This window comes from Lolium perenne, chromosome 6, assembly GCF_019359855.2.
Source record: "Lolium perenne isolate Kyuss_39 chromosome 6, Kyuss_2.0, whole genome shotgun sequence".
Taxonomy (NCBI): domain Eukaryota; kingdom Viridiplantae; phylum Streptophyta; class Magnoliopsida; order Poales; family Poaceae; genus Lolium; species Lolium perenne.
In genome coordinates, this window is record NC_067249.2 from 147,966,561 (window position 1) to 148,038,227 (window position 71,667).

A 71,667-nucleotide genomic window follows, 5' to 3' on the forward strand; every position below is an offset into this window, starting at 1 on the left:
ATGGTGGGAGGACGTCAAAGCCATGCAAGCCCCCGATCACGTCATCAACTGGGAGGAGTTCACCACCAAGTTCCGCAAAGCACATATTCCCACGGGACTGATCAAGATGAAGCGCGACGAGTTCTTCAACCTGAAGCAGAACAACTCCAATGTGGTGGAGTATCTCGACAAGTTTAACACCTTGGCGAGGTATGCCCCTCAGGACACAGATACTGATGAAAAGAAGCGAGACCATTTCATGAATGGTCTGCACGAGGAAATCCAGAGTATCCTCGTGGCTGTACCTTACCCTGACTTGGAGGCGCTAGTGGATGCCGCTATTATGGTGGAATCCAAGCGCAAGGCTACTTATGAGACCAGGAAACGCAAGATGCAACAGCAACAGAGTGGACCCAGCAACCCCAAGTACCGCAGCCCACCCCCTTCAAGACCATCCAACCCGCCCCAGAGAAACCCCGCCTCAGCTCCTGCCTATCGCCCCAACAACTACAATGCCAACCGTTCAGCTACACAGTATCGTTCCGGAGGAGGAGGTTACAACAACAACCCCCGCCCCAATCCCCCAGCTCGTACACCTGGAGATGGTTGCTTCACTTGTGGGAAGCCTGGGCACTTCTCTCGTGAGTGCCCTACCAAGATGAATACACCTCAGCGCACCAATGCACCCAGGCCCAATCAAGCTCAAGCCAGAACTGGGTCGGGAAAGAAGCCAGTTGTCAAGAAGCAGGCCAATGCCGCCCGAGGACACCTGAACCACGTCAACGTAGAAGAAGCTGAGGAGACTCCTGACATTGTGATGGGTATGTTCCTAGTTCACTCCACTCCCGCAAGAGTTTTATTTGATTCCGGAGCATCTCATTCTTTCGTACCGAACCATTTGTTAAGAAAAGTGGGATGACATCGACCCCCATGAGACGCCCCATGCTAGTCCAAATCCCTGGATCCACTGCTAAGACCCGCCTCTCTTGTAAACATGTTCCCATAGTTATCCAAGGAGTATCCTTCCAAGCCGAACTCATAGTACTAGGAGCCCAAGGATTAGAAGTGATACTTGGGATGAACTGGATGACCAAGTATCATGGACACATAGATTGTGTTCAAAAATCCATTACCCTATCCGATGAGAAAGGAGTCCCAGTAAAATACACCGCCACTATACACTCATCCAAAGCCTTATGTAAGAAAAGCATCTCTGGACCAACCCTTGACCAAGTCCCAATCGTCTGTGAATATCCGGACGTATTTCCTGAAGAGTTGCCCGGTATGCCCCCAGATCGGGATATCGAGTTCATCATCAAGTTGATCCCGGGTACCGCACCGATAGCTCAGAGACCCTATCGAATGAACCCTCAAGTGCTGATTGAGTTGAAGAGACAGTTGGATGACATGTTGAGCAAAGGTCTGATCCGACCTAGTGCTTCGCCATGGGGATCACCTGTGATCTTCGTGGACAAGTGAGATGGTACCATTTGCCTATGTGTGGACTACCGGAAGCTCAACGGCGTTACAATAAAAAACAAATACCCCCTTCCCAAGATCGATGACTTGTTCGATCAGATGAATGGAGCCAAAGTTTTCTCCAAGATAGATCTCCGTACTGGGTACCATTAGCTCAAGGTTAGAGAAACCGACATTCCTAAGACAACTTTCACCACCTGTTACAGACTGTTTGAATACACCATAATGTCTTTTGGTCTTACCAATGCTCCTGCCTATTTCATGAACCTCATGAATAAGGTCTTCATGGAGTACCTCGACAAATTTGTTGTGGTATTCATCGATGATATCCTAGTCTACTCCAAAACTGAGGAAGAGCATGAAGAGCATTTGAGACTTGATCTGGGTACACTAAGAAGACATCAGCTGTATGCCAAGTTTAGTAAATGTCAATTCTGGCTCAAGGAAGTTGGATTTCTTGGCCATGTCCTATCAGCCGGAGGACTTTCTGTCGACCCTTCTCTAATCAAATCCATCATGGACCGCCAACCCCCTAGAAACCCCACCGAGGTAAGATCCTTTCTCGGATTGGCCGGGTACTATCGCAAGTTTGTAGAAGGATTCTCAAGTATCGCCAAACCTATGACCTTACTGCTCAAGAAAGATAAGAAGTTTGAATGGACTAACAAGTGTGAAGAAAGCTTCCAAGAGCTAAAAAAGGCGACTTGTCTCCGCCCGCATCCTAACCATGCCCGACGTCACCAAAGACTTTGTAATCTACTGCGACGCATCCAAGCTTGGACTTGGAAGTGTCTTGATGCAGGAAGGCAAAGTGATCTCTTATCTCTCTCGACAACTCAAACCCCATGAGGCGAACTACCCAACTCATGATCTGGAGTTAGCCGTTGTAGTTCATGCTCTCAAAACTTGGCGTCACAATCTCATTGGTAATCGGTGTGATATCTACACCGATCACAAGAGCCTCAAGTATATCTTCACTCAGAGAGAGTTGAACATGCGACAGAGGAGATGGATTGAATTGATAAAAGACTATGATCTCAGTATCCATTACCATCCTGGAAAGGCGAACGTAGTCGCTGATGCCCTCATCAGAGAACCTTGCTCTCTCAATGCCCGTCTAAAGGTCTAACAACCCATGCTATACCAAGAGTTTGAAGAGTTCGGTCTAGAATTGGTTAGCCATGGATTCTTAGCTGCAATGGAGGCCAGACCTACCCTCCCCGATCAGATTAAGGAGGACCAGAAAGGCCACAAAAGTATTGAAGGTATCAAACGCCGTATGGGCAAGGAAGAAGTGGCTGGATTTTCCATTGACTCGGAAGGAGTTCTGTGGTACAACGGACGTCTCTGCGTTCTGAATATTCTCGACTTGAAGAATCTGATTATGGAGGAAGCCCACAATACACCATACTCCATTCACCCTGGAGGAACCAAAATGTATCAAGATCTGAAAAACACCTTTTGGTGGCACGGGATGAAGCGTGACATTGCTTTCTTTATCGCTAGATGTGACATCTGTCAGAAGATTAAGGCAGAACACCAACGCCCCGCTGGACTTCTCCGACCCTTACAAATTCCCGAGTGGAAATGGGAAGAGATAGGAATGGATTTCATCACCGGACTTCCCCGATCCAAACGAGGACACGACTCTATCTAGGTAGTTGTCGATCGTCTCACCAAAGTTGCCCACTTCATTCCCGTTAAGACCACATACAACGGCTGTGATCTAGCTGATCTCTACATCTCTCGGATAGTTAGCCTTCACGGTATTCCTAAGATAATCGTATCTGACTGAGGCACCCAATTCATTTCCCGATTCTGGAGGAAGCTTCATGAAGCTATGGGTACAAAGTTATCTTTCAGCACCACTTATCACCCACAGACCGTTGGACAAACGGAGCGAGTAAATCAAATACTGGAGGATATGCTCCGCGCTTGTGTTCTTGCATACGGAACCAAATGGGAAGATTGCATACCCTTCGCTGAGTTCTCTTACAACAATAGCTACCAAGCTAGCCTTCAAATGGCCCCTTTCGAAGCCCTTTACGGAAGGAAATGCCGGACCCCTCTCAACTGGTCCGAGACAGGAGAAAGTCAAGTGTTTGGACCCGACATACTACGGGAAGCAGAAGAACAAGTTCAACTCATCCGCGACCATCTGAAAGCTGCCCAGTCTCGTCAGAAGAGTTACGCCAACACCAACCGACGAGAGATGACTTTCAATACTGGAGATTTTGCCTATTTTTGAGTTACACCCCTAAGGGAATGAAGCGTTTCCATGTCAAGGGCAAGCTAGCACCAAGATACATTGGACCCTTCAAAGTACTAAGCCGCCGAGGAGAAGTGTCTTACCAACTAGAGATGCCCCCAGAACTGTCAGAATTCCATGACGGCTTCCATGTTTCTCAGCTTCGAAAATGTCTCGAAGTACCGGACAAGCCTGAAGTCTTCAAGGACATCGACTACCGCGCCATTGATCTGAATCACGACCTGACCTACCGGGAGAACCCCCTTCGCATCTTGGAAGAAGCCGTAAGAGTTACCCGCCGGAGGAAGATTAAGTTCTTCAAGGTTCATTGGAGCAACCACTCAGAAGATGAGGCCACCTGGGAACGAGAGGATTATCTCAGGAAGAAGTTCCCCTACCTATTCCAACTCTTAGCTTCGGAATCTCGGGACGAGATTCTTTTAAGGGGGGAAGGTCTGTCACAACCCATTTTTCACAACTTGCATATTTTCAAATAACTTGAAAATTAGTGCCAACAAATTTTTTTACTCTTGTGCTTATGAGTGTGCTTAGGATAGATTCTTGTTTATGCTTAGTAAGAATCCTTTTGGTGTGTTAATTTATGTGAGAACTCTAACAACCAAATTAAACATCACCTTGAAACCATTAGGGTTTACCCCTCTCATTTAAATAACACCACCTTTGATGATGATCTCTGGTTCTAAAACCCTAACCTTAGTTCCTCACCAAGATAAGAGGGGACACTCCCCTCTCTTATTTTTTCCTTGGTGACACATCATCACCTAGGGTTGCATCCTAAACACCACCACCTCTTTTTCTTTTTATTCTTTTCCACTACAACAAGAACCCCCCTACAGCAACGCATGAATCTGTATCTAAATGCCCATATGGGCGTTGCTAGGCGCCTTACCAACGATTAAAAATGCGTTGCGTTTTTTCGTGTTGCTAGGACGTAATGCAACACATATATACGCGCTGGTAACCAATGGGACAAGCGTTGCAAAATGGCAACGGAGCTCAAGCAACAAATTGTATCCGTTGGTACATAAAGTGTACAGATTGAATAATTTTGTTTATAAATAATTATTATTTTCTGAATTGGTTGGTTTGATTGCTTCATAGATGGTGGTATTTTTTCCTTGGCAAGAGAATGTATGCCTTATGAGATACGTACAAGAACACACACAAATCATAGAGTCTGAATGCATTGCACGAACAAAAAAACATTTTTATTAATGGAATCTTCTTGAGATACATAGACATTATCTGAAGAGTACACATCTTACACAATCTTGCTTCTAAATATGATATACTAATTAATCCAACATATAATCCTTCTGATGGTCTGCCTTCTATTGCATATAGCTGATATCCCAATGTAGCAGTTTTTGTTGATCTTTTAAGCCTGCAAAAAAAAAGTTCCCATTTCAGATTCAATGTGTGGGAAAAAACAGTCCAATAGATATCTGATTTCTACTACGAACTTGATCTACTACTGACCATGAGAAAGATGTTAAAATACATATATCTAAAATGGCACACGCGTGTAAATAAAGAGTAAAGTCTAATTGAAAAATGAAAGCAAAATGCTTGTCAATCTCGGTTGATGGTGATACCTTTATAGTTACATCTGCATGCTGCTTGAAATTTCTTCAGACATCTCAGAGCACGCCAAAGCCTAATTAGCATGCAAGATAATTGTGCCACCCATGCATATGAAACAACCCATCTTACCTACATTCAAGTAGATACCACTCAGATTTAATAAAATTAGAAATATGAGTAACCATGATAAATAAAGATATCAGCAATCCATGTAACAACAGATGAAAACCCTTTAATTAACTAGATCAACAAAATGATCAGTCACATATCATGAAATACAGGCAACCAACATGCATTTACCTCTGGGAGAAGTTTGCAGTGGCTTCACCCCGAATATAAATAGAGTTCCACGCTCTTTGTGTACTAGACAACATGCAGGTAATCAACATGAGACACGGCTATGATATCCATCAGGTTAACTGTACCAACATCACTGAATATAACTTTTACCAGTAAATTTTCTGACGTACGGACCACTGATGTGAGGTTTATTATGGTTGTTATAGTTTCCATAGAAAAAGGAGGCACAAAGAAAGTACTTGATCTCTAGCTACCTTCTTGACTTAAAGCATGTATCAGAGGTTAAAAACAATTGCATCAAACTCAGATCAGATGTGATAAGTCAAGATTTTGGTTCATATATATGCATTATGATAAGTGTGAGATGTAGGGCTACGATACATATAAATAAGAGATAAATGGGGCAAACCATGAATTTCTTTCATGTCAGCTTCACATATATTTAATATTGCCACAGATTATCTTGGAGAACCTAAAAGCCAAAATTGTTTCCATCCTGAATTTCTGGAAAATGAACCAGGTTATGCTGTATATAATCGTAAGTAATATGCCACTGAATGAAACAATTACACCAAAAAGAAATTTATCTAGATACTAGGTATGTATTCTATTCTAAGGTTTAACTAAAGAATGAGAATATTCAGATGTCAGAAATTTACGTACTTACAAGAGCAGCTACATCATCAACTTGGCAAGAATGCCCAAGTGCTGAAGAAAAAGCAACATAGTCAAAGAAAATGACACCAAAATCATTCTTAAGCCTTACTTGGTAAACTCGTTGATTCATATTTCTTCTACATGCATTGCAGAAGGTACGAAGGTACGCCTGTTCAGAGATAACATAAGAACACACATATTTCCTGAACTAAAGTACGATTTCAGAGTGTCAATGCGAAAATCGAGAAGTACAGAATAATTAACAAAAATAGACCGTGTGACTGTTGTATAATGCACGTGGGACATACAGTAGTATTATGTGAGGACGGATCATAATTGTGGCAAGGCATAATAGTGCTGACCTACTGATTGCCCTAGGAATTTTGATTTTGGTCACGATGAGGTATCCACGTGAATACGTGAGATACCATGATTCCAGATTGAACAAGTCCGCGTCTCTGATGATCATCTGCGACAATCCTGGTGACACAACAACAAAAAGTCAAAACATAATGGATCAGAAAAGCAAAACTTGGGAACAAGATGATTCACAAAACTTCGAGAATTAACAAAGGTCGACAGCTAATCAGACGTATTGCTCAGTCAGATACTCAGATACAAAATTGAAAGAAGTAAGACGAAAATTAAAATACACAGAAAAAAAAAAGAGGGTGGTCCGGCTCTGGCGTGTTCACATAAGCAAGTTCTAGTCCTGCCGTGATATTCGGTAGTACAAGCAACGAAACCCTAGGCAGCAGAGAACAACGAGGGATTACCATATTGTGAGTGACCGTGTCAGGCGATCAAGCACGCTACACAAAAATAATGAAAAAAATGTTAAACGCATCCAACAAAGGGGAAATCATAGAGCAAACTGAACAAATCGGACCTTGCACTGCCAGATCTCCGTTGTGTCCTCATTGTTCAAACTCACGGCCACACCATTTAGATTGTCGATGCGCAGTCAACGATCTAGGGTTAGGTGGATGATATTTCTCTGGAAGTCAATACACGATCTAGTGCTAGGAAGGTAGACGTGACTCAAAGAGGAGGAAGATCTGGGCGCTTCAGCTACGGAGCTAGCCGGAGGAGATTGGATCGGCGGTGGAAGGAGGAGACGAACCATGCAGTTTGATAGGAGATGAGCAGATGAGATTGAGAACTCTACGGAAAGGAAGGAGATATGGGAGGAGAAAAACTTGCTGGTTATAGGGGCCCACTCACGAATCACGATCCAACTTCCCAAAAAAATATCAGCCGCGCCTATCCATTCTTAGCGCCAAAACAAAATTTCCTGTCCGCGGGAGGTAACCAATATTTTTTACAACGGATATAGTTTGCAACGCATATATGGGTATCTATGATAAATTCTTACAACGCATACAAAAGAGGTTGCCAACTATGTGTTGTTATACGATGGTTCTCCTTGTAGTGTTCCAACACATGTGCACATGCACTTTGGCCAAATTTGTTTTGGCTCATGCACTTGGCATGGCCCTCTCTTTCACCCCTGCCCCTTTATCTTTTCTCTCTCTTTTCTCTCTAGGGTTTTGCCCGAGAGACAAAGAAGGGGGGAACTTCCCCCTCTCTTTTTTCTTTCTTTTCCCTCTCTCTCTTTTTTTTTCTCTCTCTGGCTTGGGCTGTGGACAGCACCACCTCTCCCTCCCTTGTCCTGGCCCAACCCTAGCCCACACCACCCCCTCTTTTTTGGCCCAACCACCACCAGAACCTCTCCCGCGCCCAAACCCTAGCCATCCCGCGTGCACGCCTGGCAGAGGCATGATGGCGTCGCCTCGCTCGACGCGCCATCAGCCTTGACTGCACGCGCGCCCCCTCGTTTCTCTCCCCTGCTGACGCCACCCGGCCAACGTCACCATGGGCCCAGCGGCTGACGCCAGCCCTCGCCGTGCCATTGGCCATCTGCACCGCCCGCTCCACTACCCCTCCCTCTCTGCCTATAAAAACCCACCGAGCGCCACCGTCTCCCCTGTCAGCTCCCAATCATACACCGTTACGCTGCCCCTCTCTCTCCTGGCTGCTCGAGCAGCAGCTCGGGCCGCTGCTGTTGCCGCGCCGAGACGCTCACCGCGGTCACCGCGAGCGTGACGCGCAGGAGGTCACCACCATGGCGCCTGTCGTCGTGGTGAACAGACAGATGCCATGGGATGGCTTAAGTTGGGGCCGAGTTGGACGCTAGAGGATTCGGGGGAGGGTTTTGGATCAGATAGGATGAACTTCCGGGTGCTTTACTCAAGAACTTGGCCAAGGCCAGAGGTAGAAGAAGAAAGACACAAAGATGAACTCCGTTCTAGATCTTATCTATTCCATGAACAAGGTTACAGGAGGTATCGTACATGAACGTCGTCGTGCCCTCGAAGAGGGCTGCCCCCTCTCCTTATATAGGGGAGAGGGTGGCTTACAGGGGAAGAAACCCTAATGGCATCTTTGAACAGACAAACTACTTTACAAAGCTACTTTAATCATAGGTGACGCCGGTATCTTCTTTAATCTGGGAGGCTGATGTCCTCCGGTTGCTTTAGGCGTCACCCTCGTCTTTTACGTCATGGCTTCGTTTAAAGCTACTTTGCTTAGGTCATCCTTGTCCTCTAGCTCCTGAGGGAATCTTTGACCAGTCCTGCCGATGTGCTACAGTGCACTTCTTACCGGCAGTCCGGTGTCTCCTTAGCCCATACCGGTATACCTCTCTTTGGGGATACCGGTACAGATTTACTTAGCCAAACGCTTAACTTTGTTCTCCGGAATGAATATCAAGCCGGTATCTTGATGGCTCAAACCATCCGGTTTGGCATGCTTTTGGCATACCGGGGGTCATCCCCCCAACAGCGCCAACGATGCTCCCCTCTCCCTTTTCTCTTCGCCATCGCCACCATCTGCAGCTCCTGACCCTTTTCCCCTACTCCTCCTTACCAGGGACGCCGCAGAACGCCGCCGCCCTCGAAGCTCCGACGTCGTCCGTGACGCAGACGACGCCGAGCAAGGAGGAGGAGCAGCGCCTGGACGCCGCCAGGACTCCCACGCCACGCACCGCCACTCCCTCACCATCTCTGCACGACGCCACACATCCACCCACCGTCGGTAAACCGCCTAGCCACCCCTTTCTCCTCCCGCGCCGGCGAGCGCCGCAGACGTCGTGGACAAAATTCAAAACGTTGCCACCCCTTTGTTTTAAAAATGGCCAAACCATGATTTATTACTATCACATAACTTCCCTGCATATTTTCATTTGTATTTCATTTAAACCTTGGTTTTTGAGTTATGTCTTGATTGTATGTGTTGTTTATCTTTGCGACGCTAGACGCGAACGAGGGATAAGTTGAAGGGGAGGATTTTGGAGAAGGTTTTGAAGAGGACCAAGGACAAGCCAACCAAGGCAAGCCATCTTTTGATCTCTGTTATGATATCTCTTTGGATGTCATCTTCTTGTTTCAATAGCATCTTGGTTCTATGTGTGATGATCTCTATGTTGTTGTCATCTATGCTTGGATGCAAGCATGGTACCCCTAGTAGTTATCTTGTCAAGGTCTTGGTAATTGGTTGGGTGTATGGCATCATGGCCATTGCTATCCAACTTGTTTACACTCTATGCTTGGTTTAGATATGTTTCACCTCGGGATAAAATTTACACTACACCACCTCCTAGTGTAAGGGTAGTAACACTATGATCTTGGTGTATTTCCAAAATGTCGTGAGTATGCCTATTTACCTAAGTAGTGTTGGTATGATCAATTCCCACCTCTATTTATTGATTTGGTTAGATAGCACCACAAATATGAAAATATATTCCCTCTTATGTTGTCATAATACATGCTTACCTTAAGCAAGTATGATCCACTCCTATACCACTATTTCATACCCTCAATGGCGTGATGACCCTCATCTCAGCCATAGTGAAATATTAGGTCATCTCATGAAACCTTAGGTTGGGAACCCCTCAAGGTTTACCTTGTTGTAAACGTTTATGAAAACCTTGAGTGAGACAACCTTACTCAAGTGTATGGTTTATGAAGGAAAAATGATCTTGTCAAAGATGTTTGAGAAGGATTGTGTGTGTGACTTGGGTTTGAGAAAAACGACACTTAGTTCTTTGTATTCGCCCGGAACAACCAAACAGCGCAACCACACTATCCAAAGTGGGAACGGGCTTAGTCTGCCGTCTGTTGAAATTGGCATGAGCCACCTTCACAACTCTCTAGGAGGGTCACGACGACCTCTGACGCCGGGTTGCACTCTGAAGGAGGAAATACACTGTAGTTGTCTATAGCCGGACAATTACTGAGGGTCTTCTGTCGTGGCACCAGAGATACACTCAAAAAGGAGGTAAGCTGCCGGGGTGGCGTGAAGGGTTAAGCCCGCAGGGAAGGACTCGTGTCAAGGGAGACAGGCGAAAGACTATGACTGATTATCCGAGACTCGCATACTTTCGTATGATGAACCGGGGATGATCCCGGCGGATTTATCGGTTCTTGTGGGGAAAGTGCGCACACTCTACAGAGTTAAAACTATTCGAATAGCCGCGTCCGCGGTCATGGATGGTTGGAATGACCGTTGCCAAGCTGTGTTGAGTTTTGTTTTAGAAAATGCTTTACGAAGAAAGGGAATGTGTTGATGTACCGGAAGGGTACGGAAAGGCTTGTGCCGACCATACGGAGATGGTCGGGGAAAAATGAAACAAAATCGGGTGACCCTTCCTAGTGTTTCATGTAGCGGGACTCTTCTCTAACAAAGATATAGAGATGTCATAGGACTTCCCTGGTGTCCCCATCAACTGAGATGACGGGATGCTAACTCTTCTTCAGTAAAGGTATAGAGATGTCGTAGTCTATCTTTTGAAGTATCTTCTTTAACAAAGATATAGAGATGTCATAGGACTTCCTTAGTGTCCCTGTCAAATAAGACGTCGGGATGCTATATCCACAAGAGAAACTGACTCTCTTATGCATGCTATATCCACAAGAGAAACTGACTCTCTTATGCATGCTATATCCACAAGAGAAACTGTTCTTCCTCTCTTGTCTCCTTAGTTAGCTCTTGTTAATATCTTCATGATGGTTTGCGAGTACAATTCCAAATGTACTCACGGCTTTGTCCCTGGCTATTAACTTGGCCAGACTATGAGGAGGACTATGAAGATGACGGAGGCTACCAGGACGACTATGCGACCTAGGACGTTCTCCAAGTCAGTTGCTTGTAGGTCTAAGGCATGACTTGGGCCCGACGCCATTGATATGTATCCGCTGCTGTGTTTGTGTGAACTCGCCCGAAGAGGCATTCATGTAAGACTGGGTCATGTGACCTTATTGTTGTAAGACTTGTTATTCGTTACTTTGTAATGGATGTTGTAATCTGAATATTCAGTTCGGTTATGTGCTCACGGTACACTGATCATGGGATCGTGAGATGAATACATAACAGGGCATTTCAGACAGCAAGTCCGGGGTCCCCACGTAAGTAAACAGAACATGTGTTTGCAGTAGATGGATTTATCAGTGTAAAAGAAAGGACCAGGGTCCACAGTTCACTAGAGGTGTCTCTCCATAAAGATAAATAACATGCTCGGTGAACAAACTACAGCTGGGCAATTGACAGAATAAAGACCATACATGACAAGATGATTACTATGAGATTCATTTGGGCATTACAACAAGATACATAGACCGTAATCCAACTACGTCTATGACTAATAATCCACCTTCCGATTAGCGTCCGCACCCCTTTCAGTATTAAGTTGCAAGCAATAGATTATTGCATTAAGCAAAGTGTGTAAAATAAACAATAGAATTATCCTTATACAAAGCATTGTTGTTTTCTCCCTAGTAGCAACATCACATCTACAACCTCAGAAGTTATTGTCACTCTCCCAAATTACTAGAGGCATGAACCCACTATCGAACATAAATACTCCCTCTTGGAGTCACAAGCACGTACTTGGCCAGAGCATCTACTAGCAATGGAGAGCATGCAAGATCACAAATAACATATGACAAGTATATAATCAATCTCAACCATAGTATTCAATATTTTTCGCATCCCAGCAAACACAACATGTAGCATTACATAAAGATGATCTTGATCATGATAGGCAGCTCACAAGATCTAAATATGAAGCATAAATTGGAGAATACAACCATCTAGCTACTGCTATGGACCCGTAGTCCAGAGAAGAACTACTCGCGCATCACTTCGGAGGCGGGCATGGCGATGTAGAGGCCTCTGGTGATGATCTCCCTCTCTGGCAGGGTAACGGGAAGACCTTTAGAACCCTCCCGAGCTAGGTCGACGATGGCGGCCGCGATGGAACTTTTCGTGGATGGAGGCTTGGGTATTTAGGTTTTCTCCGATCAGATGTATTTATAGGCGGAAGGGCGAGGTCGGTGGGCGCCCGAGGGGCCCATACCACCCCTAGGCATGACCAGGGGGTGGCCCACGCCTAGGCATGGTGTGGCCGCCTCCTCGCACATCTTCATCTGCCCTCTAGACTCCGTCTTCGTTACAGTAAAATAGGAACTTCAGCTTTTGTTTCTTCCAATTCCGAGAATATTTCATGTACAATAATTCTGAATTACAAAATAGCAGAAAACAAGAACTAGCACTGTGGCATCTTGTCAATAGGTTAGTTCCGAAAAATGCATACAAGTGCCATGAAGTGTAAACAAAACATATAAAAATTGGTGTAAAGCAAGCATGGAGCATCCAAAATTATAGATACGTTTGCAACGTATCAGAGTCACTCCCACGGAATGGAAGAAGAGACCGCTCAACCCGATACAAAATAAGCTGTCCCAAAGCAAGCCGGAGGTAAGAGTAGGGCAAAGCATGTGATAAAATACAGTGAAGAGGGACATGTATCTAGCAACTGGCCATTGAGGAAATTTGTCAACACCACAATCCATGATGATGAAGATGATGCAGAATATGAATCTAAAGATGTAGAAGGACGAGATATTTTTGAAGAAGAGGGAGAAGAGGTGGTATGCGTGATTCAACGCCTCTTATGCTAAACACCGCGGCCCAACAACACACAAAGGAAGAAAATATTTGAGAGCAAATGCACGGTGAATGGAAAGGTATGCAAATTAATGATTGGTAGTTGCAACTGCGAGAATCTTATCTCCCAAAATTTGGTGAACCATTTAAAACTTGAGACTCATGATCACCCAAGCCCATGCACTATTGGATGGATCAAGAAAGGGATGAATATGAGGATCACCAAACAATGCAACCTGCCACTCTCTTTGGGCAAATACTATCGCTTCAATGTGTTATGTAATGTTGTTGATATGGATGATAGCCATGTTCTTCTTGGGAGACCTTGGCAATTGGATGTGGATACGACACATAAAGGGAAGGAAAATTCTTACTCTTTCATTTGGAACAAGCGGAAGATCATCATTCTACCAAACCAATCAGATCATAATAGCTCTAAGGAGAAGGAGAAAAGTGAGTGCAAACGGAGGCTAAAATCATTTCAAGTTGGTGATAAGGTGATGGTATACCTTCGAAAAGAAAGACCGCCATTAGATGTTAAAATGAAACTTAGATGGGGGAAATATGGACCCTTCTCTGTTCTAAGGAAGACAAATGATAATGCTTACCTGATAGATCTTCCAGCTGAGATGGGAATATCCAACATATTCAATGTGGCAGACTTGGCTCTTTATCATCCAGAACAAGAACTCTATGAAGATAACTCGAGGTCGAGTTCTATACAACCAGGGTAGGATGATGATGGACATTAGATAAAATAAAATAAAAATAAAATAGAAGTAAGATATAGTACTAGCTTCTACACACTTCTACTATATTCTAGGTAATATGGTCATCTAGTTATGTGTGTTGTAGTGGTTTCCAGAGTATTCTAGTACAAGTTGTAACTAGGATATTTGTAGTTCTTTTCCTAGCTTATGTAGTGTTCTCTAGAACACTCTAGTTGTAAGTAGAGCTAAGTAGTGAAGGCTCATGCAGCCTATAAATAAAGGTCAAACCCCTACCTGTGTAACCAAACTATGTACCCCCTACCAATCAAATAAATAAAATCTTGTGTTATGTCTTAGATCTTGGACTATATCTTGTATGTTTAGAGTTTTGGATTGAACTCTTGACATCCCCGCCCCTAGAGAGACATCTAGCTTACGCCTTAGAGCGATATCTAGCGCAACACGTTTAAGCGGTTCCTTCAACAATTGTGTTGTCCACGTTGTAGCAACACGGTGGAGTTGTTCCTCCACAACATTGTGCTGCTTCAATAAGGGAAATGTCTTTGTCCTTCGTGGTATCGGCTTGGAGAAGAAGGTGATCCTTCGTGGCGTTCGGGAGACCTTCGTGGTAGCCCGCATCTCTCCAACGCGACGTAACTCACTTCGTGTGAGAGAACACGAGATTACATCTTCGTTTCCACGTGCCTCGGTTATCTCTATAGCCGAGTTTACTTTCCTTATGATAGCCATCGTGCATGAAGTACTCTTGCTATCACTTGTGTTCATATATCTTGTGCCTATCTTTCTTAGCTTTAGTTGTTGTTTTTGCACTTAGTTGAGCCTAGCATATTTAAGTTTTGTACATGTAAAATAAACGTTAGTTTAATTCTGCATTCTTATAAGTTAAATCCATAATAATTTTAAAACGCCTATTCACCCCCTCTAAGCGACATCTCGTACTTTCAAAATATCTGTCATATACATCACATTGGCCCGAACAAATGATGTAGATGTAAAAAATAACCCAAAGTTTTACACCGCGATGCAAATTTTGCAATAGACGGGGGAGGGGTGGTGGTAGTGGTGATGTATCGTAGAAAAATGGCTGCCTCGACGGCTCCAACCGCCACTTTGTCGTCTCCCCGTTCCCCACCCACGCGAGCTCCCTATGCCGTGGCGATTTGCACAAAAATAACCTAAAAGTGAAAGAAAAGCACAGACTGACCCTCCGGCGAAACTATTTCACCCATCTAACCCTTTTGTGTGGCGCCCCACACATCGGCGCCACACATGCCAGTGTGGCGCCCCTCCTGCCGGCGCCACACACCCAGCCGACGTGGCGCCCGCGACGCTGAGCTGGTGCGCCCATCCGACGTGGCAGCATGTGTGGCGCCCCTCCCATCGGCGCCACACATGCCCTTACAATTGCCCAAAACATACTGTGAGACAATTCGTCTGGGACTTAGCCGTTTTGCAAGCCTCTACGTGTGGCGCCGATGCCACGGGCGCCACACGTAGAGCCTCGCCAAAACGGCTAAGGACTTATCGTCCGGAGCCCCTGGAAGTTTTCGACTCAATAGTTGATATACGTTGGCATGTGTGGCGCCGACGACACAGGTGCCACACACTGCAGTGTGGCGCCAGCGTGAAGGGCGCCACACGTTGACTTGTGTTAAAACCCTGAAAAATCCTACCAAACTTCAACAGTTTTGAGTACAACAATGGAGACAACAAGTTGCAATTTCAGAACATACACATATAACACTTCATAGCTCACATCGTAGCAAGTAGATTCAAACAACAAGTAGCATTACAAAGATGGTTCGAAATGACATAGGGTTCACAACTCGATACTTATGAAGATATAGTTCACAACAACACGGAGCACATCCTACTGTCGTCCTCGACGTGTCGTCCTCACGGGCTGCTTCCGGACGGCCATCCTCTTCGTCCGCTGCCGTGGCTCTTGCTCCTGCTGCTCCTCCTGCTCCTCCTCCTCTGAAGATAAGGGCTCGTCGTTCCTCATCCTCCTCAAACCTGATCTCTGCGGCGGCGCCTCATCCTCCTCAGTGACAACCTTCTTTCCTCGGTTGACATAATCTTCCGGAGTGTACCGGTTTGGAGCATTGCCCCTTGGCTTCAACTGGTAAGCAGACCGTGGGGCTTGCTTGGAGGTATGCTTTGACTCAGGATTTCGTCGTCGTCAGGAATCTTCACAAACAAGAGCAAATGAGATTACAAAAGTTGAAATTAGTAAGAACATGTTTGATAGCAACAAAATAGTCCATACCTCCCGCTCTGGAGAAGAGGAGGATTGCGGAATTTTGCCTTCGCGGCAACCTAGCAAGTTGGCTAACCGCCGCATCTTTCGTGCAGTGTTCTGCGTCATGGAACTCATGGTTACAAAGCCACCAGAACATAATAACGTACATTCAAAGTTGGTGATCATACCTTAATGAAATTCCGCAACGGTCCGACAGGCTTTTCTTCTCTCCCGCTCTTGTCCCACATAACCTCGCACTCATCAGCTGTTTTTTGGATCTCCGACCGCTGTGACAAACATAGCATACACAATTTAAGCGAGCACATGGCAATCTAGATGATGTACTAGTTAATGAGAGAATCCATTACCACGAAGTTCAGCTCGGAAGCAATAGAAGTCGATCTCCCTCTGCGAGCATAGGTGTCGTGCTGGCTTTGCGCAACCTCATCGAACTCGATGGGGTCGTCCAAGATGTAGTCAGCATACGCGCGCTTCACTAACTCGATACGCGTGTTTTCATGGAACCACTGCAGGTAGTTGTTGAAAGCGGCCAAGTCGTGAGGCACAATCTCCACAGGGCCAGCAGTCCGTGTCGCTTCCAAACAGTGTTGGAACGCTGCGATGTGGCCGCTATAGTGGACTGGCCAATTTGTGATCTTCCTCTGCCCCTGCCTATCAAGCCTGCAAGAATCAAGAAGTTAGATTCTACCTCTTCTATCAAGAATCTTCCATCGCATGATTCCAGAAGTTTACCTATGAAGCGCCTTGTTCGTGTCTTGCCACTGAGGTGGGCACTCCTGAATCACACATAACCTAATGATCTTGATGTTATGTGTGCGCTTGATCTTAATTCGTATATTATTTTATCATATATATGACATTTGTTCATAATGTTCATCATATTTATCCCTATGTTGCAATTATGAAATATATATCACCAAAAGTGCTAGATTTCACGATAAAATTTAAGTGATGTAAAAAATCTGAGGAAGACAAAAACTAAGAATATACTCCCTCCGTTCCAAAATGTAAGACGTCTAAGGACTGGTTAAAAGTCAAACTTTACTAACTTTGACCAAATATTTAGAAAAATATATTTACATCTACAATATCGAATGGATATATTAAGAAAATATATTTTATGGTGAATCTATTCATATTGATTCAGTACTGTAAATATTTATATTTTTGTGTATAAACTTGGTTAAACTTAAAAAAACATTGATTTTTGTCTAATCCTTAAACTCCTTAAAATTTGGGATCGGAAGGAGTATATATACTACCTCCGATTCAAGGAATAAGGCGTTCTCGTTTTACGTGCTTTTTGTTTGACCAAGAAATACTTTAAATATATAAAGATCGTCTGTATGAAATTAGCATCATTAGAAAGTGTTTTTTAATACGAATCCAACGATACTAATTACATATAATATAATCAAGATTATATTGCTCAATTTTTATGGTCAAAGTTTGTCTTAGAATACGCGTGAGTCTTATTCTTTGGGACAGAGGTAGTAATTAGTAAGGTAATACTAAAATTGTTGGAGATGCTCTGAGGATCAACCCTAATGTGTCCATTAGTCCATCCGCACACGCCGAGTAAATTACATATAGGTATCACTTTTGGGGCAACCGTTTTAAGTTGGTACCATCTTTGGTAATTTTAACAAGTAAATACAACTTTTGAGACAGCTGGTAACAAATAGAGCATCTTTGGTGTTGACACAAAGTTAACCGCGCGGACCTACTTGTCATAGCTAACTTCCGTGTGCCAGCCGTTAGGGCACGATAACTTTTAGTATCGATTCACGCGCCGTACGTGTCTCGGCGCTGATCGACCGGAGCGGAGCAGGAGAGTTTCGTTGACCGGTCAGCTAGAGTGCCCGCCTGCATGTGACGCACGTACGTACCGTACGGAGAGTCCACCGGCCACCGCGTACCCCGCAGTTGGTTCACCGGTCAGCGAGCCGCGCGCGTACGTGTCGACTCCATCAGCCCAGCGCCGCTTCATTTCCTTGCTTCGCGCGGCGGCGGAGAAAACAACCCCAACCTCACACCGCAAACTTGACAGCTATACGATCAACAAGGGTAAATAGTAAATACAATACTAGTTCCTTTTTGTTGTTGATGTGAACTACGTACAAGAGTACTATCAGTATACACTAATGACCATGTATAACCTGTGTGTGTGTGATTGCACTTACTAGCCTATATACAGCTTTGTAAAAGCTGCTTCCTTCTTCCCAAAATTGAAAAAAATAGAATGCTTATAGTTTTTTTTGGTTAAAGTCAAAGTTTCACTAACTATATAGAAAGAAAAATATAAACATCTATGATACCAACATAGAGCCAACGACGTGGGTGTTAGAGTAGCCAACGACTACAATTGATCATATACGGGTAGAAGCTAATAGCTGTTGTGTACACTACGGGATCTGAGAGAGATAGAGGTGTACCTTCTCCCTTCGAGGAGGAGCTCTCGGGCGCCGACATGGTGGCGGCGGCGGAGAGAGTGAGCTTGCGGTGGCGACGGTGGTGGTGCTTCCCGTGAGCACTGTGCTAACCCTAAATCGGTAGGGGATGTCGATGGGGTGACTGGCGACGCGGACGAACCTCGTACTGCGAGCCCCGACCCCCACCTCTTTATGTAGCGCAGGTCACAGGGGCCCACCAACCAGAGATGCGGTTGGGCGCCCCCGATCAGGGCGCGGACGAGGTCAAGGACTCGTTATCGATCCGTTGGGATCGATCACGTGGAGATCATCCTAACAGTGGGCTTAGCCCAGTGGTTGGGGTCGCAGAGTTCGATTCCTGTCAGGGACGAATTTCGGAATTGTCACGTCAAGTCCCGCTTCTACTATATCAAAAAAAGTGTCTAGTTTCTCCTAGACACGGTTTCATTTTTTTTTCATAGAGCCGGTCCATACATATTTAGGGCCCTAGGGCTAGACAATAAAAGAGGGGCCTTGCTGAGAAAAATAATTTAAAACACATTGTATTTCAAAATCAATCTAGTACATAGCATATATCGATGGTCTTTGAATGATAAAACTCGAGAAGCTGATATTATATTTTGGAAACAATCTATATCTTTAACAAACTCATAAATTTCCATAGCAACGCATTAAATTCTGGCACCATCATTTGTTGTAGTCTTTATTCAGAAACGAGATCATCTAATTCAACATCTCTTTAAAAATGTTTCTATATCATAATCATCAGCTTAGTTCCCAGTTTGTTTCTCTTTAATGTTTACTCGGATAATTGCAGGAAGTTCCTGCAAGAACTACCTATTATATTATAAAAAATAATATATCAATTGCACCTCTATGGGATTCTACCGGTTCATCTTACTATTTTTTTCTCTTCCTTTTCACGCTACCGGTTAAACCTTGTTTAAAGACATGTCACAAATTCTTTTCGCGGAAAATAGTCAAATAGATGCGACCGTTAGGTCAGTTCCAACAAAAAAAAATATACCAAACAACATGGCAACCAAGTCGATCGGACTCTGATCCCATCTTGGCATCTTCTACAGTTCTACTGTGCCTAAAAAGGACACGAGAATTAATCACGGGAATCGTCAAATCAAAGAAAATAACAAGACACGACCAAGCTATGGCGACGGAGCAGAGCTTCTCCACGGACTTAACGGCTGGCCCTAACGGCTGGCCGACGGACGGTTGCTATGACAAGTGGACCCACGTGGTTAATTCACTGTTAACTTCAGAGTTGCTCTATTTGTTAGAGCATCCCCACTCGTTGGCCCTCCCCACGCCCAAATCCGGCGAAATTTTCGTCCGGATTGGAGGAAGATTTGGCGTGGGGAGGACTAGTTTCCCAGCCGCGTGTCCAGGCGAAGACAACGGTGCGAGTTTGAAAAACGGAAACTTGATAAACTTCGGCTAAATTCGGGCGAATATAGACTAAATTTAATGATATTTAGACTAAAACGGGCGGAGTTCATACATAGAGGCCGAATTCGACTATATTTCGAATTCGGCTAGGGGAATTCAAATGCTAATTCTAAAACACGGCGCTCTACATGCCCAAACGGCGGTAGAACACCGTGTAGTCGTCGCCGCCGTCGTCGGAGCCGTCGTCCTCGACCTTCGGCGCCCTAGGCGGCGCGGCTGCTGCCCTGGTCGCCGTCTCCCCACCCCGGGGATGGCTTGTACCATTCGTCGTCCGAGGACTCGAGGTCGACGACGGGGACAACGACGCCGGATGGAGGCGTCGCAGGACGGCGGTAGCGCGCGGCGTCGTCGGCGGCGGTTGGAGCGGCGCGGGAGGCGCGGACGGCGAGTCGGCGTGCGGCGGCCAGGTCCGGCAGCCGCCGCCGTCGCTCCTCCTCCTCGCGCTCCCGGTCTTGCTCGGACCACGCAAGGGCGGCGTCCTCGGGGAGGGCGTTGTCGGCGGGCACCAGGTCGTTGAGCGACCCGGCGATAGCCTCCGCCACGACGGCGTCCTCCGCGCGCCGCCTCCTCCTCTCGCGAGCTTTGTTTGCGGCGGCGGCCGCGGCGTCCTCCTCCTTCGGCGCCTTCCTCTTCCGCCCTGGCTGGGAGGGTTGGTCGCGGATGACGAGGGCGCCGCTGCTGCGCCCTCTGGTCGGCGGCGGAGACGCTGGCTCCTTCTTGACGCGCACCGGCGTCGAAGGCGACGTTGCCTCCTCCCTCTTCACCGGCGCGAAGGATGACCTCGGCGCCGATCCGGAGGACGACGAACTGGCAGCCATGCGCCGTGGCTGCCAGACGTTTCCCCGGCGGCGGCTCGCCGATGCCCTCGATGGAGGGGGCATCATGAGCACCGGGTAGTTTCCGCCCTCGATGTGCGCGAGGACGTTCGCCAGCGTCCTTTCCGGCGCGCTCCACCAACGTCGGCGGCCCGCGGCGTTGTTGCGCGGAGGCGGAGGCGGCGGGCCGTCGTAGGAGGCGAGCTCCCGCTCCCACTGCCGCAGGAAGTACGAGTTCCACGCCGTGTAGTTGTCGGGGTGGTGGCGTGGCTCGGCGCGTTCCTCGTCCGTCAAGGTCATCCGCGCCTCCTCGATGGCGACGTCGAGGGCGTGGCCCCGAGGCGGCGGCGGGATTGGTACGCCGCCAGCACTAAGCCGCCACCCGCCGCCGGGAGGCCTCGTGTCCGGCGGGCAGGGGTACCCCGCCTGGTGGAGGAGGTGCCCCTCCCACGCGTGGAGCGACCGGCGGGGGAAGCTGTTGTTGGCTGCGCCGTCGTCGTCGTAGAACGCCATCGGGAGAGTAGAGGAAGAGTGGAGGGAGAGTGGAGCACGGGGTACGCCTCGCGGCGAGCGGACCGGCGTATATAGGCGCGGCTGGCTGATACGTCTCCGACGTATCGATAATTTCTTATGTTCCATGCCACATTATTGATGTTATCTACATGTTTTATGCACACTTTATGTCATATTCGTGCATTTTCTGGAACTAACCTATTAACAAGATGCCGAAGTGCCAGTTGCTGTTTTCTGCTGTTTTTGGTTTCAGAAATCCTAGTAACGAAATATTCTCGGAATTGGACGAAATCAACGCCCAGGGGCCTATTTTGCCACGAAGCTTCCAGAAGTCCGAAGAGGAGACGAAGTTGGGCCACGAGGCGCCCAAACCATAGGGCGGCGCGGCCCCCCCCTTGGCCGCGCGGCCCTGTGGTGTGGGGCCCCCGTGCCGCCTCTTGACCTGCCCTTCCGCCTACAAATAGCCTCCGTTGCGAAACCCCCAGTACCGAGAGCCACGATACGGAAAACCTTCCAGAGACGCCGCCAACGCCGATCCCATCTCGGGGGATCCAGGAGATCGCCTCCGGCACCCTGCCGGAGAGGGGAATCATCTCCCGGAGGACTCTACGCCGCCATGGTCGCCTCCGGAGTGATGTGTGAGTAGTCTACTCCTGGACTATGGGTCCATAGCAGTAGCTAGATGGTTGTCTTCTCCCCATTGTGCTATCATTGTCGGATCTTGTGAGCTGCCTAACATGATCAAGATCATCTATCTGTAATTCTATATGTTGCGTTTGTTGGGATCCGATGAATAGAGAATACTTGTTATGTTGATTATCAAAGTTATATCTATGTGTTGTTTATGATCTTGCATGCTCTCCGTTACTAGTAGATGCTCTGGCCAAGTAGATGCTTGTAACTCCAAGAGGGAGTATTTATGCTCGATAGTGGGTTCATGCCTCGCATTGACACCGGGACGATGATGAAAGTTCTAAGGTTGTGTTGTGCTGTTGCCACTAGGGATAAAACATTGATGCTATGTCTAAGGATGTAGTTGTTGATTACATTACGCACCATACTTAATGCAATTTTCTGTTGCTTTGCAACTTAATACTGGAGGAGGTTCGGATGATAACCTGAAGGTGGACTTTTTAGGCATAGATGCAGTTGGATGGCGGTCTATGTACTTTGTCGTAATGCCCAATTAAATCTCACTATACTCATCATGATATGTATGTGCATGGTCATGCCCTCTTTATTTGTCAATTGCCCAACTGTAATTTGTTCACCCAACATGCTGTTTCTCTTATGGGAGAGACACCTCTAGTGAACTGTGGACCCCGGTCCAATTCTCTTTACTGAAATACAATCTCTTTGCAATATCGTTCTCTACTGTTTTCTGCAAACAATCATCTTCCACACAATACGGTTAATCCTTTGTTACAGCAAGCCGGTGAGATTGACAACCTCACTGTTTCGTTGGGGCAAAGTACTTTGGTTGTGTTGTGCAGGTTCCACGTTGACGCCGGAATCCCTGGTGTTGCGCCGCACTACATCCCGCCGCCATCAACCTTCAACGTGCTTCTTGGCTCCTACTGGTTCGATAACCTTGGTTTCATACTGAGGGAAACTTGCCGCTGTACGCATCACACCTTCCTCTTGGGGTTCCCAACGGACGCGTGTTGAACGCGTATCAAGCAGCTTTTTCTGGCGCCGTTGCCGGGGAGATCAAGACACGCTGCAAGCGGAGTCTCCACTTCTCAATCTCTTTACTTTGTTTTTGTCTTGCTTAGTTTTATTTACTACCTTGTTTGCTATATCAAAAACACAAAAAAATTAGTTACTTGCATTTACTTTATCTAGTTTGTTTTATTTACTATCTTGCACTCTATATTAAAAATACAAAAAAATTAGTTACTTTTGTTACCATGTCTAGCTCTGAACCTGTTACTTCTTCGCCTGAAGAATTAGTCTTCACTTTTAAACAAGGGGATGAGGAGAGTTTTAAGGATGCTTGGTCTAGAATTTTTACTTCTTATCGTAAAACTGAACCTCAAATGACTCTAAGTTTGCTCCTTAGTAATTTTTATTTTGGTCTTATGGTTCGCTATAGATATGCTTTGGATACTTTAGTGGGAGGAGATTTCCTTCATTGCAATGGGGACCAAGCTTTTAATGCCATAAAGAAGTTGGTTGCATCACATGATTCAGCTAATAACTTTGATTCAGCCCTCACTAGCATATATAGTAGATTAAACAATCTCGAGATAAGTACATCTCGCTTGGATGATAACTATTGCCATGTTCGTAATCGTCTTGAACAAGTTTTAGTGAACTCTAAACTTTCATTGTGGGATCCTACTGTTAAAATTGTTATCGGTGATCGAACTCTTCATGCCTACTGTGATATTATGTCTGAATTTTGCCTTATGCCTGAAAGCATTTATAAATCTTTGAAACTTTGGGGAGTCGATGAAGGAGGAGAAGGAATAACTCTCATTGATAACTCTATTATAATTCCTAAGGGAATAGCTGCAGGTGTGCATACAACCATTCTTGGAAGAACAATATCCATTGATTATCTTGTTATTGAATGTGTAGGGACAGGAAAAATCACACTCGGAAGATCCCTGCTGAAACTATTGGGAGCAGTCATTGATGTGGGAGAAGGCACTCTGAAATTCACCTCTATACCGGGGGAAATCATATATTTCCTAAACCAAAGGGAAAGAAAAACAATAAGAAAGGTAAGGGTAAAGCCCAAGGTAAGGTTGACACACCATCTCTTGATAATACTTGATACACACTTTCTGCGCCTAGCTGAAAGGCGTTAAAGAAAAGCGCTTATGGGAGACAACCCATGTTTTTACCTACAGTACTTTGCTTTTATTTTGTGTCTTGGAAGTTCTTTACTACTGTAGCAACCTCTCCTTATCTTAGTTTAGTGTTTTGTTGTGCCAAGTAAAGCCGTTGATAGAAAAGTAAGTACTAGATTTGGATTACTGCGCAGTTCCAGATTTCTTTGCTGTCACGAATCTGGGTCTACCTCCCTGCAGGTAACTCAGAAAATTATGCCAATTTACGTGAGTGATCCTCAGATATGTACGCAACTTTCATTCAATTTAGGCATTTTCATTTGAGCAAGTCTGGTGCCATTTTAAAATTCGTCAATACGAACTGCTCTGTTTTGACAGATTCTGCCTTTTATTTCGCATTGCCTCTTTTGCTATGTTGGATGAATTTCTTTGATCCATTAATGTCCAGTAGCTTTATGCAATGTCCAGAAGTGTTAAGAATGATTGTGTCACCTCTGAATATGTTAATTTTTATTATGCACTAACCCTCTAATGAGTTGTTTCGAGTTTGGTGTGGAGGAAGTTTTCAAGGATCAAGAGAGGAGTATGATGCAACATGATCAAGGAGAGTGAAAGCTCTAAGCTTGGGGATGCCCCGGTGGTTCACCCCTGCATATATTAAGAAGACTCAAGCGTCTAAGCTTGGGGATGCCTTGGGCATCCCCTTCTTCATCGACAACATTATCAGGTTCCTCCCCTGAAACTATATTTTTATTCCATCACATCTTATGTGCTTTTCTTGGAGCGTCGGTTTGTTTTTGTTTTTTGTTTTGTTTGAATAAAATGGATCCTAGCATTCACTTTATGGGAGAGAGACACGCTCCGCTGTAGCATATGGACAAGTATGTCCTTAGTTTCTACTCATAGTATTCATGGCGAAGTTTCTTCTTCGTTAAATTGTTATATGGTTGGAATTGGAAAATGATACATGTAGTAATTGCTATAAATGTCTTGGGTAATGTGATACTTGGCAATTGTTGTGCTCATGTTTAAGCTCTTGCATCATATGCTTTGCACCCATTAATGAAGAAATACATAGAGCATGCTAAAATTTGGTTTGCATATTTGGTTTCTCTAAGGTCTAGATAATTTCTAGTATTGAGTTTGAACAACAAGGAAGACGGTGTAGAGTCTTATAATGTTTTCAATATGTCTTTTATGTGAGTTTTGCTGCACCGGTTCATCCTTGTGTTTGTTTCAAATAAGCCTTGCTAGCCTAAACCTTGTATCGAGAGGGAATACTTCTCATGCATCCTAAATACTTGAGCCAACCACTATGCCATTTGTGTCCACCATACCTACCTACTACATGGTATTTTTCCGCCATTCCAAAGTAAATTGCTTGAGTGCTACCTTTAAAATTCCATCATTCACCTTTGCAATATATAGCTCATGGGACAAATAGCTTAAAAACTATTTTGGTATTGAATATGTACTTATGCACTTTATCTCTTATTAAGTTGCTTGTTGTGCGATAACCATGTTCACTGGGGACGCCATCAACTACTCATTGTTGAATTTCATGTGAGTTGCTATGCATGTCCGTCTTGTCTGAAGTAAGAGAGATCTACCACCTTATGGTTAAGCATGCATATTGTTAGAGAAGAGCATTGGGCCGCTAACTAAAGCCATGATCCATGGTAGAAGTTTCAGTTTTGGACATATATCCTCAATCTCAAATGAGAAAATTATTAATTGTTGTTACATGCTTATGCATAAAAGAGGAGTCCATTATCTGTTGTCTATGTTGTCCCGGTATGGATGTCTAAGTTGAGAATAATCAATAGCGAGAAATCCAAATGCGAGCTTTCTCCTTAGACCTTTGTACAAAGTGCATAGAGGTACCCCTTTGTGACACTTGGTTAAAACATGTGCATTATGATGATCCGGTAGTCCAAGCTAATTAGGACAAGGTGCGGGCACTATTAGTATACTATGCATGAGGCTTGCAACTTATAAGATATAATTTACATGATACATATGCTTTATTACTACCGTTGACAAAATTGTTTCATGTTTTCAAAATCAAAGCTCTAGCACAAATATAGCAATCGATGCTTTTCCTCTATGAGGACCATTCTTTTACTTTCAATGTTGAGTCAGTTCACCTATTTCTCTCCACCTCAAGAAGCAAACACTTGGGTGAACTGTGCATTGATTCCTACATACTTGCTTATTGCACTTATTATATTACTCTATGTTGACAATATCCATGAGATATACATGTTATGAGTTGAAAGCAACCGCTGAAACTTAATCTTCTTTTGTGTTGCTTCAATGCTTTTACTATGAATTATTGCTTTATGAGTTAACTCTTATGCAAGACTTATTGATGCTTGTCTTGAAGTGCTATTCATGAAAAGTCTTTGCTTTATGATTCACTTGTTTACTCATGTCATATACATTGTTTTGATCGCTACATTCACTACATATGCTTTACAAATAGTATGATCAAGGTTATGATGGCATGTCACTCCAGAAATTATCTGTGTTATCGTTTTACCTGCTCGGGACGAGCAGAACTAAGCTTGGGGATGCTGATACGCCTCCGACGTATCGATAATTTCTTATGTTCCATGCCACATTATTGATGTTATCTACATGTTTTATGCACACTTTATGTCATATTCGTGCATTTTCTGGAACTAACCTATTAACAAGATGCTGAAGTGCCGATTCTTTGTTTCATTGTTTTTGGTTTCAGAAATCCTATTAACGAAATATTCTCGGAATTGGACGAAATCAACGCCCAGGGGCCTATTTTACCACGAAGCTTCCAGAAGTCCGAAGAGGAGACGAAGTTGGGCCACGAGGCGCCCAAACCATAGGGCGGCGCGGCCCCCCCTTGGCCGCGCGGCCCTGTGGTGTGGGGCCCCCGTGCCGCCTCTTGACCTGCCCTTCCGCCTACAAATAGCCTCCGTTGCGAAACCCCCAGTACCGAGAGCCACGATACGGAAAACCTTCCAGAGACGCCGCCAACGCCGATCCCATCTCGGGGGATCCAGGAGATCGCCTCCGGCACCTGCCGGAGAGGGGAATCATCTCCCGGAGGACTCTACGCCGCCATGGTCGCCTCCGGAGTGATGTGTGAGTAGTCTACCCCTGGACTATGGGTCCATAGCAGTAGCTAGATGGTTGTCTTCTCCCCATTGTGCTATCATTGTCGGATCTTGTGAGCTGCCTAACATGATCAAGATCATCTATCTGTAATTCTATATGTTGCGTTTGTTGGGATCCGATGAATAGAGAATACTTGTTATGTTGATTATCAAAGTTATATCTATGTGTTGTTTATGATCTTGCATGCTCTCCGTTACTAGTAGATGCTCTGGCCAAGTAGATGCTTGTAACTCCAAGAGGGAGTATTTATGCTCGATAGTGGGTTCATGCCTGCATTGACACCGGGACAAAGGATGTGAAAGTTCTAAGGTTGTGTTGTGCTGTTGCCACTAGGGATAAAACATTGATGCTATGTCTAAGGATGTAGTTGTTGATTACATTACGCACCATACTTAATGCAATTGTCTGTTGCTTTGCAACTTAATACTGGAGGGGGTTCGGATGATAACCTGAAGGTGAACTTTTTAGGCATAGATGCAGTTGGATGGCGGTCTATGTACTTTGTCGTAATGCCCAATTAAATCTCACTATACTCATCATGATATGTATGTGCATGGTCATGCCCTCTTTATTTGTCAATTGCCCAAGCGTAATTTGTTCACCCAACATGTCGTTTATCTTATGGGAGAGACACCTCTAGTGAACTGTGGACCCCGGTCCAATTCTCTTTACCGAAATACAATCTCTCGCAATACTTTGTTCTACTGTTTTCTGCAAACAATCATCTTCCACACAATACGGTTAATCCTTTGTTACAGCAAGTCGGTGAGATTGACAACCTCACTGTTTCGTTGGGGCAAAGTATTTTGGTTGTGTTGTGCAGGTTCCACGTTGGCGCCGGAATCCCTGGTGTTGCGCCGCACTACATCCCGCCGCCATCAACCTTCAACGTGCTTCTTGGCTCCTACTGGTTCGATAACCTTGGTTTCATACTGAGGGAAACTTGCCGCTGTACGCATCACACCTTCCTCTTGGGGTTCCCAACGGACGCGTGTTGAACGCGTATCACTGGCGCGGGTGATTAATGACGCGTGGAATGCGACGCGTCCGCGGCGAGCTGACCGGCGGCAGCCTTTAGTGCGCGCGGAAGACGATGCGTGCGCGGAAGACGACGACATTAACTCGCCGCGTGGCCGGCGAATGCATCGGCGGCGAGCTTTACAGCACGCGGAAGACGATGCGATGAGGACGACGATCGGTTTCTCTCGCCGACAAGTTGGGGCCACCAGACGCGCGGGAAGTTTCCTCGGTGTTTCCCGCGCTTTCCTTTCGTCCGGACTCCCCGAGCGCTCCCCGGGGGGCCGGGGATGGCGTGGGATCGCCGGATGAATTTAGGCCCAAATCCGGACGAAAACGAGGAACCGGGGGCGCGACTGGGCCGAATTACGCCGTCCGGATGGAAAAAACGCTCGCCGGAGGCCTCGTCGGGGAGACGAGTAGAGATGCTCTTAGCAGTTGCCCCAGAAGTTGCATTTACTTGTTGAAATTACCAAAGATGGTACCAACTTGAAACTGTTCCCCAAGTGGTACCTATACATAATTTACTCGCACACGCCACACCCACGACCCCCTCTCCAATAATACTATTTTCTCCCGTCGTCACAGCTTTGCGTTTCCTGCTTACCCCGAAATCCCCTTCCCCCATCTTCCCTAAAAAGAAATCCTCTACCCCGTCGGCCGCCGGCGAGGTACTTTTCTATCCCCTTCCTCTTCTTCTACCGCGGAAGCTGTCTCAATCAGGAGGCACGCACGCCATCGCTCGCGAGCCGCAGTTCAGTTTTCTTTTCGGCACAATCCCTAGTTGCTTGTTCCCGTCGACTCGACTCGAATAAAAGGCATCCTTCTAGAATCGCAAGGGGGATGCTTTTGGTGTTTCGATTTCTGTCTACCATGGCGAATCTTTAGGTAGTACTACCATCTTTGATTATTGTGGGATTTAGTTCAAAAATAATAATACCAGATGTCCCATAGTGTGATCGAATGGTTGCCGTCCATGCTTCACAGATTTCTCTGCGCGACCTTTCACGCCATATCGAGTTCTTTGTATCTCCTTTGATGTGGGCTGATGTGGTTTTTAGCAGATATGGATAGTCGATTATTCGGGAATGATGGTTCACTACCAAGCCCACGCCTTAATACTCAGCAACTTTGTTTTCTTTGAGATGTTCACATTTTAATGCATTGCAGGGTCTCAAGCACTCTTTGCTTCTCGTGCCTTCTACCACAATGAAAGCTAGCGAATCCAGAAAGGCGAGGTCAGTGACATCTCAGTTTCTTTACTGCTTGTTCCAAGTAATTATCTGATGACGCTTGAAAGTTTAAAAGTGCCGTCAAAATGATTGCAGAGGCCGTGTGAAATGGGATGAAGAGAACCTGAATGATATTGAGTCAACTAAACCTGAAAGAGAGAAAATCACAGAGCCTAAGACACCGTACCACCCCATCATTGACGAAGATGAAGGTTTTGTGATCTGGAGCCTGCACACAGAATCCTGCCTTTCTATCATATACTATATCGCATGAAAATCATTCCATATAGCATGCATTCGATGATTACTTCTGATATTAAGGACCTGTGTCACCAGAAATATGTATTGAAGAGTCGGTGGATAAATCATCTCGTGCTGACGCCATAACAAGTGCCTTGATGGAAGCTGTTTCTAGTGGAAAATTTTCAGCAAGAGATAATTGGGAGTCATGTGGTAATGAAGAAGAAGCTGTAAATCAAGACAAAGGTTCGTCTTCTGCAATGTTTTATTAACGACCATTGGACCAGATATCCATTTCACTGCCATCTTATCATTTTCAGCAGCACTTGATATTCTTGTTCTTATGTTATTCCTTGTGATTCCAGTTGCATACAGTCTTAATATAGCACATATGCCACACTCTGTTTTTGCTTGTTACAATGCATACAGAAAAGATGAGAATATGACAGGGATAATTCAGTTGTATGCCTACGGTGCTGATAAATTTATCTGATACCATGATCTGCACATCTTATGTGAAGTGTCACTTATTGACTGATTTAATTGCTAGCTTCAGACGCTATTTACAATTCACCCTGTTACCAACATACCATGGTATACTTGTCATGTGAATAATACCAAGCCCATGACCTTTCTTTAGCCAGGTTGCTTTTGTGCAGTTCAATCATGTTTTTTTTATCTAGTCATGTAAATCATAGTACCAATTTAAGCTCGAGCCGTCCACTGAGATTTTCTGAAGTCTTCAGCTCAGAAAAGTGCAACCGCTGTTCAAAGAAAAGTGCAACTAGAAACGAGTTGCATTTTTTGGTTGCACTTTTTTTTGGGTGACTGAGACATAACAATTTCTCAATCGACTGAGACATAGCACAACCGTTTTTTTTATCCTAAAAATCCTGGTTGCTTTTGTGCTCAGTTCAATCATGTTTTGATCTAATGAAAATAAAAAGTATGGTGATAGTAAACCAAATTTTCTGCTCTTGATAGCAAGGAAATCAGTAGGTTAGTGCTTCCCAAGTCTAAAAAAATTGAAAAAATTATCTTATATGTTCTTTATCTAATCAGTTGAATGTTTAAAACGGGATGTTTGCTGATGAACAAGATGAGTTGCAACCTGCAACGAGTTTTTCGAACTCTGGAAATACCATCTGACATTTATTATCTTTCGTTCATAAGCAGAAGTTCTAAACATGCTCATTTGCAGATTTTGAAGAACACCGGAAGGCTCACTATGATGAATATCGCAAGGTGAAGGAACATCTTCAGAAGGGAACCCTGTCTGGTGAGACTGATGAAGATGTGAACTCCAAAATGCCGATCAACAAACCATCGACATGTTGACTACTGGTGGGAAGTATTTCAGGTTGGAAGGATTAGGTTCATTAGCTAGCGTTGAACTGAAACTGCTCCATGTTTTCTGGTCCACGAAACCTTGTCTTCCTTGTAGTCTTTTAAGTTCGGTGAAATTTTGGCATGTGTGTAGCTGAGAATTCATGGTGATGTGAATGGAAATAATATGTTGGCTATTCTCTGAAGTATCTGAGTGAAGTGTTAAACTGATATCTTTGTAAATTGTTGAACTTGTGCATCTTTTGAGGTGCCCCCTCGTCGTTGATGCTAACTCCGCCGCTAGAGGGTATGGATGGATATGCCAAAAGCTGACGGTGATAATATCCAGAGATTACAAGTCAGCTTGATCCAGCTGTTGTTTCGAATACGAGTACTGCTGGAAAATGGGCATTTCACTGTTATTTTCAGAGAATTTTTTGTTTGCAGCAATGTCTATCCATCTTTGGTCAAAGGGTTTATGTAGTAATTTTGAAGGAGTAGAATCCTTAGGATGTGTGGGTTGTTTGATTTTGTAGGTGTTTTCAAAGGGATTTTGTAGGTATTTTGAAGGATTGAAATCACATGGTATTACCAATCAACCTTTTGGACACTGTATCGTTTCCCCCTAAGCCCAAGGCTTTAGAAACATGCGAGTCATAGAGCTGAAACGTTGGGTCATCTCTACTTGTTTCGGAAAATTCAAAGGGGGAGAAATAGTGTGAAATTACTTTTGCTAGACATCGTAACATAAGTCAAAAGAAGGGTTCAAAGATACACCCATTTTTCTACCTGAGCAATTACTTTCAAGTCTTTACTACTTTCTTTGATCCACAAAAGCATGCCATATGTTGTCCTAAGATTAATTAAAAGAACTTGTGCTTCTATTGATCATTTTAAGCCGCGCAATGGTGCTTTACAAGTTATCAGAGGCTGGTTTGCATACCGTAGAAAGAACCCTTTAATTTCCCTCATTTTCATGGAAGATGGAGATATTTCATTTCCAGGGGTCTATTTGTGAAAAGAAACAAGATAAAACCCCAAGTCCAAAGTCCCAAACAGCTTCGCCCTCACCTCTCATTTACTCTGTCCTTCACCACTCTCCGCCCGGCGCCTCACTTCCTCGGCCGTCCGGCGGCGATGACGAGCCTGCAGGCAGCCCCGCGCCTCAGCCTCCGCTTGGCCCCGTGCGAGCCCCGTGGCAGGATGCTTCCGCCGTGGAGGCTCGTCCTCTCCCCTTCCTCCTGCAGGTAAGCTCGCTTCCCGTCTCGCTCGCTCGCTCGTAATGGCATTTTTTTTTTTTTTTTTTTTTTGCGGAAGAAGATAGTGATATTAATACTCCGTTCTTACAGAAAGGTCCAGAAACAAAGGCAAAATTACAGAGAAGTCCTTCTGGATCCCGTCAACGCCGACGCCCAGGAGCTGTCGGTGGCGCGCCGCTGCCGCTCGTAATGGCATTTGTTCCGTTACAAGTTACCAGTTTACCACATGTAGAGCAGAAATAGGAACTTGTGCGAAATTTCCTTTGGGTTATACAGTGTGGTGGATGTCCTGCAGTTGGAGAGAGTGGGCTGGCGCAAATCTTGGTCAAGATTTTTAACACTATCATAGTAAAACGTATGGGTATAAATCACTGTATAAGCAGACGAGAAATGGTCGATTGAGTTTACTAGGGCCCGATTAGAATGGCCTCAAGAAAAAAATGTGTGACATAGTTTATTGGTGTACTCCCCCTGAGACAAAAATCCACCAATCTGTTGCCAAACGTTAGGCAGTGTTCTATATATGTTTACTCTTGTAAGCTTTTCGTACCATACTTCAGTAGTTACTGATAGCCGTCTTCTGTTTATACAGGCTTTACACTCTCATCTCCAGACAACTTCCCATTTGCAATGCACAATCATGTGAGGTTATCTATTTATCCCTTAACATATCTCCTCCTTGGGAGTATGTGACATACGCATGTTATATTTATGTTCTGCATGAACTCTATGTGTTGCAGATGCTGATGATTTACTGGTAGCTAGTGCCCAAAGCACCACGACTGCTCGCTCAAGGTTGATTGCTGCAGAAAGGGAGGAAGCGAAAGCTGTGCTATCTCTGTTCTTAAGGCAGAAAGGTTTGAGAAGTGCGGTAGCTGCACGGATCGCCAACAAATCAGATGGATTCGTTGAGCACCTCATCTCAAAGCTCCAGATTGCTTACAGATCTCGATACGCTGAAGGTTTGCGTCTTCAGATTGCTGTTTGTTTACTTGTGTTTTGTTGGTTATGAAATTTTCATAACATATTTATCTTTAGGAAGGGAGCTGAGTACACCTGAGATCAGAGATGCTCTCCTTCCATATCTAGAAGCTCTTTCGAAAGAGCATGGAGATAGCTTGGTTGAGGTGGTGGAGAACTTCCCTGATCCTTTTGCCGCAGAAAGGGAATCCTTGTCTTACTCAATGATACTTACACCAACGAGCTCAAATAAGCAGAAGGCAGTTGCTCGAGTAAGCACACCAACCTCAGAGGGAGCCCTCCCTGAGCTAGTGCTCTACTTGTTGGACTTGGGCATGGATCACGAAGAAATAAAGAATGTCGTGCGCAAGTTCCCAGCATTTGCATATTACAATGTGGATCGCAAGATAAAGCCTCTGGTGGAACTACTGCTTGAACTTGGTGTGCAGAGGTCAAGCATACCCGGAATCATCAGGAAGAGGCCTCAGCTATGTGGAATCAGTTTGACAGATAATCTGAAACCTATGATGTCCTATATGGAGAATATTGGTGTCAACCAGGCTCAGTGGAGCAAGGTGATTTGCCGGTTCCCTGCATTTCTCACATATAGCAGGGCGAAGGTGGAGATAACCGTGAGTTACCTTACAGAACTAGGAGTTTCTAAGGAAAACATTGGCAAGATCCTGACACGATGTCCTCATCTCATGAGCTATAGTGTCAACGACAACCTCAGACCAACTGCTGAATACTTCCGGTCGATCGGGGCAGATGCTGCATCTCTTATTCAGAAATGCCCCCAGGCTTTTGGTCTGAACGTAGAGTCAAAGCTGAAACCAATCACACAGTTTTTCCTGGACAGGGAGTTCAGCATCGAAGAAATTGGCATTATGGTAAATAGATTTGGGATTATCCACACACTCAGCTTGCAAGAGAATTTGCTTCCCAAATACGAGTATTTCCTGACATTGGGGTACCCAAGGAATGAGCTTGTGAAATTCCCCCAGTACTTTGGGTACAGCTTAGAGCTGCGGATAAAACCTCGGTATGCTCGGATGACTGGTTGCGGGGTGAGGTTGATTCTGAACCAGATGTTGTCAATCTCAGATACCAGGTTTGAGGAAATTCTACAAAAGAAGTCAGGCGGATTTTGAGATGATCATAATTTAAGATAAGTACAAAGTTGGACCAAGTTTGCTTCAAAACAACCGGTTGGTAGCCTGGTGCATCAATCAAATTGACATGGACGGAGATGGATATGTACTTCGCCATGCACTCTGTAGTTGGATGACGGTTGATGGATGGTGCAGCATTTATAAAATGAGCAATTTTGATATATATAACTACTGGTGGCTTAGGTAGCTAGTTTAGGTCATTTCAGTTTTTCTTTTCCGTCAGGGTAGGTATTATTTGTTAGCAATACCAAATGTTGTTGTTACCATTTGGTACAGTTCTTGTTGCCCGCTTATGTTCTTACTGATTTACATTTTATGAACTAGACTTTGTTGCATCATGTGTTATGCTCTCTTTGTTCATTGGCAGCTTTTAGCTTAAGTAAAATTTTCAAGTAAATTGCTGTGTCCAGTTCTGTGAGAGAAAGGAAAAGTCCTGGCAATACGATAGGTTCCATGCAGATTTGTCACTCCCATTTTCCCTTTAAATTCGTCCTTACATTTACACCTTCATGTGGTGCAGCTGGAGGTGCTTAGTACTGGATCCTTGCCTGTTTGCATGGCATTCCTAAGCCAAATTTGCACCAATCTTGTTTTGCGATTCAGCATCGTAACAGGAGCGTATGTTCCAGGGTTAGTGTTGGTCAAAAATCGGTGCTGTAATGGCTGCATCTGTAAATTTCAAAGCATGCTTCGCCTCACTGCCTGCATGCGTTGACAACTTGACATGTATCATTCTGCCAAGATGCTTAACAAAGATATCGTTCTGCCAATATGCTTCACAAAGAGCTTACACGTAACAAATCACAATGCATATAATTCGTACATAGACACAATGCACAACATCCCCTTACTAGCGTTTCACAGCCAAATCTGCACCATCTCCTTAATAGATGTGTTTATAGTATAGGTCTTCTAAAAAATCACTTCTGTAACAAAATAGATGGTTACATCTGTAAACTTTGAATGCTCAAAAGAGCTTGCAATATGGTCGCGAGAGAGTGCATCAACGGCAAGATCCGACTTCTCTTATGAGTGAACTTTCTGAGAAATAGACCAGTGGCTGTAGACAATGGTTGTACTTGTACATGACAAGTGTGACCAAACACATACATGTTCAGTGACGGTGCATGCACCACCAGAACCTCAGGTTAGCCTTCACCCACTCAATATCACTCATTCTGAGCTAATAAACATCACATCGATCAACATGATTGAAGGGGAGCGTTTCAGTATTTTTCGCATCAGATCTTCTAGGATTGCGTCAAGCTTGCACATCACTGCACAGACCTCACACTTCAGTACTGAGTGCCAGAGTCTCAAAGCCATGAATGGTAAGGATTCGACAGCGATCAACCTAATAAAAAGGAAGATATAGCAGATTTAGAGATGATGTGACTATATAGCTGTGTACATAAAAAAGGCGATAAGCTCAAATCACAGTTTCACTGATGCACCATGATTCATGAAGAGAAACAGCTCATTAGATTATCAGGAAAAAATCCTCCAAAAACAATCAGGGAAAAAAGACCAGGAACAGGGTATAAAAGACCATGTTCCAGCCTACAAAAAACACATTCCACAGTGAACAAAGTGCTTGGGTTGCACAGTAATAACAAGTCACCAAGTCAAATACGAATATTTTAGAAATGGGATCACTAATCAGGAACTATAAGCATTCATTTGTGCAAAGCTTTACACATAGTTTTTGAATATCAACTTGATAGGCCAAAAGAACATTCACAACAATTATCACTTCAAGCAATACTCTAAGTAGTAGGATTTAAATGGTTTTTAAAGGAAGCACAAAGTGCTATCTCAATGTGTATGACAACTCATAGGCAGAAAATACAGAATAGCTAACAAAATGAACTACTTTCAGACACAATTTAACTAAACAATAAGCATGGAACCATTTATCACTGATATGGTGGATCCGTGGATGTATATAGTTTTGACATATCAATTTACAGCTTACGCTCATATTTCAGCATATGAATGATCTTCTAACAAATACAATTGCTTATTTGGAGCATGATACCGAATTTCACCAGATTCAACTTATTAACACAATTAATCGAAGGCCGCAAATCAGATAAACAGTATTCACATCTAAGGTCAAACCATCATACCATATTACAAATTTAACTCAGGCCCCAGCAGGGTATTCAGCTGTCGATACAATGACTTTGAGCAAAACTTTCAAAACGCAAGCACACACAAAATCAATAATACAATGCAAATGGCAGATCACATGTTGCACAGCCGAACATGCTTTCCCTGATGCACCATGGCTCATGAAAGAAAAACAGCTCATCAAATTATCAGGAAAGATCTTCTAAAAAAGATCAGGAAAACACACCCCGCAAGTTTGTTTTTTAAAAAACACCCCACAGCGAACTAGGTACTTGAGTTACACTTTTTAAGCTGAATTGCATACATTTTAATATCCAACTTGATAGGTCAAAAGAACATTCACAACAATCATCAACTTTAACCAATATTAGTTGTAGGTTTCAAAAAATTTAAAGGAAGCACAAAGTGCTTTCTCATTGCATAGGATAACTCACCGGCGTAAATACAAAATAGCTGCAGTAAACTTAACTAAATGAACTACCACAGCTATGAGATACGGTTTAACAAAATAAGCCCACAGACCATTTATAACTAATATAGCAATGTATAATGAATTTGACATTATAATTTGTTGATCACACTCATATTTCAGCACATGAATGATCTGCTACTGAAACAATTGCTCATTTGGAGCAAGGTACCAAATTATACCAGTTTTAAACAAGATTTATAAAGACAACTAATCAGGGCAGCGAATTAAATAAGCAGTACACACGACTAAGGCCAAACCATCATACCGTATACAAATTCAACTCAGGATCAAGCAGAGTATTCAGCTGTTGATACCATGACTTTCAGCACAACTTTCGAAAATCAAACACACACACAAACAATCAATAATACAATGCAGATGATAGATCGCATAATGCACAACTGAACAGGCTTTGCCTCATAAAATTGAACCGTTTGCATAATGAAGGTACTAACAGTAAATGAGAACAAACAAATTACACGGCAACCAAAGATATCTAAAGCAGTCTTAATGGTAAAGTATCATGGATACATGCCTAGTCAAGAAGACTACATCAGTTAAATAATTTACTAGAGCCAAGATAAACAAGGACATACGTCTCTCCTAGCGTTGCACATTGAGCATCTCCTTGGCCTCCTTCTGCTCGCCTTGCAGGGTATCGCTAGTGTACTTGCTGAGCAGCTCCTTCTTCTTCTTCTCTAGCACCATCCGCTCGATTTCCTTCTCATCAGGAAGAGGCACATGTGCGATAAACTCCCTGCCAGCCTCTTCGCCCCTCTCCCTTTCCATCTTCTCCTCCTCCAGCCTCCTCTCCTCCTCAACCTCCTCCTCCACCTCCTCGATCAGCACCTCCCTAGCAGTCTCCCCACCACGCCCACCTGGCGCGGCCACCTCGCCACTCACCACATTCTTCATGGCCTCCCGGCGCACCTTCTCCACGCGGTGCCACTCCGTGACAACCTCGTCCCTCATGCGCTTCTCGGCAGCGGCCTCAAGGGGCTCAAGCACGCCGTCCTCGTCGTCATAGTATCCGTAGTACCCGGCGTTGATGCGCTTGTGGATTTCGTAGCGGGTGCGGCGCTTGCGGACCTCAGGTGGCTTGTCGAACAGCTCGCGGACGCCGGGGAGCTTCTTGGCCGCGCCGAAGTAGCGGTACCCCGGTCCTCGGCCGGAGGGGTTGGGGATGGCGACGATGTTGCCGTCCAGGTCGGTCATGAGCGCGGCGTTGGAGCTGCGGGAGTAGTCGCGGCCGCCGAGCTCGAGGATGCGGCGCTCCCAGTGGCCGCGCTCGCGGAGGAGCTTGTTGATCTCGTCGTTGAGGTCCCGCAGGCGGTGCTCGCCGAGGCCCTCGTTCTGGATCTCGGCGACCTTGACGCCGATCTCGCGCAGGATCTCGCCGCGCCAGCGGTCGGCGTCGGCGAGGTCCCGGCACTCGGAGGCCAGGTAGGGCCGGCGCTCCCGGGGCTTGCGCTTCTCGTCCTGCTTCATCGTGATGAAGCGGTTCAGCATGGATTGCGCCTTCTCCTCGTTACGAGCCATGGCGGCCGGTGGTGCGGAGGCGGCCGGCGGCGGCGGCGAGCTTGGGGAGGGCGAGGGTTTGGGGAGAGGGGGGGCGGGCGGCTCCGATTGAGATTTGCGGGTTGGGTTAGCCGGTCGGGTTAGTCAGGTTCCTGGTCGGTTTGGCGTGCGATGAGGATTCGATCGTTCGACGCGCCAGATTAGTGGATTGTAAAATTTAGTTTTCGTTTTGACTTAAAAATAATACTAAATAGTTTTCGTTTTCAGAAACATGAAAAATTCATGCATTTCAAATGCGTAACAAAAAAATAAACCAAATAATTCAGCTGGCGGTTTATTTCCCTCTTCTTCTTTGTGAATCACATTGTATTACTTGAAGAAATGAAGCACAACATATTCACACGAGAAAATGCGTTGTTCAAAATTTGTCTTTTATGATTACAAATTTACGAGAAACTATGTCTCAAGATTATTTTTCTACCACATGGTATACTCAACTTCTATGAAAAGGCTCCATAGGTAGTAGACTTAATTCCCTTCGCCAGATTTATTTTTGAAGCCAAGACAACGAGGAAGGTAACATATCGATCCAGTGCACATCAGTATAGGTACTGGTACAACCGAAGAGCACAAATACGTCGCGTCCGACTGGACCGTGAGGCCAACACGCAAGCGTGGCAGCAGGCTCCAGTCCGCACATATTGCTATCTTGGATAAACCAGCCACGGGCTCACATTCTCCCCCTTCTCTTCTCTCTCATCACTATAGTAGGTTGGGAGAGCTCTCATCTCTCCCGGGCCGATCCAAAGGCTCTTCTCGGTGGTGATGCCACCGAAGATGGGCTAAGGAGTGGCGCCAACCACCGTAGTGTACATAGTAGGTGCAGATCTAGGTCAGTTTGGTCCTATATGGCGCATGGGAGTAGAGCACGAGATCGTCCCGCCCATATCTAGTGCGTCATGTGGCGAGCATGCCCGGGGTTGGAGAAGAACGTCCTGAGGATCTCCGTCAATAAGGTTATGGGAAGGAGCTTCCGCATTCTGCTGCTCTGGCGCGGCAAGAGGCGGTCGCAGTCGACCTTCTCTTCTGTGCTTCCGAGGAGGGAGGACACAGAGAAGGATTCCGAGGCGACAGGGCTCGATCAATAAGCGTTGTCTGCTTCTAGTTTGTGGCTTTCTTGCTCGTCCTCTTCTCATGGTCGGCTGTGGTGGCGAGGGAGATGAAGAGGGGAGCTCGATAGCTTCTACTTATGGAAGCTGGTGGAGGGAGTTCATGGAATCTGCGGTTGATGTGGCGGATCCCAAGCTACGACAAGATGTTGATGCCGCTATCTTCAGCCATATGCTTGCCGCGCTCGAGCACGAGGTGCTTGAGATTGTCATCCTCAAGATGAGGATCTTCTTCAACTCTGAAGCAGGATCAAGAGCTTGTACTACTCCAAGTGGTTTCGTCCCCAGTAGTGGTAGAAGCGGCTGCGTTCAGTTCTTGTTCTTCTCCAGCGGAACACAAGGACTCGATTGCTTTCTTGCAATTTGTTTTAGGGTGTTCTACGCAAAAACTATGGGCCATGTTGTATTTTATTTTATTTTCAAGGGCCTTGATGTAATTGTACACCCACCATTGAATGGTTAATGCAGATTTCCAGGTCCTTCGGGACCTTTCCCTGTTCTTCGAGAGGGTGACGCCAACACAAAGTTCTTCCACCTGCGTTTAATGCGAGGAAACGCAAGAACTTCATTATGAGGCTTAAGCATAATAATGGATGGTCTACAACTCATGAGGACAAGGAGAAGCTCATTCTTGATCACTTCTCCCAAGCTTTAGGCCGCCCTCCGCCCCGTCTTCTGGATTTTAACTGGGCCGTTTTGAACCCCATCGTTCATTCTCTGGAGGACCTTGGGCTACCTTTCTCCATTTCCGAGATCAAGGAGGCGATTGATGACATGCCAGCGGATAAGGCCCCAGGCCCTGATGGTTTTTCCATCTCCTTTTTCCGCTCTTGCTGGGATATCATCAAGGACGATCTCATGAGGGCCATCAACGCTTTCTCTGAATTGTCGGCGTCCAACTTCCACATCATCAACACTGCTAACATCGTGTTGCTCCCAAAAAAGGACGGGGGAGTCCATCACTGATTTCCGTCCCTTTAGTCTCATTCATGTGGTCCCGAAGATCATCGCCAAGGCTATGGCCCGCCGGCTAAGTCCTAAGATGAATGACATCGTGTCTCTCAGCCAGAGCGCTTTCATCAAATCCAGAACCATCCATGACAATTTCATGTATGTCAGAAACACAGCCCGCCAACTTCATTGCAGCAAAACCTCAGCCCTCCTCATCAAGCTTGATATCGCCAAGGCTTTCGACTCTGTTCGCTGGGATTGCATGCTAGATCTCATGCAACGCATGGGCTTCCACCAAAGATGGCGTGCTCTAATGTCGACCTTGTTCTCTACGGTTTGTTCCCGTGTCATCCTTAACGGGATCCCAGGAAAGGACATCTCTCATGGGCGCGGCCTCCGACAGGGAGACCCTCTTTCGCCTCTCCTTTTCGACATAGCCATCGACCCCCTTCAGAGAATCCTGGAGAAGGCCACGGTTTATGGACTAATGCATGAGATGCCCGGCAGCTTGCAAGGACCCCGTATGCGGATGATGCGGCCATTTTCTTGACCCCCACGGAGCACGATGTGTCTACTCTAGCTAGCATCCTCCAGAGTTTTGGGGAGGTCTCCGGTATAGTGACAAATGTGGCAAAAAAGCTCTATAGCTCCAATTCGATGCTCCGACATTGACCTTACGGCGGCCCTGACAAACTTCCCTGCTGCTACCGTTAAATTTCCCCTCAAGTACTTGGGCCTGCCCCTTTCGCTTGGCAGACTAAGACGGGCGGATCTCCAACTTTTCATCGATAAGGCGGTAGCACGGCTGAGCCCTGGGAAGGGAATATTTCTGAATCGGGCGGGCTGTACCGCTCTCGTGAAATATGTTCTCTCCTCCATGCCTATCTTCTTGTTAACAGCTCTGAGAGCTGACAAGGGCATCCTGAAGGCTTTTGCTAAGATCAGTCGGGGAATGTTATGGGCCTGCAAGGAAGTTGTTAGTGGGGGAAAGTGCAAGGTCAACTGGCAAAAGTTCTGTCGCCCCAAGGAGCTCGGCGGTCTCGGTATTCTGGACTTGGAAAAATTCTCTCGCGCGCTCAGGCTCCGTTGGTTGTGGTACGAATGGACGACGCCGGGAAAACCTTGGGTTGGATCTAAAACTCGTAATGATGCCGTCGACAGAGACCTTTTCAACGCCGCTACCCGGGTCACCATTGGAGACGGTGCCAAGGCTTCCTTCTGGTCCTCCTCATGGTTGGATGGTGCTCCTCCGAAGGACTTAGCTCCCTTAATCTTCAAAGCTTCTAGGAGAAAGAACCGGACGGTTCGGGATGCTCTCGAGGGCCAGACCTGGGTTGCAGATATTAATGTGGACTCTTTCACAGTTGAACACCTGGAGCAATACGTCAGCCTTTGGGATCTTCTTTCAGCGGTACAACTATCCCCTGGCACAAGGGACTCCATAACCAGGACCATGTCGCCCAATGGTTGTTACTCGGCCAGCTCCGCCTACAAGGCCCAGTTCCTGGCCTCTCTACCATGCCCCTTCGGGAAAATTGTTTGGAAAACTTGGGCTCCCCCCAAGTGTCATTTCTTCGCCTGGCTCGCCGTTCAGAACCGCCTCTGGACCGCTGATGTCTACTCACGCTTCTTTTCCTGTAGACAGTGTTGGGCCTCCAAGAGCAGAGGTTTGTAGAACAGCAGCAAGTTTCCCTTAAGTGGATCACCCAAGGTTTATCGAACTCAGGGAGGAAGAGGTCAAAGATATCCCTCTCAAGCAACCCTGCAATCACAATACAAGAAGTCTCTTGTGTCCCCAACACACCTAATACACTTGTCAGATGTATAGGTGCACTAGTTCGGCGAAGAGATAGTAAAATGCAAGTGGTATGAATGGATATGAGCAGTAGTAACGGCGCCAGAAAATAGCTTGCTGGCGTGCAGTTGATGGTAGTAATACTGCAGGAAGTAAAGATGCAGTAAAACAGTAAATAAGCGATGATTGCAGTATTTGGAAACAAGGCATAGGGATTATACTTTCACTAGTGGACACTCTCAACATTGATCACATAACTGAATAAACAAATACTACTTTCTCTACACTCTCTTGTTGGATGACAAACACCATTCATTGTGTAGGGCTACAAGAGCTCCCTCAAGCCGGAGTTAACAAGCGCCACAACATTCGATGTTCATATTTAAGTAACCTTAGAGTGCATAATAGATCATTGCAATTTAGACCGAGAACTAACATAGCGCACACACTGTCACCATTACACTATGAAAGGGGGAATAGATCACATCAATACTATCATAGTAATAGTTAACTCCATAATCTACACGAGATTACAATCATAACCTACGCCAAGTACTACATGATGCACACACTGTCACCATTACATCATGAAGGAGGAATAGACTACTTTAATAACATCACTAGAGTAGCACATAGATGATATTCAACTAGATCACAAAGCTCATGATGACATAAAGATCACATGGGAGAGAGATGAACCACATAGCTACCGGTACAGCCCTTAGCCTCGAGGGAGAACTACTCCCTCCTCATCATAGGAGACAGCATCGGTGATGAAGATGGCGGTGGTGTCGATGGAGATGCCTTCCGGGGGCACTTCCCCGTCCCGGCGGCGTGCCGGAACAGCGACTTCTGTCCCCCGAATCTTGGCTTCGCGATGGCGGCGGCTGCGTAACTTTTCTCGTCCCGTGGCTTATTTTCGTTTAGGGTTTTCGCGACGGAGTCCTTAAGTAGGCGGAAGGGCAGCCTCGGAGGGGCCCTGGTGGGGCCACACAATAGGGGGGCGCGCCCCACCCCTTGGCTGCGCCACCCTGGCGTGTGGGGCCCCCTGGCTCCCCTCTGGTCTCTCTCCGGTGTTCTGGAAGCTTCGTGGAGAAATAAGATACTGGGCCTTGATTTCGTCCAATTCCGAGAATATTTCCTTACTAGGATTTCTGAAACCAAAAACAGCAGAAAACAGGAACTCGCACTTCGGCATCTCGTCAATAGGTTAGTTCCGGAAAATGCATCAAAACGATATAAAGTGTGAACAAAACATGTAGGTATTGTCATAAAACTAGCATGGAACATAAGAAATTATAGATACGTTTGAGACGTATCAAGCATCCCCAAGCTTAGTTCCTACTCGTCCTCGAGTAGGTAAACGATAACAAGGATAATTTCTTAAGTGGCATGCTACCAACATAATCTTGATCAACATTATTGTAAAGCATATGAAGTGAATTAAGTGATTCAAAGCAATGGTAAAGATAATGACTAAACAACTGAATCATATAGCAAAGACTTTTCATGAATAGTACTTTCAAGACAAGCATCAATAAGTCTTGCATAAGAGTTAACTCATAAAGCAATAGATTCAAAGTAGAAGGCATTGAAGCAACACAAAGGATGATTAAGTTTCAGCAATTGCTTTCAACTTGTAACATGTTTATCTCATGGATAATTGTCAACATAAAGCAATATAATAAGTGCAATAGGTAAACATGTAAGAATCAATGCACACAGTTGACACAAGTGTTTGCTTCTGAGATACAAAGAATATGTAAACTGACTCAACAATAAAGTAGAAGAATGGCCCTTCGCAGAGGGAAGCATGGATTATTGTTTTTGTGCTAGAGCTTTTATTTTGAAAACATAGAAATAATTTTGTCAACGGTAGTAATAAATCATATGTGTTATGTATAAGACATCCTATAAGTTGCAAGCCTCATGCATAGAATACTAATAGTGCCTGCACCTTGTCCTAATTAGCTTGGATTAACACGGATTATCATTGCATAACATATGTTTCAACCAAGTGTCACAAAGGGTACCTCTATGCTGCATGTACAGAGGTCTAAGGAGAAAGTTCGCATTGGATTTCTCGCTTTTGATTATTCTCAACTTAGACATCCATACCGGGACAACATAACAACAGATAATGGACTCCTCTTTTAATGCTTAAGCATTCAACAACAGATAATATTCTCATAAGAGATTGAGGATTTGTGTCCAAACTGAAACTTCCACCATGATTCATGGTTTTAGTTAGCGGCCCAATGTTCTTCTCTAACAATATGCATACTCAAACCATTTGATCATGAAAATCGCCCTTACTTCAGACAAGACGAACATGCATAGTGATGTCTACGTTCCCCCTCCTTTCCTGTAGACAGTGTTGGGCCTCCAAGAGCAGAGGTTTGTAGAACAGCAGCAAGTTTTCCCTTAAGTGGATCACCCAAGGTTTATCGAACTCAGGGAGGAAGAGGTCAAAGATATCCCTCTCATGCAACCCTGCAACCACAAAGCAAGAAGTCTCTTGTATCCCCAACACACCTAATAGGTGCACTAGTTCGGCGAAGAGATAGTGAAACACAGGTGGTATGAATATATATGAGCAGTAGCAACGGTGCCAGAAAATACTTGATGCTGTCCAGGACTGGCGCGTGGTTGATGGTGGTAGTATTGCAGCAGTAGTAACACAGTGAAACAGTAAACAAGCAGTAGTAACGCAGCAGTATTTAGGAACAAGGCCTAGGGATTAGACTTTCACTAGTGGACACTCTCAACATTGATCACATAACAGAATAGATAAATGCATACTCTACACTTTTGTTGGATGATGAACGCATTGCGTAGGATTACACGAACCCTCAATGCCGGAGTTAACAAGCTCCACAATTTGTTCATATTTAAGTAACCTTATAGTGTAAGATAGATCAAAAGACTAAACCAAGTACTAACATAGCATGCACACTGTCACCTTCATGCATATGTAGGAGGAATAGATCACATCAATATTATCATAGCAATAGTTAACTTCGCAATCTACAAGAGATCATGATCATAGCATAAACCAAGTACTAACACGGTGCACACACTGTCACCTTTACACACGTGCAGGAGGAATAAAACTACTTTAATAACATCACTAGAGTAGCACATAGATGAATTGTGATACAAAACTCATATGAATCTCAATCATGTAAAGCAGCTCATGAGATTATTGTATTGAGGTACATGGGAGAGATGAACCACATAGCTACCGGTACAGACCCGAGCCTCGATGGAGAACTACTCCCTCCTCATGGGAGCAGCAGCGGTGATGAAGATGGCGGTGGAGATGGCAGCGGTGTCGATGGAGAAGCCTTCCGGGGGCACTTCCCCGCTCCGGCAGCGTGCCGGAACAGAGACTCCTGTCCCCCAGATCTTGGCCTCGCGATGGCGGCGGCTCTGGAAGGTTTCTGTGGGTTTCGTCCAACGCATCAGGGTTTTCGCGACGGAGGCTTTATATAGGCGAAGAGGCGGCGCAGGAGGGTCGAAGGGGTGCCCACACCATAGGGTGGCGCGGGCCCCCCCTGGCCGCGCCGGCCTAGGGTTTGGTGGGCATGTGCCCCCTCCCTGGTGGTTCTCGTGTGTTCTGGATGCTTCCGGTGAAAATAGGAACCTGGGCGTTGATTTCGTCCAATTCCGAGAATATTTCGTTACTAGGATTTCTGAAACCAAAAACAGCAGAAAACAGGAACTGGCACTTCGGCATCTTGTTAATAGGTTAGTTCCAGAAAATGCACGAATATGACATAAAGTGTGCATAAAACATGTAGATAACATCAATAATGTGGCATGGAACATAAGAAATTATCGATACGTCGGAGACGTATCAGCATCCCCAAGCTTAGTTCTGCTCGTCCCGAGCAGGTAAAACGATAACACAGATAATTTCTGGAGTGACATGCCATCATAATCTTGATCAAACTATTTGTAAAGCATATGTAATGAATGCAATGATCAAAACAATGGTAATGACATGAGTAAACAACTGAATCATAAAGCAAAGACTTTTCATGAATAGCACTTCAAGACAAGCATCAATAAGTCTTGCATAAGAGTTAACTCATAAAGCAATAATTCATAGTAAAAGCATTGAAGCAACATAAAAGAAGATTAAGTTTCAGCGGTTGCTTTCAACTTGTAACATGTATATCTCATGGATAATTGTCAACATAGAGTAATATAACAAGTGCAATAAGCAAGTATGTAGGAATCAATGCACAGTTCACACAAGTGTTTGCTTCTTGAGGTGGAGAGAAATAGGTGAACTGACTCAACATTGAAAGTAAAAGAATGGTCCTCCATAGAGGAAAAGCATCGATTGCTATATTTGTGCTAGAGCTTTGATTTTGAAAACATGAAACAATTTTGTCAACGGTAGTAATAAAGCATATGCATCATGTAAATTATATCTTATAAGTTGCAAGCCTCATGCATAGTGTACTAATAGTGCCCGCACCTTGTCCTAATTAGCTTGGACTACCGGATCATTGCAATGCACATGTTTTAACCAAGTGTCACAATGGGGTACCTCCATGCTGCCTGTACAAAGGTCTAAGGAGAAAGCTCGCATTTTGGATTTCTCGCTTTTGATTATTCTCAACTTAGACATCCATACCGGGACAACATGGACAACAGATAATGGACTCCTCTTTAATGCATAAGCATGTGGCAACAATTATTATTCTCATATGAGATTGAGGATATATGTCCAAAACTGAAACTTCCACCATGAATCATGGCTTTAGTTAGCGGCCCAATGTTCTTCTCTAACAATATGCATGCTCCAACCATAAAGGTGGTAGATCTCTCTTACTTCAGACAAGACGGACATGCATAGCAACTCACATGATATTCAACAAAGAATAGTTGATGGCGTCCCCAGAAACATGGTTATCGCACAACAAGCAACTTAATAAGAGATAAAGTGCATAAGTACATATTCAATACCACAATAGTTTTTAAGCTATTTGTCCCATGAGCTATATATTGCAAAGGTGAAGAATGGAATTTTAAAGGTAGCACTCAAGCAATTTACTTTGGAATGGCGGAGAAATACCATGTAGTAGGTAGGTATGGTGGACACAAATGGCATAGTGGTTGGCTCAAGTATTTTGGATGCATGAGAAGTATTCCCTCTCGATACAAGGTTTAGGCTAGCAAGGCTTATTTGAAACAAACACAAGGATGAACCGGTGCAGCAAAACTCACATAAAAGACATATTGTAAACATTATAAGAATCTACATCGTCTTCCTTGTTGTTCAAAACTCAATACTAGAAATTATCTAGACCTTAGAGAAACCAAATATGCAAACCAGATTTTAGCATGCTCTATGTATTTCTTCATTAATGGGTGCAAAGCATATGATGCAAGAGCTTAAACATGAGCACAACAATTGCCAAGTATCACATTACCCAAGACATTATAGCAAATTACTACATGTATCATTTTCCAATTCCAACCATATAACAATTTAACGAAGAAGAAACTTCGCCATGAATATTAAAAGCTAAGAACACATGTGTTCATACGAACCAGCGGAGCGTGTCTCTCTCCCACACAAGCATGATGCAATCCAATTTATTCAAACACAAACAAAAACAAAAACAAACCGACGCTCCAAGTAAAGTACATAAGATGTGACTGAATAAAAATATAGTTTCAAGGGAGGAACCTGATAATGTTGTCGATGAAGAAGGGGATGCCTTGGGCATCCCCAAGCTTAGACGCTTGAGTCTTCTTGAAATATGCAGGGATGAACCACCAGGGCATCCCCAAGCTTAGAGCTTTCACTCTCCTTGATCATGGTATATCATCCTCCTCTCTTGACCCTTGAAAACTTCCTTCACACCAAACTCGAAACAAACTCATTAGAGGGTTAGTGCATAATCAAAAACTCACATGTTCAGAGGTGACACAATCATTCTTAACACTTCTGGACATTGCCCAAAGCTACTGGAAGGTAATGGAACAAAGAAATCCACCCAACACAGCGAAAGAAGCAATGCGAAATAAAAGGCAGAATCTGTCAAAACAGAACAGTCCGTAAAGACGAATTTTAAAAGGGCACCAGACTTGCTCAAATGAAAATGCTCAAATTGAATGAAAGTTGCGTACATATCTGAGGATCGCTCACGTAAATTGGCATAATTTTCTGAGTTACCTACAGAGAATTAGGCCCAGATTCGTGACAGCAAGAAAACAGTTTCTGCGCAGTAATCCAAATCTAGTATTGACTTTACTATCAAAGACTTTACTTGGCACAACAAAACACTAAACTAAGATAAGGAGAGGTTGCTACAGTAGTAAACAACTTCCAAGACACAAATATAAAACAAAGTACTGTAGCAAAATAACACATGGGTTATCTCCCAAGAAGTTCTTTCTTTATAGCCATTAAGATGGGCTCAACAGTTTTAATGATGCACTCATAAGAAATAGTAGTTGAAGCAAAAGAGAGCATCAAGAGGCAAATCCAAAACACATTTAAGTCTAACATGCTTCCTATGCATAGGAATCTTGTAAATAAACAAGTTCATGAAGAGCAAAGTAACAAGCATAGGAAGATAAAACAAGTATAGCTTCAAAAATTTCAGCACATAGAGAGGTGTTTTAGTAACATGAAAATTTCTACAACCATATTTTCCTCTCTCATAATAACTTTCAGTAGTGTCATGAGCAAACTCAACAATATAACTATCACATAAAGCATTCTTATCATGAGTCTCATGCATAAAATTATTACTCTCCACATAAGCATAATCAATTTTATTAGATGTAGTGGGAGCAAATTCAACAAAGTAGCTATCATTATTATTCTCATCATCAAATATAGGAGGCATATTGTAATCATAATCAAATTCACTCTCCATAGTAGGTGGCACCAAAAGACCAATATCATTATAATCATCATAAATAGGAGGCAAAGTATCATCAAAGTAAATTTTCTCCTCAATTCTTGGGGGACTAAAAAGATCATGCTCATCAAAACCAGCTTCCCCAAGCTTAGAATTTTCCATATTATTAGCAACAATGGTGTTCAAAGTATTCATGCTAACATGTTCCATGGGTTTTTTAATTTTCGGATCAAACCATCCATGTCTTAACTCAGGAAATAGAATAAAAAGCTCATTGTTGTCCATTATGCCAAACTAGTGTAAACAAGAAACAAAAAGATGCAATTGCAGGATCTAAAGGAAATAGCTTCGAGTACTTACGGCGCCGGGAAATAGCTTAGTAGCCGAGATCCGGAGTGTGAGTACCTTTTACCTTTCCTCCCCGGCAACGGCGCCAGAAAAGTGCTTGATGTCTACGTTCCCCCTCCTTTCCTGTAGACAGTGTTGGGCCTCCAAGAGCAGAGGTTTGTAGAACAACAGCAAGTTTTCCCTTAAGTGGATCACCCAAGGTTTATCGAACTCAGGGAGGAAGAGGTCAAAGATATCCCTCTCATACAACCCTGCAACCACAAAGCAAGAAGTCTCTTGTATCCCCAACACACCTAATAGGTGCACTAGTTCGGCGAAGAGATAGTGAAACACAGGTGGTATGAATATATATGAGAAGTAGCAATGGTGCCAGAAAATACTTGATGCTGTCCAGGACTGGCGCGTGGTTGATGGTGGTAGTATTGCAGCAGTAGTAACACAGTGAAACAGTAAACAAGCAGTAGTAACGCAGCAGTATTTAGGAACAAGGCCTAGGGATTAGACTTTCACTAGTGGACACTCTCAACATTGATCACATAACAGAATAGATAAATGCATACTCTACACTTTTGTTGGATGATGAACGCATTGCGTAGGATTACACGAACCCTCAATGCCGGAGTTAACAAGCTCCACAATTTGTTCATATTTAAGTAACCTTATAGTGTAAGATAGATCAAAAGACTAAACCAAGTACTAACATAGCATGCACACTGTCACCTTCATGCATATGTAGGAGGAATAGATCACATCAATATTATCATAGCAATAGTTAACTTCGCAATCTACAAGAGATCATGATCATAGCATAAACCAAGTACTAACACGGTGCACACACTGTCACCTTTACACACGTGCAGGAGGAATAAAACTACTTTAATAACATCACTAGAGTAGCACATAGATGAATTGTGATACAAAACTCATATGAATCTCAATCATGTAAAGCAGCTCATGAGATTATTGTATTGAGGTACATGGGAGAGATGAACCACATAGCTACCGGTACAGACCCGAGCCTCGATGGAGAACTACTCCCTCCTCATGGGAGCAGCAGCGGTGATGAAGATGGCGGTGGAGATGGCAGCGGTGTCGATGGAGAAGCCTTCCGGGGGCACTTCCCCGTTCCGGCAGCGTGCCGGAACAGAGACTCCTGTCCCCCAGATCTTGGCCTCGCGATGGCGGCGGCTCTGGAAGGTTTCTGTGGGTTTGGGTTTTCGCGACGGAGGCTTTATATAGGCGAAGAGGCGGCGCAGGAGGGTCGAAGGGGTGCCCACACCATAGGGTGGCGCGGGCCCCCCTGGCCGCGCCGGCCTAGGGTTTGGTGGGCCTGTGCCCCCTCCCTGGTGGTTCTCGTGTGTTCTGGATGCTTCCGGTGAAAATAGGAACCTGGGCGTTGATTTCGTCCAATTCCGAGAATATTTCGTTACTAGGATTTCTGAAACCAAAAACAGCAGAAAACAGGAACTGGCACTTCGGCATCTTGTTAATAGGTTAGTTCCAGAAAATGCACGAATATGACATAAAGTGTGCATAAAACATGTAGATAACATCAATAATGTGGCATGGAACATAAGAAATTATCGATACGTCGGAGACGTATCACATAGCAACTCACATGATATCCAACAAAGGTGTAAAAGTTGATGGCGTCCCCAGAAACATGGTTACCGCTCAACAAGCAACTTATAAGAAATAAGATACATAGCAACATATTCAATACCACAATAGTTTTTAAGGCTATTTTCCCATGAGCTATATATTGCAAAGACAAAGAATAGAATTTTAAAGGTAGCACTCAAGTAATGTACTTTGGAATGGCAGAGAAATACCATGTAGTAGGTAGGTATGGTGGACACAAATGGCATGGTTTTTGGCTCAAGGATTTGGATGCACGAGAAGAATTCCTCTCAATACAAGGCTAGGCTAGCAAGGTTGTTTGAAGCAAAATCAAGTATAAACCGGTGCAGCAAGACTCACATATGAACATATTGTAAGCATTATAAGACTTTACATCGTCTTCCTTGTTGTTCAAATACCTCAACCAGAAAATATCTAGACTTAGAGAGACCAAACATGCAAACCAAATTTTAACAAGCTCTATGTAGTTCTTCATTAATAGGTGCAAAGTACATGCTGCAAGAGCTTAAACATGATCTATATGAGCACAGCAATTGCCAAGTATCAAATTATTCAAGACATTATACCAATTACCACATGAAGCATTTCCTGTTTCCAACCATATAACAATGAACGAAGCAGTTTTCAACCTTCGCCATGAACATTAAAAGTAAAGCTAAGAACACATGTGTTCATACGAACCAGCGGAGCGTGTCTCTCTCCCACACAAGGATGAACTTATTCAAACATAAACAAAAACAAACAGACGCTCCAAGTAAAGTACATAAGATGTGACCGAATAAAAATATAGTTTCAAGAGAAGAAACCTGATAAATTGTTGATGAAGAAGGGGATGCCTTGGGCATCCCCAAGCTTAGATGCTTGGGTCTTCTTGAAATATGCAGGGATGAACCACGGGGGCATCCCCAAGCTTAGACTTTTCACTCTTCTTGATCATAGTATATCATCCTCCTCTCTTGACCCTTGAAAACTTCCTCCACACCAAACTCGAAACAAACTCATTAGAGGGTTAGTGCATAATCTAAAATTTACATGTTCAGAGATAACACAATCATTCTTAACACTTCTGGACATTGCCCAAAGCTACTGGAAATTAATGGAACAAAGAAATCCATCCAACATAGCAAAAGAGGCAATGCGAAATAAAAGGCAGAATCTATCAAAACAGAACAGTCCGTAAAGACGAATTTTCCAGAGGCACTTAACTTGCTCAGATGAAAAAGCTCAAATTGAATGAAAGTTGCATACATATCTGAGGATCACGCACGTAAATTGGCAGATTTTCTGAGTTACCTACAGAGAACCCTGCCCAAATTCGTGACAGACAGAAATCTGTTTCTGCGCAGTAATCCAAATCTAGTATCAACCTTGCTATCAAAGACGTTACTTGGCACAACAATGCAATAAAATAAAGATAAGGAGAGGTTGCTACAGTAGTAACAACTTCCAAGACTCAAATATAAAACAAAAGTGCTGTAGTAAAATAAAGACATGGGTTATCTCCCAAGAAGTTCTTTCTTTATAGCCATTAAGATGGGCTCAGCAATTTTAATGATGTTCGCGCAAGAAATAAGAGTTGAAGCAAAAGAGAGCATCAAGAAGCAAATTAGAAACACTTTTAAGTCTAACCCACTTCTTATGAAAAGGAATCTTGTAAGTAAACAAATTCATGAAGCATAATGCAACAAGCATAGAAATATAAAGCAAGTGTATCTTCAAAAATTTCAGCATATAGAGAGGTGTTTTAGTAACATGAAAACTTCTACAACCATATTTTCCTCTCTCATAATGATTTTCAGTAGCATCATGAACAAACTCAACAATATAACTATCAAATGAAACATTCTTATCATGAGTCTCATGCATAAAATTATTACTACTCCCAACATAGGCATAATCAATTTTATTAGTTGTAGTGGGAGCAAATTCAACAAAGTAGCTATCATTATTATTCTCATCATCAAATATAGGAGGTATAGTATCATCATAATAAACTTTATCCTCCATAGTAGGTGGCACCAAAAGACCACTATCATTATAATCATCATATATGGGAGGCATATCATAATCAACATAAACTTTCTCCTCAATACCCAGAGGGCTAAAGAGATCATTTTCATCAAAACCGACCTCCCCAAGCTTAGAATTTTCCATAGCATTAGAAACAATGGTGTTCAAAGCATTCATACTAATAACATTCCCATTAGCATGCATATAAAGTTCCATGGGTTTTTTAATTCTCTCTTCAAACACATCATGTCCTAATTCAAGATAAAGTTCATAAAGATCTCTCATTGTGTTGTTGTTTTCCATTAAGCCTAACTAGTGAAAACAAGAAACAAAAAGATGCAATTGCAGGATCTAAAGGAAATAGCTTCGAGCACACACACAACGGCAACAGAAAAGTACTTAGTTACCTGAGACCGGAGTATGAGTGCTTTTTACCTTTCCTCCCCGGCAACGGCGCCAGAAAAGTGCTTGATGTCTACTCACGCTTCTTTTCCTGTAGACAGTGTTGGGCCTCCAAGAGCAGAGGTTTGTAGAATAGCAGCAAGTTTCCCTTAAGTGGATCACCCAAGGTTTATCGAACTCAGGGAGGAAGAGGTCAAAGATATCCCTCTCAAGCAACCCTGCAATCACAATACAAGAAGTCTCTTGTGTACCCAACACACCTAATACACTTGTCAGATGTATAGGTGCACTAGTTCGGCGAAGAGATAGTAAAATGCAAGTGGTATGAATGAATATGAGCAGTAGTAACGGCGCCAGAAAATAGCTTGCTGGCGTGCAGTTGATGGTAGTAATATTGCAGGAAGTAAAGATGCAGTAAAACAGTAAATAAGTGATGATTGCAGTATTTGGAAACAAGGCCTAGGGATTATACTTTCACTAGTGGACACTCTCAACATTGATCACATAACTGAATAAACAAATAATACTTTCTCTACACTCTCTTGTTGGATGACGAACACCATTCATTGTGTAGGGCTACAAGAGCTCCCTCAAGCCGGAGTTAACAAGCGCCACAACATTCGATGTTCATATTTAAGTAACCTTAGAGTGCATAATAGATCATTGCAATTTAGACCGAGAACTAACATAGCGCACACACTGTCACCATTACACTATGAAAGGGGGAATAGATCACATCAATACTATCATAGTAATAGTTAACTCCATAATCTACAAGAGATTACAATCATAACCTACGCCAAGTACTACATGATGCACACACTGTCACCATTACATCATGAAGGAGGAATAGACTACTTTAATAACATCACTAGAGTAGCACATAGATGATATTCAACTAGATCACAAAGCTCATGATCACATAAAGATCACATGGGAGAGAGAGATGAACCACATAGCTACCGGTACAGCCCTTAGCCTCGAGGGAGAACTACTCCCTCCTCATCATAGAAGACAGCAGCGGTGATGAAGATGGCGGTGGTGTCGATGGAGATGCCTTCCGGGGGCACTTCCCCGTCCCGGCGGCATGCCGGATGATGGCGTGTAACTCACACGTTCGTTGGGAACCCCAAGAGGAAGGTATGATGCGCACAGCAGCAAGTTTTCCCTCAGAAAGAAACCAAGGTTTATCGAACCAGGAGGAGCCAAGAAGCACGTTGAAGGTTGATGGCGGCGGGATGTAGTGCGGCGCAACACCAGGGATTTCGGCGCCAGCGTGGAACCTGCACAACACAACCAAAGTACTTTGCCCCAACGAAACAGTGAGGTTGTCAATCTCACCGGCTTGCTGTAACAAAGGATTAACCGTATTGTGTGGAAGATGATTGTTTGCAGAAAACAAAGAGAACAAGTATTGCAGTAGATTGTATGCGATGTAAAGAATAGGACCGGGGTCCACAGTTCACTAGAGGTGTCTCTCCCATAAGATAAATAGCATGTTGGGTGAACAAATTACAGTCAGGCAATTGACAAATAGAGAGGGCATAACAATGCACATACATGATATGATGAGTATTGTGAGATTTAATTGGGCATTACGACAAAGTACATAGACCGCTATCCAGCATGCATCTATGCCTAAAAAGTCCACCTTCAGGTTATCATCCGAACCCCTTCCAGTATTAAGTTGCAAAACAACAGACAATTGCATTAAGTATGGTGCGTAATGTAATCAATAACTACATCCTCGGACATAGCATCAATGTTTTATCCCTAGTGGCAACAGCACATCCACAACCTTAGAACTTTCTATCACTGTCCCAGATTTAATGGAGGCATGAACCCACTATCGAGCATAAATACTCCCTCTTGGAGTTAAGAGTAAAAACTTGGCCAGAGCCTCTACTAATAACGGAGAGCATGCAAGATCATAAACAACACATAGGTAATAGATTGATAATCAACATAACATAGTATTCTCTATCCATCGGATCCCGACAAACACAACATATAGCATTACAGATAGATGATCTTGATCATGTTAGGCAGCTCACAAGATCCAACAATGAAGCACATAAGGAGAAGACAACCATCTAGCTACTGCTATGGACCCATAGTCCAGGGGTGAACTACTCACTCATCACTCCGGAGGCGATCATGGCGGTGAAGAGTCCTCCGGGAGATGATTCCCCTTTCCGGCAGGGTGCCGGAGGCGATCTCCAGAATCCCCCGAGATGGGATTGGCGGCGGCGGCGTCTCAGTAAGGTTTTCCGTATCGTGGCTCTCGGTACTGGGGGTTTCGCGACGGAGGCTTTAAGTAGGCGGAAGGGCAACGCGGGGGGCCACACGAGGGCCCCACACGCCAGGGCCGCGCGGCCTAGGGCTGGGCCGCGCCGTCCTGTTGTGGCGGCGCCTCGTGGCCCCACTTCCTTTCCCCTTCGGTCTTCTGGAAGCTTCGTGGCAAAATAGGACCCTGGGCGTTGATTTCGTCCAATTCCGAGAATATTTCCTTTGTAGGATTTCTGAAACCAAAAACAGTAGAAAACAAAGAATCGGCTCTTCGGCATCTTTTTAATAGGAGAGTGCCGGAAAATGCATAAATCCGACATATCATGTGTATAAAACCTGTAGATATCATCAATAATGTGGCATGGAACATAAGAAATTATCGATACGTCGGAGACGTATCAGCATCCCCAAGCTTAGTTCCTGCTCGTCCCGAGCAGGTAAACGATAACAAAGATAATTTCTGGAGTGACATGCCATCATAACCTTGATATTGTAAGCATATGTAATGAATGCAGCGATCAAAACAATGGTAATGACATGAGTAAACAAATGAATCATAAAGCAAAGACTTTTCATGAATAGTACTTCAAGACAAGCATCAATAAGTCTTGCATAAGAGTTAACTCATAAAGCAATAAATCAAAGTAAAGGTATTGAAGCAACACAAAGGAATATTAAGTTTCAGCGGTTGCTTTCAACTTATAACATGTATATCTCATGGATAATTGTCAACATAGAGTAATATAACAAGTGCAATATGCAAGTATGTAGGAATCAATGCACAGTTCACACAAGAGTTTGCTTCTTGAGGTGGAGAGAAATAGGTGAACTGACTCAACATAAAAGTAAAAGAAAGGTCCTTCAAAGAGGAAAGCATCGATTGCTATATTTGTGCTAGAGCTTTTATTTTGAAAACATGAAACAATTTTGTCAACGGTAGTAATAAAGCATATGTATTATGTAAGTTATATCTTACAAGTTGCAAGCCTCATGCATAGTATACTAATAGTGCCCGCACCTTGTCATAATTAGCTTGGACTACCGGATCATCGCAATACAGATGTTTTAACCGAGTGTCACAAAGGGGTACCTCCATGCCGCCTGTACAAAGGTCTAAGGAGAAAGCTCGCATTTTGGATTTCTCGCTTTTGATTATTCTCAACTTAGACATCCATACCGGGACAACATGGACAACAGATAATGGACTCCTCTTTAATGCATAAGCATGTAGCAACAATTAGTGTTCTCATATGAGATTGAGGATATATGTCCAAAACTGAAACTTCCACCATGATTCATGGCTTTAGTTAGCGGCCCAATGTTCTTCTCTAACAATATGCATGCTCTAACCATTAAGTGGTAGATCTCTCTTACTTCAGACAAGACGGACATGCATAGCAACTCACATGATATTCAACAAAGAGTTGATGGCGTCCCCAGAAGCATGGTTATCGCACAACAAGCAACTTAATAAGAGATAAAGTGCATAAGTACATATTCAATACCACAATAGTTTTTAAGGCTATTTTGTCCCATGAGCTATATATTGCAAAGACGAATGATGGAAATTTAAAGGTAGCACTCAAGCAATTTACTTTGGAATGGCGGAGAAATACCATGTAGTAGGTAGGTATGGTGGACACAAATGGCATAGTGGTTGGCTCAAGTATTTTGGATGCATGAGAAGTATTCCCTCTCGATACAAGGTTTAGGCTAGCAAGGTTATTTGAAACAAACACAAGGATGAACCGGTGCAGCAAAACTCACATAAAAGACATATTGTAAACATTATAAGACTTTACACCGTCTTCCTTGTTGTTCAAAACTCAATACTAGAAATTATCTAGACTTTAGAGAGACCAAATATGCAAACCAAATTTAGCAAGATCTAGGTGTTTCTTCATTAATGGGTGCAAAGTATATGATGCAAGAGCTTAAACATGAGCACAACAATTGCCAAGTATCAAATTATTCAAGACATTTTAGAATTACTACATGTAGCATTTCCCGATTCCAACCATATAACAATTTAACGAAGAAGATTCAACCTTCGCCATGAACATTAAAAGCTAAGAACACATGTGTTCATATGAACCAGCGGAACGTGTCTCTCTCCCACACAAGCATTTATTCAAACAAAAACAAAAACAAAAACAAACAGACGCTCCAAGTAAAGTACATAAGATGTGACCGAATAAAAATATAGTTCCAAGGGAGGAACCTGATAAATTTGTCGATGAAGAAGGGGATGCCTTGGGCATCCCCAATCTTAGATGCTTGAGTCTTCTTGAAATATGCAGGGATGAACCACCGGGGCATCCCCAAGCTTAGACTCTTCACTCTTCTTGATCATAGTATATCATCCTCCTCTCTTGACCCTTGAAAACTTCCTCCACACCAAACTCAAAACAAACTCATTAGAGGGTTAGTGCATAATAAAAATTAACATGTTCAGAGGTGACATAATCATTCTTAACACTTCTGGACATTGCATAAAGCTACTGGACATTAATGGATCAAAGAAATTCATCCAACATAGCAAAAGAGGCAATGCGAAATAAAAGGCAGAATCTGTCAAAACAGAACAGTTCGTAAAGACGAATTTTAAAATGGCACCAGACTTGCTCAAATGAAAATGCCCAAATTGAATGAAAGTTGCGTACATATCTGAGGATCACGCACGTAAATTGGCATATTTTTGTGAGCTACCTACAGAGAGGCAGGTCGAAATTCGTGACAGCAAAGAAATCTGTAACTGCGCAGTAATCCAAATCTAGTATGAACCTTACTATCAAAGACTTTACTTGGCACAACAAAACACAAAACTAAGATAAGGAGAGGTTGCTACAGTAGTAAACAACTTCCAAGACTCAAATATAAAACAAAAATACTGTAGTAAAAACATGGGTTGTCTCCCATAAGCGCTTTTCTTTAACGCCTTTCAGCTAGGCGCAGAAAGTGTGTATCAAGTGTTGTCGAAAGATGATGCATCTTCAGCGGGGTTTGGAGTTTTCTCAACCATGCATAGTATATTGGATACATAAGTTTCAGCGACTCCCTTTTCATTAGTCTTGGGCTTGCTACTCTCATCAAACAAATTTTCAGGAACAAGCCAAGCATAGTTATTTTCTAGCGCTTCATTCATCGCTAGGAGCTTACATGGTATTGGTGCTTTGATCTCCCCACCATCATTAATATTATTAGTGTACCTTACTCTCTCCATGTCCATCTTTTCAAGGATACTAACAAAATTGGTGCAAGAACCAAGCATCTTATATTTAATAAAGACCATTCTAGCCTCTCTTGCTATACTACCAAATTCTCTAAGAAGGGTTTCTAAAACAAAATCTTTCTTTTCCCCTTCTTCCATATCACCGAGCGTAAGAAACATGTGTTGGATTATAGGATTGAGATTAACAAATTTAGTTTCCAACATGCGAACTAAAGCAGCAGCAGCAATTTCATAAGTAGGAGCAAGTTCTACCAAGTGTCTATCTTCAAAATCTTCAACGGTACTAACATGATTGAAAAATTCTTCTATATTATTTCTCCCAACTATAGACCCACGTCCTACCGGTATGTCTTTTACGGTAAAATTAAAAGGAAACATGTTGAAATAAGTAAGCAAATATAAGTAACTATTTTTTTGTGTGTTTTTGATATAGAGTGCAAGATAGTAAATAAAGTAAAGCTAGCAACTAATTTTTGTGTGTTTTGATATAATGCAGCAAACAAGAAAGTAAATAAAATAAAGCAAGACAAAAACAAAGTAAAGAGGTTGGATTGTGGAGACTCCCCTTGCAGCGTGTCTTGATCTCCCCGGCAACGGCGCCAGAAAGAGAGCTTGATGGCGTGTAACTCACATGTTCGTTGGGAACCCCAAGAGGAAGGTATGATGCGCACAGCAGCAAGTTTTCCCTCAGAAAGAAACCAAGGTTTATCGAACCAGGAGGAGCCAAGAAGCACGTTGAAGGTTGATGGCGGCGGGATGTAGTGCGGCGCAACACCAGGGATTCCGGCGCCAACGTGGAACCTGCACAACACAACCAAAGTACTTTGCCCCAACGAAACAGTGAGGTTGTCAATCTCACCGGCTTGCTGTAACAAAGGATTAACCGTATTGTGTGGAAGATGATTGTTTGCAGAAAACAGTAGAACAAGTATTGCAGTAGATTGTATGCGATGTAAAGAATAGGACTGGGGTCCACAGTTCACTAGAGGTGTCTCTCCCATAAGATAAATAGCATGTTGGGTGAACAAATTACAGTCAGGCAATTGACAAATAGAGAGGGCATAACAATGCACATACATGATATGATGAGTATTGTGAGATTTAATTGGGCATTACGACAAAGTACATAGACCGCTATCCAGCATGCATCTATGCCTAAAAAGTCCACCTTCAGGTTATCATCCGAACCCCTTCCAGTATTAAGTTGCAAAACAACAGACAATTGCATTAAGTATGGTGCGTAATGTAATCAATAACTACATCCTCGGACATAGCATCAATGTTTTATCCCTAGTGGCAACAACACATCCACAATCTTAGAACTTTCTGTCACTGTCCCAGATTTAATGGAGGCATGAACCCACTATCGAGCATAAATACTCCCTCTTGGAGTTAAGAGTAAAAACTTGGCCAGAGCCTCTACTAATAACGGAGAGCATGCAAGATCATAAACAACACATAGGTAATAGATTGATAATCAACATAACATAGTATTCTCTATCCATCGGATCCCGACAAACACAACATATAGCATTACAGATAGATGATCTTGATCATGTTAGGCAGCTCACAAGATCCAACAATGAAGCACATAAGGAGAAGACAACCATCTAGCTACTGCTATGGACCCATAGTCCAGGGGTGAACTACTCACTCATCACTCGGCGATCATGGCAGTGAAGAGTCCTCCGGGAGATGATTCCCCTCTCCGGCAGGGTGCCGGAGGCGATCTCCAGAATCCCCCGAGATGGGATTGGCGGCGGCGGCGTCTCAGTAAGGTTTTCCGTATCGTGGCTCTCGGTACTGGGGGTTTCGCGACGGAGGCTTTAAGTAGGCGGAAGGGCAACGCGGGGGGCCACACGAGGGCCCCACACGCCAGGGCCGCGCGGCCTAGGGCTGGGCCGCGCCGCCCTGTTGTGGCGGCACCTCGTGGCCCCACTTTCTTTCCCCTTCGGTCTTCTGGAAGCTTCGTGGCAAAATAGGACCCTGGGCGTTGATTTCGTCCAATTCCGAGAATATTTCCTTTGTAGGATTTCTAAAACCAAAAACAGTAGAAAACATCAACTGGCTCTTCGGCATCTTGTTAATAGGTTAGTGCCGGAAAATGCATAAATACGACATATAATGTGTATAAAACATGTAGATATCATCAATAATGTGGCATGGAACATAAGAAATTATCGATACGTTGGAGACGTATCACCGGAACAGAGACTTCTGTCCCTCGAATCTTGGCTTCGCGATGGCGGCGGCTGCGTAACTTTTCTCGTCCCGTGGCTTATTTTAGTTTAGGGTTTTCGCGACGGAGTCCTTAAGTAGGCGGAAGGGCAGCCTCGGAGGGGCCCTGGTGGGGCCACACAATAGGGGGCGCGCCCCACCCCTTGGCCGCGCCGCCCTGGCGTGTGGGGCCCCCTGGCTCCCCTCTGGTCTCTCTCCAGTGTTCTGGAAGCTTCGTGGAGAAATAAGATACTGGGCCTTGATTTCGTCCAATTCCGAGAATATTTCCTTAGTAGGATTTCTGAAACCAAAAACAGCAGAAGACAGGAACTCGCACTTCGGCATCTCGTCAATAGGTTAGTTCCGGAAAATGCATCAAAACGATATAAAGTGTGAACAAAACATGTAGGTATTGTCATAAAACTAGCATGGAACATAAGAAATTATAGATACGTTTGAGACGTATCAACCGCCGACCATCTTGCGAAACGGGGGTGGCCACATCAACCTACTTGTCAGCTGTGTAGATGCTCCCCCGAAACGGCGCAACTTATCCTTTTTGAATGCCGCTTTTTCAAGAGGATCTGGGCTGTTGTGGCTTCTTGGCTCTCTTGTCCAGACCTTCTCCTCTGCTTGGGAACGGGAAGACCTAAGGTGCTGGACTATTGGCACGCCATCGCCAAGACTCCCACCTCTTCTCCCAAAGGTTTACGGACATCCATCATGCTTACGCTTGGGAGATTTGGAAAGAAAGGAATGAAAGAGTTTTCAGCAATAAATCATCTTTGCCTTCGGTCATCATGGATAAGATTAGGAAGGAAGGAAAGGATTGGATTCTAGCCGGTGCTAAAAACCTGGCGGAGCTTGTAGGGTGACTTTTTTTCTCTTTCTTGGGGTCTTTCCCCCTTTCTTTTATTTTTTGGCTTCAGCCGATCCTATGTTTGCTCCTCCTATATCAATATAAGGCAAGCTCTTCTTGCCCAGTTTAAAAAAAAATATAGTGGATAAACCATACAAAATTCATGCATTTCAAATATGCCAAATTGTTAGGAGAAAAGTTAAGCATTTTCTGCGATGCTTATGCTCATTTCCCATCACATATTCACCTAGCAATATGTAAAAAATAATTGAGATTTATTAGGCAAAAATAATATCATTATAATGATGTAGTAAAAACTATTTTTTTTTTTGAGCCAATGTAGTAAAAACTATTGATTGAGATGATTTTTGGGTTTATGATGTGCTTACAGGTTCCAGCTCAAGGCCCATAATGGATAATAATATGGCCCAAAACGTGAGCTGCATTGCTGGATTTATTTGTTTTTTCTGCTAGAAGCCGAACACTAGCGCATCCTTTGTTTCCGCCGGCAGACGCTGCTCCCCGGCCGTAAACCCCCCAAATCTCCCGGCGGCCGGCACGCATGGGTCGGAAGCGGAAGCGGCGCCGGCGCGCCACCAAGGGCGAGCGGTCGGCGGAGCAAACCGAGCCAGAAAGGGCAGGAGATGAAGTCGAGGAGGAGGAGGGCGACGATGGCTCGGCGACGAACCGACAACCGTCGGCGGCCGATGAGTGCCAGGAGGAGGAAACCATCGAGGGGCTTCTTGAAGGGAGGAGCTCCTTGACTTCCTGGCCGAGGCCTGTCTCCGAGACCCCGCCCTGCTCTCCCGCATCGCCGCCTCGGCAGCCTCCGACGCCGCGCACCGCCGCCTCTTCGTCCACGGCCTCGGCCCCGGCGCCACCTCCGCCGCACTGGCCTCCTCCTTCTCCCCCTTCGGCGCCCTCGACGAGTGCCACGCCGTTGCCGACCGCGCCACCGGCCGCTGCCGTGGCTACGGCTTCGTCACCTTCCGCCACCGCTCATCCGCCCGCCGCGCGCTCGCCGACGCCTCCAAGCGCGTCGACGGCCGATCCGTCGCCTGCCAGCTCGCCTCGCTCGGCCCCTCCCCCGAGCGCACCGACCGCAAGCTCTTCGTCGACAAGGTACCCCCGCGCGCCTCGCACGACGGGCTGAAGAGATTCTTCTGTGAGTTCGGCGAGATCGAGGCGGGGCCTCTCGGCGCCGACCACGCCACTGGTCAGTTCCGTGGGTACGCAATCTTCCTCTATAAGTCTCCCGAGGGGCTCACCAAGGCGCTCGAGGAGCCCAGAAAGGTGTTCGACGGGTGCGAGCTCCACTGCCGGCCCGCGCACAGGCATATCAAGAAGAAGCATGCCAGCGCCGCACCTGCAGACCCCTGCAACCAGAGAAATGTCACTGGCGCCATGGCCTTGCCAATTTCCCTTCTGAAGGGGATCGCATCAACTTCCGCCAAACAGCCGCTTCTAGCATCAAATTCGCCACTGTCAAATGGCATTTGCTCAAACAAATTTTGTCAGAACACCGGGGAAGGCATCTTGGGAGCATCTCCTCTAGCCATGGTCGGAGCCTCTTCGCCGGTTGGGAGCACGTCAGATAGCCATTCCAGAGTTGTACAGAGTCAGAGTAGTCGGTTCTCTTCCGTGGGCGTTCCGACCGCAACATGCCAGGATGGCCAGGGATCAAGGCTTTGTTCAGTGTTACCCCGGATGATAGGTAAAAACTACATGATCTCTTGCTAGCCAAGCAACGGAATAAAACATAGACGCATTGAGTTCAGTAGACATCAGTTGCACATTTGCACATAGAACAACTATTCATTTTACTGAAAGTAAGAAAGATAGACCTTGTTTAACTTCAAACTCATGGTTTACTATTACTCTAGCTCTTACCAGCTGATGAATGATTCCTTCTAGAGAATTCCAGCTTTGGAATACTTTCTGCAATAAGAGCAAACATCTATTATGTGACCGGATGTATCTTTGCCTCAGTTTTGTTCTCGTTTAATTTTTTTTATAGGTGTAGAGGGACGGAGGATTGGAGATTGATGAAGCTGCTGCAAAATTCTGGGCTCACATTGCTGTATGCTGCTGGAATGAGAAGAGACAACTTGTAGTTCTCCTTGGTGTAGTTACAGTTACTTTATGGTAACAAGCTACTGATTTTCCTACTTGAATCTCCATGTTTTGCTTGCGAGGTTCTCAGAGTTAACACCTCTATTCGGAACCGAATAGTTTTACAGGACACATGTCAGTTTCCATGGGATTCGAGAAATCCTATGTTCCAGCGGGCATTAGTGTGCCCTTAGCGTGGGGTTTTTGACCTTAGAAGCAAAAGGGCATGGCCTTTCGTCAGTTTGCTGGAAAAGAAAGAACAGCTGAAAGAATAGGCTACTAAAATCTCAGGGCCTATTTTAAACCTGTATTGCTGATAAAAGCTAACGGTCCGAGAAAAAGGTCTCATTGATTTAGAGGATTTATAAGAATTTTGAAACATTGTACTCCTTAGAAATATTTATTTCTAGGATTTTTTTTTTTAAAAGGAGGTTGTACCCCAGGCATCTGCATCGACTAATGTACATAGCCTGTTTTATTAAAAAAGAGTCATTACGAAACATGTATCACGATCAAGAAAAAAATAATACAAAACTACTATACAGCTCAAGAATCACTGATTCTATAGACCAACATCTATATGAGATAAGCAACTCGCATGCTATTGTTTCCAGATGGCTGCAACCCATACCCATCGTATCCTGCAGCTCTGCATGCTGCAAGAGGACCACTTGCGAATCCAGTTGGTAGCCATATGAATAACCTGCTACAACATGTTTGTAGGTTGTCATGTGAATAACTTGCTGTGAAAGGTTGCATTTCATGTGATTTCATTCTACAGGGTCTTATACTCTTATGTATCCAGTTTGAATTTTAAAAAATTATGGACTTAAGCTACCAGGAAAGATTTGCACTTTTCCATGGGGCAACTAAACATACTTTTCTGGGGAGATTCATGCTGACATTACACTGCAGTTTTTCCATTTTTCTTATATCTACGTTTTTGAAATCGTGCGGATGAGCACTGCTTTGAGTTATTCAATTTTGACCTTAAAAGGGCTGCAAAAACTGAAAGCTTGCACTTCCGCAGTTTCAGACCCTAAGCACCAATTGGTTGGTTAGGTCGTATTCTCTATTAGTCTCTGTTTTTAGGATACCCATACAAATTCGTTATGTTCAAATACTTTTCTAGCTGGTTTCGAGACATGCCCGAGAAGACCTTTATATAAAAGGTTGTGCTGTTTAGATGGTCATATCCTCTGTTGTCAGTCAGCTAGCTGATTCCCCTCCTGCTACCATGCTGAGAGTCTGTCTACCAAAGGCATGCAGATAAAATCATGCTAATTTTGTACTCTGAATAAGTTCAGGCGCATAATCCGACCAGGACTGCAATCACTTGCCAGGGTTATATGGATTTATGCCTTTAATGACCTGCTTCAGTGCAAATTAGCTTTGCTGGTGTTGGTGGAATCTGAGAGCATGACTGCTGGATGGGGGAGAGGGTTCTGAATTCTGATTCCCAGTGAGGTCACTGGCATAAATCCTCATAGGATTAATCATTGGAGGTCAGGTGATGAACAAATCTAGCAGTATGGCACCAGAAAGCAGTGGATCTTTCAGATTTCACTGCAGCAGCTTTCTTGTACAGACAAGCTGCAATTTTGTCATTTATCGGTGTCGAACCTAGTGGTATTATAAGAAACATGAGGGGTAGTTGCTCACATTGCCCTATTTTACATCAACCTTCTACTTTCCACCTGAAAGAAGAAGAGATGGAGCAGTGGCTGACATTTGTTACATGCTTTTTCTGGGACACCATAGTCAGTGCCTGTACATGTGATGAAGTAATTTAGAAATTAAACTACATTACATTGCAGAGTACACAATGCCTGTCTGGAGCTGCTGGTCTTATGCATCATCAATTTACTCTCTCTCTTTTTTTTTTTTGCAGAGGACTGTAGGAATGCAGTTATTCCAGTTGTCATCTAATGTATCGTCTTCCACCACACCCGGTCTCCCTTTGGCAGTTGAAGAACACTGCAGCCACGGGTGGGCCTAGACTGTAAAGTGCTGAAAAGTCCCTTGAGTTAAAATTTGGTCTCCATCCTGGTGCATAAATGGTCTGCCGGACAGATTGGCGGAAAATCACGAAGGCAAAGCGGTGTATTCCTGCTGTTGGCTTCGGGCTTTCGTAACTAACTATCTCATTTCCTGAAAATAGTTTGTATAGGTTTTTAGAGAAAATTGTGTAATCCTTATTGTTATGCAAGTATTGAGTTGGCTCCAGTGTATAATCACGACTGTACTTCAAGGTTCAAATCACCATTAATCTGTCCAAGTCATATATAGTGCAGACTGACAGTCAGATTATACAAATTTAAGCCAGTCATTTGAATAAACCTCTACAGTTGATCAATATAGAAGTCAGAAAATAGCCTATTGTTCTAGTGTATCGGTAGAATATAAGTAGTGATGAACTGATGATCTTCACTCTGTGGGTTGTACAAATAATTACTTTGTCTATATTGTTAGTGGGCTTTTGAAGTTTTATTTGAGTTTATGTCAATGCAAACTAGGTTTATTATAAATGTCTATTCAGTCCTTCTGAACATCTAAATCATGGGAATAAGATGTTAAAGAAAGAGAAGAAGTGAAGAACCCACCAAAGCTTGCATCTGTTGATTCTGGAATGTCTGTCACCAACCTGTGTGACATGCAAACAACTGTAAGCAACTCTTTTTATTTGATGTTTAAGTTTGTTTGTTCCAAGTGTTTCGGGTCTTACCAGTGAAGGTACTCTCTTTTGGTTGGATTGCTTGGACTTGGTGAGTCAGGATCCACCATCACCTATTGGTAAGTTTGGTTAGAAGCATGAACTTGAACTATCCTTATATAAATTATTCAGTGAAGTAAAATGGATGTTGAATTGTCTGTGCATATAAATATGTCTTTGGAATGTTATCCACAATTGATTTATTGATTGTCCTGTGTCAAGGCAATTGCATTCTTCTTATAAATTAATATGCATGTATAATTTGATGCTTAGGATCTGAGCTATACAATTGTTACATACTCTTCTTATACAAAATGTTAGTTTCTTAGTGCCATGCATTTTCTTAGCATCTTAATGTGGCCAGTACAATACATATACATATACATGCACATCACATGACATGCATTGCTGGAAGCTATCATTCTGGTTTCCATATTCCTATAGCATTAATGTCTAGACTCTAGATCAATGTGTATAACTTCAATATAATGTGTGTCTGCATGCAAAGATACTGGTATATGCTGACACTGGCAAAAGCAAGTTAAAAATCTTTATAGGATATATTTTGAAGAAAAGAAAATATAGAACTGCCAGGTCTTTCTCAAGTAACAGGGACAAGGTTTCAAATCTTTTGGGAGTCCAGATTATTGGCTTCTTCGTTTTGAAAACCAGTTTAGTGGATGTACTCAGAAATGTTGTCTTGCAGATAACGTTTAGAGAAAAACGGTGACCTGGCATAGCCACTTGAGTTGCAGTTAACCACTGTTTTGTTTGATCAAATGCAGAAAGCTTAATTTAAATCATATTTAATGCTGAAATGAGGTAGACAGGAGTTATGAACTCACCAGAGTATAAAGGTTTCTCATATCACTCCCAGCAATCTCAACCCTTGGCTCGCTGGCTACTTGTGAAGGCTTGAGGTCAGACCCATTAGTCAGCTCCCTATTGTTGTATAATATTTTGAGTGATGCTGACTTAATAAATGGGTCCAATATATCTCCAACTACATTGCCTACAACAAGTGGATCCCTTGACATAGTTAGCTAGGAGTGGTGGTGCCGAGGAGATTAAGTACTATTGCTCGAGAAGAGCTAACTTGGCCTCGAAGTGTGCACTTGGGTGAAGTGAGCGGTGCAGCCCTGTGCTCTATATATACTCTCGGTCCTAGATGCTGAACCAGTTGTGACGAGCGAACCTGTAGCTCTGGACACCATGGTATCTTTAACTACAAACAATGATATGGATTTTCATCACTTGAAATATTTTGGGCTGTCCACCCTCCGGGCCTACAACAATAGAAGAAGTGCTCGCTGCAATTCCACGTAGGTGAATAAAATCTGATGTAATCACACTAACTTATTCCCTATACCTAGAGCCTAATAAATAGGTGTCCGCCATGAAAAGGGGATTGCCTTTTGACTTGTCTCCCAGATTGATGCATTAGAGAAAAGTTCTTTGTTTTCAGTTTTAAACTTCCCCTCCCTCTTGTAACAGTATTTTTTTTCCAGGCGAACACAATTTAAGCTCTGTGTTCAGGTAAAAGGTTTTTTCTCCCTCTGTCTTGTAACATGTCAGTTATACATGCTAAAGTGGTGATTATTGCAGGAATGATCGGTTTGCTGTAAGGAAGATAGATAAGCAGTTTATTAATTGGTATACACATGGTGGGATGAGAATACTATACTGCAATGATAAAAAGTGTTTAAGAGGATTTTCCTAACAAATCTATCTTTTCTTTGGTGTTTTCTGTTACGATAATAATCTTAATATTCTTGGATTTACTTGTATCGGCTGGATGGGTGAGATGCCAATCTGTGGTACACGTGTATGGTCTGTCGCATTGCATACATTGTCTGGAATTGAGAATCATGTCCAGTTCGTCCAACAAATGTTATAAACAGCAACTGGTCGTTTTCACGTATTGATAATCAGGTGGTGCATTAGCATTAACTTTAATATATTTTAATTCAATTATTTTATAGATTTTCCAGTGAAACTGCTTTTCTCCTTTTCTGTCAACCAGTATTTCCCTTTAAGTCTTGTTTATGGATCAAACACCCGAAACCGACTGAAGGCCTCTTTCCTCAAAGTTGTTGGAAAGAGCAACGATGGCGTTGGTGATACAACACTTTTAGTTGCAAGGTGGTAATGCAACACTTTTAAGATCTGTTCTGATTTACTACCGTAAATTATGATATGGACAAAGGTAACAATTTTTTTTGACTTATTTTATAACAGAGTATTTTCTTGGAACTCATAAATTTAAAGGATTGATTCACTTACTGGTTTTTGTTCTGTTGTATAATATAATGTTATCCTAGATCATGCTGCATTTTGGGAAATATGCATGTATCTGTACTTCGTACCTTCTGGAGTAATTGTATACCATTTTGCAAGTCTTTTATTATTCTATGAAAATAAATTATATAATAATTAACCAAAGATAGCATCGCTCAACGTCTATTTTAATACAATTGAGTGAGCATATTTTTAAGTTTAAACCCCTATATCTCACACTTAAATGATTTGCTTGAAGTTTTTCTCCGATGTCTAAAATTTATGTCTTCCAACACAAGCACATTCTACTCAAACTTATGTCTTATGTTCCAGTTTAACTGGTAGAATATGTATGATCTTCGAGCTTGAGACCTCATTACCTCAATACAAGTTCTTGCGAACACTTGCAGAAGTTTATTTATCCTTTGGCACATATGCCATTCCAACTGTGAGATGGAATATCATTCACAAAAGATTCTACCCTCAGTTGCTGGTCCTTTGTCTCAAGAAAATAAAACTGTCTATGCCAACCTATATGGACTTCAGATAAAAGATGAAGCAAAGATGTGTCTGATCAGGTCTACATTAATCTTGACTAGTAGGGGACCATGGAATCTAATTTTATTGCTGGTCCTTTGACTAGTAGGTTTTCAGCTATATGCAAGTTCCAGCCGTTTTTGCATCAGAACTCGCAATCATTTTCCAGAAGTTAAAGAAAGAAGCTTGATTGTAGTTGGTTAGAGAAGTACCACCTTACCTGAGATCGAAGGTAATAAATTTCAGTTGAGCATTTTGTTATTTGGCGGACCTAAATTTCAAAATCGGAGTTCCAAACAAGGAAGTTGCAAAGGGTTCAGTTAACAAGATGGTGGACCTAAAAGTTAATGGAATATGTGGATCCCTTGACCGCTGCATAAAGGAGTGCCGCCCTTCACGTGGGCATATCCCATTGGTCCGGCCACTCCTATGGTGAGAATGATAGACATCACATGGGCTACCCAAGTACAGAAACAGACATTTGACAGAGATACTTCCAACATGGAATTACATGACACAGACATGAATATGGAGGGAAAAACTTCCAGAAACGGAAAAAATCCTGGGAGGTTTTGGAGTTCACGGAAGATCAGAATATTGCTTGATTGCCGTGTATTTTCATTGGTTGCTGCTGGAAATCTGGGTTCTACTGCCTTCAGGTTATGTGCTCCCACAAAGAAAAGTTGTAGGCAACCATCACCATCTATCAATCATTTTTTTTTTTTTTTTTTTTTGCGGAAGAAGATAGTGATATTAATACTCCGTTCTTACAGAAAGGTCCAGAAACAAAGGCAAAATTACAGAGAAGTCCTTCTGGATCCCGTCAACGCCGACGCCCAGGAGCTGTCGGTGGCGCGCCGCTGCCGCTGCTCCCTCTTCGCCTTGGATCGGAGCCAGCCCCATGGCAGCTGGGAAGTCGCCGAGCACCGGATCCATGGATCCTACGCCTGGAATCGCCGCCGCCGACGCGGAGCATCTTGAAATCACCATCTATCAATCATTACCTGAAGGTAGTACGGAGTAGTAACTTTGAGCCTGTGGCATACAAATCTGTTTGGTAATCCAACGAAGTGAGAATCCTGACATCCCATGGGAGTAACAGGGCATGGCAGCAAACACGCTGATTAAGATTATTTGCTCATGCCGGTGATGTACAAGAGCACTATACCTTCTACTACTGCGTACACTTTCTATTTTTGTCCTGATGGAGACTTGAGCTACCATGCCGTGACAGTTGAACCGATCACTCAAGAATACTTCCAGAAACGACTAGGAGTATGCGCTTGAGCTCAGGCGTCAGGCCTAAGAGCTTGAGCTACATAGGCTTTCTCTTGTCTCTTGCTGCCGCGCCAGGGCAAGTGTAAGCAGCTGCTGGAGCTTGGATAGCGTACGTGCGGCGTCGGTACATGTGTTGCAAGTTGTGCAAGCAGACACACGTCTAGTGAGAT

The 71,667-nt window shown here is 43.9% G+C and overlaps 5 protein-coding genes across 6 annotated transcripts; 3 read left to right on the forward strand and 2 right to left on the reverse strand.

Moving 5' to 3' along the window:
- Positions 1–29,167: 29,167 nt before the first annotated feature.
- On the forward strand, positions 29,168–31,494 carry LOC127307259 (protein phosphatase inhibitor 2). 2 transcript variants are annotated; one of them, XM_051337986.2, is made up of 5 exons: positions 29,168–29,353; positions 29,636–29,703; positions 29,794–29,909; positions 30,034–30,183; positions 31,139–31,494. In XM_051337986.2, exons 2-5 carry the CDS (start codon positions 29,675–29,677, stop codon positions 31,273–31,275), a joined length of 432 nt encoding a protein of 143 aa, XP_051193946.1. In that variant the 5' UTR covers positions 29,168–29,353; positions 29,636–29,674; the 3' UTR covers positions 31,276–31,494. The 2 variants fall into 2 exon arrangements, with proteins under 2 accessions (XP_051193946.1, XP_051193945.1); XM_051337985.2 differs by lacking the exon at positions 29,168–29,353 and adding an exon at positions 29,386–29,559.
- Positions 31,495–32,313: 819 nt separating this feature from the next.
- LOC127307258 (transcription termination factor MTERF5, chloroplastic) lies at positions 32,314–34,992 on the forward strand. The gene is made up of 4 exons (XM_051337984.2): positions 32,314–32,510; positions 33,115–33,164; positions 33,263–33,484; positions 33,561–34,992. Exons 1-4 carry the CDS (start codon positions 32,401–32,403, stop codon positions 34,631–34,633), a joined length of 1,455 nt encoding a protein of 484 aa, XP_051193944.1. The 5' UTR covers positions 32,314–32,400; the 3' UTR covers positions 34,634–34,992.
- A 456-nt stretch (positions 34,993–35,448) lies between these two features.
- Positions 35,449–38,906, reverse strand: LOC127307257 (uncharacterized). The gene is made up of 2 exons (XM_051337982.2): positions 37,856–38,906; positions 35,449–36,008 (listed from the first exon to the last, which is right to left on the reverse strand). Exon 1 carries the CDS (start codon positions 38,796–38,798, stop codon positions 37,863–37,865), a length of 936 nt encoding a protein of 311 aa, XP_051193942.1. The 5' UTR covers positions 38,799–38,906; the 3' UTR covers positions 35,449–36,008; positions 37,856–37,862.
- Positions 38,907–63,062: 24,156 nt separating this feature from the next.
- On the forward strand, positions 63,063–67,190 carry LOC127310322 (UBP1-associated protein 2B). The gene is given in 4 exon segments (XM_051341006.2): positions 63,063–63,323; positions 63,326–64,294; positions 64,598–64,725; positions 66,584–67,190. Coding segments are annotated over 3 exon segments (1,179 nt in total). The 5' UTR covers positions 63,063–63,142; the 3' UTR covers positions 64,627–64,725; positions 66,584–67,190.
- Positions 66,614–68,509, reverse strand: LOC127307256 (protein FLOWERING LOCUS T). The gene is made up of 4 exons (XM_051337981.1): positions 68,251–68,509; positions 67,418–67,479; positions 67,296–67,336; positions 66,614–66,843 (listed from the first exon to the last, which is right to left on the reverse strand). Exons 1-4 carry the CDS (start codon positions 68,440–68,442, stop codon positions 66,614–66,616), a joined length of 525 nt encoding a protein of 174 aa, XP_051193941.1. The 5' UTR covers positions 68,443–68,509.
- Between the last annotated feature and the right edge of the window lie 3,158 nt (positions 68,510–71,667).

What these genes read in the sequence shown, in the direction of transcription:
- LOC127307259 (XM_051337985.2), top strand. An exon ending in AGCGAATCCAGAAAGGCGAG is followed by an intron (nt 29,704 to 29,793) that starts GTCAGTGACATC and finishes AAATGATTGCAG; the next exon opens with AGGCCGTGTGAAATGGGATG. An exon ending in CATCATTGACGAAGATGAAG is followed by an intron (nt 29,910 to 30,033) that starts GTTTTGTGATCT and finishes CTGTGTCACCAG; the next exon opens with AAATATGTATTGAAGAGTCG.
- LOC127307258 (XM_051337984.2), top strand. Translation starts at nt 32,401, where the DNA reads ATGACGAGCCTGCAGGCAGCCCCGCGCCTCAGCCTCCGCTTGGCCCCG. An exon ending in CTCTCCCCTTCCTCCTGCAG is followed by an intron (nt 32,511 to 33,114) that starts GTAAGCTCGCTT and finishes CTGTTTATACAG; the next exon opens with GCTTTACACTCTCATCTCCA. An exon ending in CAGATCTCGATACGCTGAAG is followed by an intron (nt 33,485 to 33,560) that starts GTTTGCGTCTTC and finishes ATTTATCTTTAG; the next exon opens with GAAGGGAGCTGAGTACACCT.
- LOC127307257 (XM_051337982.2), bottom strand. Translation starts at nt 38,798, where the DNA reads ATGGCTCGTAACGAGGAGAAGGCGCAATCCATGCTGAACCGCTTCATC.
- LOC127307256 (XM_051337981.1), bottom strand. Translation starts at nt 68,442, where the DNA reads ATGTCAAGGGATCCACTTGTTGTAGGCAATGTAGTTGGAGATATATTG. An exon ending in AAAAGAGAGTACCTTCACTG is followed by an intron (nt 67,337 to 67,417) that starts GTAAGACCCGAA and finishes CATGTCACACAG; the next exon opens with GTTGGTGACAGACATTCCAG. An exon ending in ATCAACAGATGCAAGCTTTG is followed by an intron (nt 66,844 to 67,295) that starts GTGGGTTCTTCA and finishes AACTATTTTCAG; the next exon opens with GAAATGAGATAGTTAGTTAC.